The sequence below is a fragment of the Nicotiana tabacum genome, chromosome 20 (genome assembly GCF_000715075.1).
Source record: "Nicotiana tabacum cultivar K326 chromosome 20, ASM71507v2, whole genome shotgun sequence".
NCBI lineage: Eukaryota > Viridiplantae > Streptophyta > Magnoliopsida > Solanales > Solanaceae > Nicotiana > Nicotiana tabacum.
The window spans coordinates 44,862,512-44,934,600 of record NC_134099.1 but is presented as its reverse complement, the minus strand read 5'-3'; the positions used below and the strand labels follow the sequence as shown (position 1 = coordinate 44,934,600).

At 37.6% G+C, this 72,089-nt stretch overlaps 3 protein-coding genes across 3 annotated transcripts; all 3 read left to right on the top strand.

Annotated features, from left to right (window-relative positions):
* The first annotated feature begins 25,671 nt into the window (after window positions 1-25,671).
* LOC107787165 (1,4-dihydroxy-2-naphthoyl-CoA synthase, peroxisomal) lies at window positions 25,672-29,000 on the top strand. The gene is made up of 9 exons (XM_016608695.2): window positions 25,672-26,090; window positions 26,441-26,563; window positions 26,971-27,072; window positions 27,253-27,291; window positions 27,398-27,496; window positions 27,810-27,857; window positions 28,026-28,121; window positions 28,416-28,538; window positions 28,792-29,000. Exons 1-9 carry the CDS (start codon window positions 25,833-25,835, stop codon window positions 28,906-28,908), a joined length of 1,005 nt encoding a protein of 334 aa, XP_016464181.1. The 5' UTR covers window positions 25,672-25,832; the 3' UTR covers window positions 28,909-29,000.
* Window positions 29,001-30,231: 1,231 nt separating this feature from the next.
* Window positions 30,232-34,312, top strand: LOC107787167 (ADP-ribosylation factor 2). Its single transcript, XM_016608697.2, has 7 exons — window positions 30,232-30,364; window positions 31,170-31,335; window positions 32,074-32,144; window positions 32,366-32,485; window positions 33,654-33,772; window positions 33,838-33,919; window positions 34,034-34,312. The coding sequence occupies exons 2-7, from the start codon at window positions 31,188-31,190 to the stop codon at window positions 34,037-34,039; spliced, it is 546 nt and encodes a 181-aa protein (XP_016464183.1). The 5' UTR covers window positions 30,232-30,364; window positions 31,170-31,187; the 3' UTR covers window positions 34,040-34,312.
* Window positions 34,313-39,265: 4,953 nt separating this feature from the next.
* LOC107787164 (uncharacterized) lies at window positions 39,266-39,736 on the top strand. Its single transcript, XM_016608694.1, has one exon. The coding sequence runs from the start codon at window positions 39,266-39,268 to the stop codon at window positions 39,734-39,736; it is 471 nt and encodes a 156-aa protein (XP_016464180.1).
* Window positions 39,737-72,089: the final 32,353 nt, after the last annotated feature.

The window sequence follows — 72,089 nt, the reverse complement described above, 5'->3', positions numbered from 1 at the left end:
GTGAGAACTTTCAGCGCCTTCAGAGTCTTATCCGGAGATTACAAGGTAGTTGTATGGCGTTCGCAGCCCTGCCTTTCTCATTCCTATCCTAGTACTTTGTATTTCAGACTTAATTGTATTAAACAGATAGTGTTGAGTTGTACTTAGTGGCTCATGACTAGTGACACCAGATTCGGGTGGTGTTGATGTATTTACGTACTTGTTTCCCCGTATTTCTTTTGATATATTAAAAATAAAAGATTTGAGACTTAATTTTTTTGGAAAAAATAAATTTACAAAAGATCTTCATATTGTTAGTATTGTTTTGGCTGGCCTAGTACTGTGATAGGCTCCATCACGATCGGGGTGTTTAGGGTCGTGACAATACATATTAATAAAAAATTTATTTTCTGATTTTCAGCATAAGCAAAAGGATAATGTTCCTTACTTTGTTGAGATGCATAAAGATTATGATCAGTTTGAAAGGGGCGACAGTGGGAATGATCCAGTGGTTATTGGAGATATCTTGCCCAAAGCTCCTTCTAATATGTAAATCACATAATTTTATTTTATTTTAAAATAGTAATCCTGATTATACTTTTATATGTTTAGTGTGTGATTTTGGTGGGGTTGGTCAAGGGGGTAGTGTCAATGGTGTCAATGAGAAGAACGTGACAGCAAGGCATAACGTAGGTAATGATGATTTGCCTTCTGGTAAAATATTGTATGGACAATTTTTCCATTCTTTTTTTTTAATTTATTTAACTTTCTGTATTTGGCAAACAATCACCAAACAAAATATATGTCAAGTTCAAGACATGCATTTTATTTCTTTGCAATTCAAATGATATGATTCTACGATATATCAATTCTATTAAAAATATTGAAGCATTATATCAATCTCTCTTTTGAATATTTCTGCACGTTCTCCAGTTGTGTCCTTTTTTTCCCGCATAGTACACATGTAACTATACTTCATTCCCAACCTCATATGCCTCTCTTCTTTTCAGGTCTTCATGGTTTGATTTTTACTTTTGGTGGTAGTACTACATGCGAAGAGACACATGCTAAAATTTGCCACATAGTTTTATCCGGTAAAGAATTTACCGGTATCTCATATGTTTTCAAAAGGTAGTCTTTGTTGTCGTAATATGAGCAATACTTGTATGAATTCATATGAAATTTTTGTAGAACTGCCATTGCATGTGGGCATGGAATATCATCAAGCTGGAACCTTCCATAAGTGCAGTATTTTTCATATAGGATCACCACATTTCTTGTTTAACTATCAATTACTAAATTTAAGAATTGAGTTCATGGAAACACCTAATATAGTTTTAATTAAGAAAAGTCATTAGCTATATGAAGTAATAGTACTTTTTAATAACAATATGCAGTTGATTAGTGAAATTTTTGAGGTGCGAAAGTAAACTACAGTAACATGTGGTGTTTTTATGTTTCTGAAAATGCATACATCGCCTGTGATAAGATATTATTATCTGCCAATATGTTTTTCATACTTTTGGCCGTTCTTCATAAATGATTCCACGACATTCTTCCGCTTGGAATAATTTTATTTCTGAATCAACCTCGTTATAAAGTCAAGCAAATTAACAACTTGGAGGTCTCTTGCATGCTTGTTTGCTGCATTTAGTGATTCTGCAATATGCGATGTTATGGTCATGGTTCTATTTGCCTTGGAATGTGACCACGACCATTTATCATATCCAATACCCATCAGGTATGTTTTCACTCGACTATCAATAGCTTCTAACTCTGCCATATGACTGTTGAATTGTTCAATAGTGTATGTTCTTGTTAATGCAATATATACTTTCTCTTCCTGAAGTTCGTCTTTATGTTGTTCCGCAGATAGAACATACATGCAAAATGAGAGACGTCTGGATAAACAATTGAAGTTTCTCTCTATATACCACCATGCATGTATGATACAATGCGCATTCCCTTTCTTTGTCCATAGATTTATCTGATTGCTCGAAGAACCACTCCCATAATACATCGTTCTCCGAATCAACAATTGCATATGCAAGGGGTAAAATGTTTCCTGTAAAATCAAATGACAAAATATTAGTTGCAACATACAATATTAATATATCATTTCACGTAGTAGTATAGTTATAGATAGGTGCAAGTATATAGTAAAATAATTATATACTCTGTTGGTATCCTTGTATACTATATTGGTATCATATGGTACTGAGGATCTTTTTTGCTGCTTTAACTGAATATAATTGGATTGCATTTTTAAAATAGTAAAGTACATCAATTATTCAATACTAATTTTGAAACTTTTTTTCTTGCCCTTTGCGCCTTGCGTGTAAGCTGTGAGTATGGTCCCTCTGTATGTTGACTTTAAAAAGCTTCCATCAACTACAACTGCTGGCCTACAATATATCCAGCCTCTAGTCGATGCATATATCGCTATGAATGCATACAAGAAGCTCCCATCTACTTCAGTGTGTAGTCGTGTCACTGATCCTGGGTTTGCATACTCTAACATGTAAATATATAGTGGTATCTTCTTGTATGACTCACTTGATGTTCCTCTCAACAATTGCATCGCTTTTTCTTTTGATCTCCATGCTTGCATGTAGTTTAAGTCCATACTGTAACACTCCTCAAATCTATAAAAGTTTCAAGACTCGCTAAATATAGAATTTAATTTTTATAATCTTAAATTATACTTCTATTATGGATTTAAACCCTTGTGATTGATTTTGAGTTACTTTTATATTTATAAATAATTGAATATACAATTAGGGGAATATTAATAATTTTAATGCTTTTAATTATTAAAAATACGTATAATTAAATACTAGTTAAGTCAAAAAAAGGAAAAACAAATAAAACAAAAATAAGGGACAAGACTAAAAGCCCATAAAGGGCGGTTGGAACTAAAAAGGATTTAGAATCCTTATACGACAACAGAAGGCACTCTAGGTGCAAAAACAAAACATTCTCACGAACAGGGAAACAGAGGCAACGTTAATTTCACACGGGGAAAAGATTCTAGGGTTCTTTACAAATCACTAATTCTTGAACTCAGGTATATAAAATTTCCTATTGTCAATTACACTACAGTAGTAATAGGTACAAATTGAATAGTTAATTCCCTTCTTTCTCTATATCAATAGTAAAATTCTGTGTTTAGGTGCGAAACTTTAAAATTAATTAAAATGCACTAGTTGTTGTAGAATTGATTGTTTGACTGGTGTCAATTGGACTGGGGCCTACGTATTGGCTCGAGAAGTTTTGAGGTGAGTTGATATAACTCTTTACTAAAGTGGTTTAACTCACAAAAGCACGCATACAAGGTGTTTGATGAATTGCTTAAAAGAATTTATATGTACTTAATTGGGGTGAGTAAGTACCTATTAGCTTAGAATTATTTTCTAGCTAAAGTTTAGATGATTATTTTGATATATGTGCATAAATATTCAGATTTCTGTTTTATTCTTATATGCCATTTTCTTGTTGAAAATTCATGAAGAAGCAAGAATATTTAGAAATAATTTTGAATGTTTATTTCATTCTTATGCCATAACTTATTTTTAAGAATTCCAGAATAAATATGTTTGAAAGATTTAGATTTGAAAAGTCACAATAAGAAGTTTTAGAAAGAAAAGATTTTTGGGAGTATCCTTTATTCTAAGAAGGGGTCGTCGTCCAAGCGGAGGGTCTTGACCAAGGTGTTGACTTACTGAAACTACTTATGCCAAAGTAGGGAGCACACGAACCGAGGGTCTCGTTGCTAATAATTTACTTAGCCATGCTAAGATATGATGCATGAGCGCTGAGAATCATGAAGCGAGTGGCACCTCGTGGATTGGGCCTATTCGATCAGGCTGGGATCGAACCTGTGCCGATCACACGGTGACTGAGACAGAATTAAATCAGGATAGTTGAAACTCTCAAAGTATAAAGAGAAGTATTTTTTTAAAAAAAGAAAAGAATTTCTTTTAGAATATTCATAAACTACTATTATGCCATTATTTTAGAATTGTTCTTATAAACTTTATGTTTTACATGCATTTAGAACCTTTGCTCATAATGTATATGTTATTAAAGTTTTGCCCCCTATCGTTGAGACTCACTGAGTACAATGGATGGTACTGACGTTCTCATTTGGAAACCTACATTGGTCCACGGGACAACGTAGGAACCGGTTTTGCAGGCGAGCAGGCTAGGGTTAGGACTTTCCACACTTTTAGTGTTATTGGTGAGCTCCGCTTTTGTTCGTGAAGTATTCCTTAGAGTCATCTTTATTTAGTTATTTCTTTGTTTACTTAGAGAACTGGTCAGGAAATCTCATGTCTTGAGCAGTGCATCAGTTTATCAGTAGAGTCTTCATAGACATAGTCGTTCGGTTAAAATTCAGATGTTTTTGATAATAACTTAGCAGTATTTCAGTAGTTACTACGAATAAAATTTTGGAGTTGATTTATTTAAATACTTAAACTAATCAAAAGTATTTGGTTAGAGTATTGCCTTGTTGCATATAAAGTTTAAAGTTATAATAGATTTGATAAGCAGAGATAGTTCACTCGGTCATGTTTAGTGATCGAGTGTCGGTCCCGGCTTGTGCAGAAAATGGGTCGTGACAAACTTGGTATCAGAGCCTCAGGTTTATGGAGTCCTAAGAATCTATGAAGCCATGTTAGTAGAGTCTTGTTTATGGGTGTGAAGCGCGCCATACTTATAAACAGGAGGCTACAAGAATTTAGGAAAAGTCTCATTTTTTCATACTTTAGATCGTGCAGTAGAGCCTACCTCTAAGAAATTATCTAATATATTATTTTCTCCAAAACTTGCAGAAATGGCTCGTACTCGTAACTCTGACACCGACACTCAGAATACTGCTCAAGAAACTATTGCTACTATTGTGTCTTAGGGCAGAACTAAAAAGGCTCCAACTCAGAAAAGGAAGGGTAAATCCACAAAGGGAGTACAAGTACCCGGGTTGAACATGAAGAAGGGGTGGAGTATGATGATCCAGTACCTCAGGATCCAATGCCGCCCCCAACAACAGCTCCAGCTCAGATAGCTATATCTCTAGAGATGAGTCAGATGTTTAATGCAGTCAACAGTGCTATAGAGATGTTCAAAGCCTTCATGGCCAACCAGAACGAGAGAAGAGATGAGATTCTACCTCAATCAAATTGACAGAACAATTCTGAGTCCTCAAGAGTGAATGAATTTTTGAAGTTGAGTCCTCCAGTGTTCCATGGTTCTATAGTTGATAAAGATCCAATGTTGTGGCTGGAGGGTGTCAAGAAATCCCTCCGAGTGATGAAGGCATTTGATGATGAAACTGTGGAGCTGGTTGCTTACCAGCTTCGAGATGTGGTTGGCGCTTGGTTTGAGATGTGGGAAAAGGAAAGAGATGAAGATGATGGTCCGTCTACTTGGGAAAAATTTGAAGAGGGCTTCATGGCTAACTTTATCCCAGAAGAGGATAGGGAAGCTAAGGCTATAGAGTTCGAACAGCTCAAGCAAGGGAATAAAAGTGTGCAAGAGTACTACATGGAATTCATAATGTTAGCTAAGCATGCTCCTCACATGGTTAAGACAGAAAAAGCAAAGATTCACAGGTTTGTTGGCGGTTTGGCTTACCACATTAAGGATACGACATCAGCTACAGTGGTAGGGATGACATCCTTCTCCTCTGTTGTGGGATTCGCCAAGCACTTAAAAAAGACAGACAATAAAGGAGAGAAGAAAAAGAGCATAACAAGAAAGCCCCGACAGCGGGCAGGTTTAATGGTACATCCAGCGGAGGTGGAACGGATTCCTCTAATAAGGAGTCATTAGCATCAGCTTAGTCCACTCATCATTCAGGTGGTGGGTCTTCCTTCAGACGTACTCAGAGTTATGAAAACCAGTCTCACCAGAATCAGAATTTTAGGACATCATCCTCACATAGCCAGAGTCATGCTGAGCAACATTCATACCAACAAAGTCTTTTTGGAACATGTAAGCGGCAACATTCAGGTCAGTGAAAGCTTGAGTTTCATGGTTGCTATCATTGTGGATACATTGGTCATATAAAGGTCAACTGCACAAAGTTGCGATGTAATTTTAATGGTGGATCAACTCGTCCTTCTAGTTCCTCAGCTACTACAATTACACCAACTCAGGCTCGTGGTTCTCATAATCAAACCGAGCATGGGGCAGGCAGAGGTGTAGATCGAGTTACTCAAGGAGGGGGACAACCCCGTTTGTTTGCTACACTTGATCGTCAGAGTGCAGAGGCATCTGCAGAAGTTATTACAGGTATACTTTTAGTCTTCTCACATAATGCTTATGCCATAATAGATCCAGATTCAACGTTTTCATATGTGACTCCATACTTTGCAATTAACCTCGGACTAGAACCTGAACAACTTAGTGAGCCATTCCTAGTATCTACTCTAGTTGGCAAGTCAGTGAAAGTCACAAGAGTCTATAGAGATTGTATAGTTTCAGTCCAAGGTCGCAACACCAAGGCTGATCTCATAGAATTAGAAATGGTAGATTTCGATGTGATCATGGGTATGGATTGGTTATCTTCCTGCTATGCCATGTTATATTGTCATGCCAAGATAGTCAGGTTCCAATTTCCAAATGAAGAACTCTTAGAGTGGAAGGGTAGTTCAGCATTGCTTGTAGGTAAGTTTATTTCTGACCTTAAGGCACAACGAATGATCGGTAAGGGGTGTCTCGCCTATTTGGCTCACATCATTAATCCAGAATCAGAACCACCATCTCTTTAGTATGTGCCAGTTGTTAGAGAATTTCCAGAGGTTTTCCCAGATGACCTTCTCGGACTTCCTCCTAAAAGCATCATAGACTTTGGCATTGATCTCATGACAGACACTCAGCCCATATCTATACCTCCTTATAGGATGGCTCCAGCAGAACTTAATGAGTTGAGAGAACAGTTGAAAGACCTTCTTGACAAGGGCTTCATTAGGCCGAGTGTCTCACCGTGGGGTGCCTCGGTCCTGTTTGTCAAGAAGAAAGATGGGTCTCTCAGAATGTGCGTCGACTATCGGCAGTTGAATTAAGTTACCATTAAGAACAAGTACCCACTGCCAAGAATTGATGATTTATTTGATCAACCTCAAGGTGTAAAGTACTTTTCAAAGATATACTTAAGGTCGGGGTACCATTGGTTGAGAATCAAAGAAGAAGATATATCTAAAACATGCTTTATAACTCGCTACGGGCACTATGAATTGCTAGTGATGTCCTTCGGGTTGACAAATGCTCCAGTTGCATTCATGGACCTCATGAACAAAATTTTCAAGCCATTTTTGGATACCTTTATTATCGTGTTTATAGACGATATTTTGGTATTATCTAAGAGTAAGGAAGATCATGTAGAACACCTTAGAATAGCCTTGCAGACCTTGAAGGAGAATGAGCTTTATGCCAAGTTTTCAAAATGTGAGTTCTGGTTGCAGTCAGTGGCATTCTTAGGCCACATGGTATCTAGTGAAGGAATAAAAGTAGACCCTCAGAAGACAGAAGCAGTCAAGAACTGGACTAGGCCAACAACGCAAACCAAAATCAGGAGTTTCTTGGGGTTAGCTGGCTACTATAAAAGGTTTGTAGAAGGGTTTTCCTCATTTGCAACTCCATTAACTAAGTTGACTCAGAAAGCAGTTAAGTTCCAGTGGTCAGATGCTTTTGAGCAGAGTTTTCAAGAGTTAAAGAAAAGGTTGACCACTGCACCTGTATTAACCTTGCCGACAAGTTCGGGTGGGTTCACAGTGTATTGTGATGCCTCCAGAGTTGGTCTCAGGTTGTGTTCTTATGCAAAACAGAAAAGTTATTGCTTATGCTTCCAGACAATTAAAGAATCATGAAAAGAACTACCCCATACATGACTTGGAGCTTGCAGCAGTGGTGTTTGCATTAAAGATATGGTGACACTACCTTTATGGAGAACATTCTGAAGTGTTTACAGATCACAAAAGCCTCCAGTACTTTTTCAACCAAAAAGAATTAAATTTGAGACAGAGAAGGTGACTCGAGCTATTGAAGGATTATGACATAAATATCTTTTATCACCGGGGCAAAGCTAACGTGGTAGCAGATGCACTTAGTAGAAAGTCAATGGGTGTCTTGGCCAATCTTGTAGTACAAAGGCTAACTTTGGGTAGAGAAATTCAAAAACTGGCAAATAATGGAATTAGATTGGATGAGACCGAAGAAGGAGTATAACTGCTTATGCTTTAGCGCAATCCTCCCTTGTTGTGCATGTTAAGGCTAAGCAAGACGAATATCCGTACTTGGTGAAGTTAAAAGAAGGAGTCAGAAACAAAGAAATCACTGCTTTCACTCTAGGAAGTGACAGAGTTTTGAAGTTGAATGATCGGTTATGTGTGCCTGATATAGATGGTCTGAGAAAGGCCATAATGGAAGAAGCTTACAACTCGAGGTACTCTATCCACCCAGGTGATACCAAAATGTATTTGGACTTGAAAGAGTTGTATTGGTGGAAAGGCATGAAGAAGCAAGTAGCAGATCATGTGGCTAAATATTTGAGTTGCCAACAAGTCAAAGCCGAGCATCAGAGGCCTGGTGGCCTAGCTCAAGATATAGAAATACCATAGTGGAAATGGGAGATGATTAATATGGATTTCATAGTAGGTCTACCTCGTACATATCGTAGGCATGATTTAATTTGGGTTATTGTAGACCGACTGACAAAGTCCGCGCATTTTTTACCAGTAAAGATGACAGATTCCGCAGAGCAGTATGCGTATTTGTACATCAAAGAAATAGTCCGATTGCATGGTACTCCAGTTTCAATCATATTTGATAGAGGCCCTCAGTTCATGGTGCATTTTTGGTAGGCATTTCAGAAAATATTAGGTACCAAGGTCAATTCGAGCACAACTTTCCATCCACAGACTGATGGTCAGGCAGAAAGGACCATTCAGAGATGGTCACGCAGAAAGGACCATTCAGACTCTCAAAGATATGTTGCAAGCATGTGTTATAGATTTTGGAGGTAATTGGGATAATCATTTACCACTTATAGAATTTTCTTACAATAACAGCTATCAGGCCAGCATTGGTATGGCTCCTTATGAAGCGCTGTATGAGCAAAGATGTAGGTCTTCAGTAGGTTGGTTTGAACCAGCAGAGGTGCCATTGATTGATCTAGAGTTTGTTTGTGAGGCCTTAGAGAAAGTTCAGCTAATCAGAGAAAGACTAAAAGCGGCTCAAAGTCGTCAAAAGTCTTATTTTGACAAGAGGCATCGTGAATTAGAGTTCATGGTTGATGATAAGGTGTTTTTGAAAGTTTCACCAATTAAAGGAGTTATGAGGTTTGGTAAGAAAAGGAAACTTAATCCTAGATTTATTGGACCTTACGAAATTCTAGAAAAGAAAGGAAACATGGCTTCTGAGCTAGCTTTGCCCGTTGAGTTGTCCTCTGTTCATCTTGTCTTTCATGTGTCTATACTTAGAAAGTACATTCATGATGAGTCACATATAATACCTGTCGATACCATAGAAATTAAAGAAGGCTTGACTTATGAAGAGGTACCTATAGAATTCTCGATAGGCAAGTAAGAAAGTTGAGAACAAAAGATATAGCATCGGTAAAAGTTTTGTGGAGTAATCATGATTCAAATGAGGCTACGTGGGAGGTCAAGGAAGATATGAGGAAGAAATATCCATATTTATTTGAGGAAAAAGGTATGTGAACCTAGGTTTGGATTGACATTTATATTTTATTTATTAAATACAAGTTAGCATGTGTTTATGTCTTTTCTAGATTACACTTGGTTGTTGAAGTAATTTAGTTTTTGTCGGAGTATATTTAGTTATTTAATAGCTTAGTGCCATGCCAGAGTTATTTACTTTTGTTAAAGTGTTGTGCTTTAGATTCTTGTAGGTTATTTTGGTACCTCCTTGCGGGAGTGTGAGTAATTAATTTATGAGTTGTGCATGGTGCCTATGAATGGTCTGTTACGGTATATTTGGTCGTTGTTGGTGTAGTTGTGGTATTTGTGACAGGGATATTTTTGGATAGTCCAATTTACAAGGAAAACTCTACCGAAATTTTTGAAAATTTAGGGAGTTAGCCAAAATTTTGAGTCCCTTAGAAGAGTGAGTAGTGCTAAGAAAACTTAAGAGGTTCAAGGACCTAAGGAATGATTGTTAGCTTAAGAATAAGGCCCTAGCAACATTCGCGGATGAATGTTTTTAAGAAGGGAAGATTGTAATACTCCTCAAAACTATAAAAGTTTTAAGACTCGCTAAATATAGAATTTAATTTTTATAATCTTAAATTATACTTCTATTACGGATTTAAACCCATGTGATTGATTTTGAGTTACTTCTATATTTATAAATAATTGAAACAATTAGGGGAATATTAATAATTTTAATGTTTTTAATTATTAAAAATAGGTATAATTAAATACTAGTTAAGTCAAAAAAAGGGAAAACAAATAAAACAAAAATAGGGGACAAGACTAAAAGCCCATAAAGGGCTATTGGAACTAAAAAGGATTTAGAATCCTTATACAACAACAGAAGGCACTCTAGGTGTGAAAACAAAACATTCTCACCAACAGGGAAATAGAGGCAGCGTTCATTTCACACGGAGGCCAAGAAAAGATTCTAGGGTTTTTTACAAATCACTAACTCTTGAACTCAGGTATATAAAATTCTCTATTGTCAATTGCTCTATAGTAGTAATAGGTAAGAATTGAATAGTTAATTCTCTTCATTCTCTATATCAACAGTAAAGTTCCGTGTTTATGTCACGACCCAAAATCCCTCCGAAGGAGTCGTGATGGTACATAGTCCCTAAAATAGGTAAGCCTAACATTCACTGAGATAACATTGATATTTGCTAACATTAATTTAAATAACTCTTAACAAATTACAACTCTCAAAACTGGTGGTATAAGTCATAAGCCTTTCTAAGAGTAATTATATAAATTAAATACAATAATGTTCCAGAATGAGAAGGAATCAATGGAATATAATTACAACGAAGGTGACTCCTAGGCCTGCGAATGCAGCAGCAGGTTGCCTTGAGTCTCCACCGCGACGATCCACACAGCTACTATCGATCAATACCTGGATCTGTATATTAAAAATGTACAGAAGTGTAGTATGAACACACCACGGCGGTGCCCAGTTAGCATCAAGACTAACCTCGGTGGGGTAGTGACGAGGAACAGTCAAGACACCTACTGGTCAAGCAGAAAGGATACGGTAACAATTATCAAGATAAAGGTAATGCAGTAATATCAACAGCGGGGACAAATTAAATTACAAACAGTCAAAACAATAAAAGGAAACTTGGATGGAAACGAAAGATAGCCAAGTAAATCAACACTATCATAGCTGGAACAGATGGAAACGAAAGATAGCCAAGTAAATCAACACTATCATAGCTGGAACACAGAGAAGTAGAATGAATTCAAGTAAGGAAGACAGTGTCAACTCAATCAATCATATCGTTTCTGATGCACAACCCTAGCCATCTCAGAACTCGATGTCTCATATCATAATCTCAACTTCCAAACTTTTAGTACACCCGGCACCTTGTGCCCACATATTTTTGTCTCAATTTGTACCACAACATTCTCATGTTACTCAGTACATAGGACTCATAACCAATGCAATTAGGATATTCAAGGAGTCTTATTTACCTAATATAAAGTAGAGTACAGCTTCTAAGCCAATTAGGAACTCAACAAGAAAAGATGAAGTTACTTTTAGAAATCATTTGAATAAAGAAAGTAACATTTTTAATTCAAATACAACATCGAATGAATTATTACCTTTAACATGGGATTTAATAAATTAACTTAGTAGAAGTTTCTTTTAAGTAAAATACAACCTCGGACGATTTAAAGGAGTTTAATTGAGTAACTAATTGAATTAAAAATGAAACAATTATTGAAATTTAAAGTATTGAAAACACTATGGGGTTCCATCACAAAGATCACAACAGTAAAGGAATCCGAACAGTTAAAACACTTGAATTTCTAACCACAAATAAACACAACAAGCAGAAAGTGTACGACATCACCCTTCGTGCTTTATCGCTCTTCCTCGCCATATGCATAAATAGAAATGTGCATGGTATCACCCTTCGTGCTTTAACTCTCTCATAATCATGGCACGGCATCTCCCTTCGTGCTTTTACTCTCAATAATGTGGCACGACATCAGCCTTCGTGCTTTTACACTCACAATATCGGCACGGCATCACCCTTCGTGCATTGTCGTGCATTAACACTCACAATATCGGCATGACGTCACCCTTCGTGCATTAACACTCACTCACAATATCATGCACGGTATCACCCTTCGTGCTTTACACTCTTTCTCACCCAAACAATAGAAACAATACATCCCAGCAAGGGAATCAACAATGTAAACAATGACATCCCGGCAAGGAAATCAACAATAGAAGAAATAACATCCCGGCAAGGGAATCAACAATAGAAACAATAACCTCCCGGCAAGGGAATCAACAATAGAAACAGTAACATCCTAGCAAGGGAATCAAAAATAACCAATCTTACTTCAACAGTTAGCTTCGCAATATAGATCTCAACTTGAATCAATACTCAACAATGGTCAATTACAAAGAGAATATCATAAGTCTTGTTCAACATGAATAATCATCAATTTAAGCATGAATAGTACATAATAAGGATCACAGAAAAATTAAGAGCACAATAACCTTAACAAAACAACAAGGCATAATAAACACGTGATAACTACACCGGTAAACACAATAATTGGACATATAACATATTTGCACGCTCATAGAGGAACTCACAATCAAGAAGTATCAAAACAATAAGGGAGGCAATCACTTCAATTAAGGCAATTAAGGGTCAAGTAACAAGTAAGAATTAGAGAAAAGCTAACAACATCATATGAAGCATATAGAGGTAATTTAAGCAATTAGAAAACTCAATCACAACGAAATACTTTTCACATAATGAACATAATGACCTAAGAACCCCAAAGGCCACTTTCCCACAAATAAGTCCGAGCACACACTCGTCACCTCGCGTGCACGGGCTACAATTAGCTTAGAAGACTCAAATCCTAAGGGAAAGTCCCCCACACAAGGTTAGGCAAGATACTTACCTCAATCCAGCCAATTCAATACTCAATTTAGCTTTTCCTTTACCAATTCATGAACGCTCGTCTCAATTTATCCAAAAACGACTTGAATACATCAAGCAATGTAATAGAAAATAATTTCAATTAACAAAACTATGATTCTTATACAATTTGCAAAAAGTCAACCCCCCGAGCCCGCACCTCGGAACTCGGCAAAATTTACAAAAACTGAATGCCCATTCCAATACGAGTTCACCCAAATGAAAATTATCTAATTCTAACACCAATTAGTCATTCAAATCATCATTTTATATTTTTGAAAGATTTCCCAATTTTCCCGAATTTTCCTTTAGATTCTCATGAATGTGATGTTTAATCTAAGATATAATTACAAAATATAGTTGGAAATTGATTAGAAACACTTACCCAATGATTTGGTGTGAAAATCTTCTTTCAAAATCGCCCACTCTCGGAGTTAGGGTTCAAAAATATAAAAAAATGAGCAAAAACTCGGAATACTCAGCTTTTAGTAAGCTGCAGATGTCGCATTTGCGACATTGGGTTTGCAAAAGCGAACTTGCAATTGCGAAGATAGCTTCGCAAATTTGAAGCCTGGAATTACTCTGATAAGGTCGCATTTGCGACAAAATCCTCGCAAATACGATGAAGGACTTTCGCAAATGCGGAAGAGTTCTTCTCAAATGCAAACTCTGCCCAACAGCTCGAACCTTGCAAATACGATGACTGCTTTGCAATTGCGGCTGTCGCATTTGCGACCAATACATCGCAAATGCGATGATACCAGTACCAACTATCAAGATTATGCAAAAATCATTCCGAAAACGATCCGGAACTCACGCGAGCCCTCGGGGCTCCAAACCAAACACACAAACAAGTCATATAACCTAACACGGACTCGATAGGGTCTCAAATCACATCAAACAACACCGAAACAACGAATCACACCATGAATCAAACTTAGGAACTTTCAAACCTTCCAACTTACAAAACTCATCCCGAAACCTATCAAATCAACCCGGAATGACGCCAAATTTTGTAAACAAGTCCCAAATGACATAACGGAGCTGTTCCAACTTTCGGAATCGTATTCCGACCTCGATAACACAAAATTTAACCATGGGTTAAATCTTCTCATTTTCCAAACTTCAACTTTTCCAACTTTCGTCGAAATGCCTCCAATTATCCTACGGGCCTCCAAAACTGAATCCGGACGCGCGCCTAAGTCCAAAATCACCATACGAAGCTGTTGAGATCACCCATGACCCATTCCGGGGTTGTTTATTCAAAAGTTCAATTCCGGTCAAATTCTCACCGTTTAAGCTTCCAAAACTAGTTTCCTTCTTCCAATTTGACTCTGAATCATCCGTTAACTGAATTTAACCATGCACGTAAGTTGATACACATATTACGAAGTTGCTCATGACCTCAAACTGTCGGACCGGACACAATTACACAAAACGACCAGTCGTGTCGTTACATCCTCCTCCACTTAAACATACATTCGTCCTCGAACGTGCCCGGAGTCATTCCAAAGCCATCGAACCACTGCATGAGCTCACCATACATACACTCGGGGGTGATTCCCCATCACCCAACTTATGCAGAACTGACCATGCTACTTAACTGAAGAACTCATCTCCTCCTTAGTCCATAAACTTAGAACATAACCCAAACCTCAACATCTAAAATTCATCATAGGACCCGAATCCCACACCATCATACTGAATAAAACCTGAACAAGCTGAATCGAGCCAAAAATTCTAATCCATAATACAATCATATGTTGTTCTACACAACTCAAATGCCCGATATAATAACCTCTGACCACCATAACTTCTCAAATAACACCCTGGATGCCGGCAATATACTTCACATTGAATACAACCTTGTTCTGGACTTCCATAACACTGCCCATAATCAAGAAACATGTGGAAACTGATAGCCGCTCATGAAGTCAACAAGTCAAGAAGCTCTCTCGCCCGCCAAGAGCCATTACCTAAATCTTAGCAGAAACACCCTCATATTCCAAACACTCTTCACCCCCAATACCATAGTACTAATCTCAGGTCTACGAACCTCATCTCAGCCAATACAAGCAGCCCAACTAACAACTCATCACGGAACCACACGGATTCTCACACTACATAGTTTGTACACCAAACCAACAATAACTCTATTATGCAGCACAAATAAAGGAAAGCAAAGTATAAGAATTATCTAACAAGTACAATATGTGTAGCAACAAAAGTATAGTTTTTCATTAAATCATCCCACGGAGGAAAAAACATAACACCAAATAAACACAAGGAAAGGGTATCCCTCATAACATCCGCTACGACGTGCAGTCCGCTCCCAAATACTCATCAAGTCAGTATCCCACATAACATCTGTTGCGGCGTGCAGCCCGCTCCCAAATATTCATCAAGCCAAAATTCTCTGGCTCACTGATCATATGAATACTGATATTAAGTACGACAGAGTGCACAAATAAAACTGTGGGAAAAGTGAACAGAAGTAATAAGACATAAAAGAAACAAGCACAACTAAGGTGCAATGAGCAATTAACATCACGAGGGCTATCTTACCCATATCGCCATAAGGCCTAAACAGAATTACAACATGTGTGGAGAATAATCATACAGCCTTACAACTTATCACAACATAAGAGAGCAACACATAACATAGGCCAGAGATACAAATAATATCCATTCTGCCTGATAACATAACCAAAATGACAATCTCACAGGAGCATACAAACTTAACCTAATACAAGACACATATTCTCATTAAGCTTTCAAATAGCCCCCAACCCAAATCCTGATCATTTCCAAATAGGTAAATATCCTTCCAAAAATTCACATCGACCTATCAATAATGCATGCTATTAATCATCCCATTCTCAATATTTTTTCACAATCCACAATTAGGAAATAGTCCACACACGAGAGCATCTAGCCCCAAACCTCAGGAATGCCAAAATTTCTGTACCCAACTCAACTACACAAATCGAATGGATGATATATCACTCATACCCTATCATTCTGCTGAAGCACCCATTTAGGTTTTCTGGCCGCATAACAAAACATGAACCTCGAAAGCCTCAAAACCCAGTAATCACCATGCTACTAGCCACGCACCCGCAAACCAAAACTCAAGGTCCTTTCCAAAAATGCACACTATTTACATATGATAGCCAATAATACCACATTCTATTAATCCCAATACTGATCAAGGAGAAAACCACAATGTACCACATATTCCTTACGCCCATAGTAGACAGCTAACTCAAGCCATTGCCAATCCATCGAGAACCCTTCGAGATCCGCCCGTACGCAACTAGGCCATCAAGACTGCTCCTTCTCTTCAACTCAACCGAGTCACATAAACCATCCAATCCAATAGTGCTACCACAAATGTCAGTAGAGAATTCCTATTTCAAGGACCAATTACTTTATTGCTTTGCTGACCCAATACCACAGGGCTGACCCATTTTCTTCGGATAGTCGATATGCAATAATCCCAATCAAAGTCCCAAATATAGATGATCCTAACACAAACCACGTAGTTAGAAACTCATAAACCACCGCATTTCCTCTGAAGCACCCCGTTCTACTGCAACCACGATACCTATGCTGAATAGACCTTCTGTGAATCTAAAGTTATCCCTCCGACTCCTCTTGATGCTGAAATGCAGATCCATTAATGACGTAGAAATACTCAGGAAAAAACGTACGTAAGTCTGACTCTGCAATCTGAATACTGCTGATAGACTCCTCCACTTGGCGCGAAGCCATAGTAAACAATGTCTGATGATCCGCAAAACTAACCTTCACTGCTCCTACAACACAAATCACAAGATACTCTAGTACTACCAACTATCCCCAATCAACACCCACCTCGTGACCTTGCCACAATCGCGAAGACTAGTCAACCAATTAAACATTCCCAAGCTCTCACCCATCAATCAGATGCCAGGAACCACTGCACCTCTATATGAATAACTGAATAGTTTCTCAATGCCTCTGTATCTTTAGTCTAGGCAATACGTTGAGACAATGTCTGAGCATCCCTGATTCCCTCGTAGCCCGTCTGTAGAATCACGAACCACCAGCGGATAACGGACACTGAGAGCGTAATATTATTCATGAATGGATGTAAGGAACATAAGTTATATACTCCAAGCTGAATCAATATCGCACGATAAGGAATGAAAAAAGTGAAATTTCCTAACACTTCTGTAGCCTCTCGAAGATAAGTACAGACAACTCTGTATCGATCCGCAAGACTTTATTAAACCTGCTTATTACTCGTAGTACCTATGAACCTAGAGCTCTGATACCAACTTTTCACGACCCAAAACCCCTCCGAATGAGTCGTGATGGCACCTAGTCCCTAAACTAGGTAAGCCTAACATTCATTGAGATAACATTGATGTTTGCTAACATTAATTTAAATAACTCTTAACAAATTACAACTCCCAAAATCGGTGGTACAAGTCATAAGCCTTTTTAAGAGTAATTATATAAATTAAATACAACACTATTCCAGAATGAGAAGGAATCAATGGAACATAATTACAACGAAGGTGACTCCGAGGCCTGCGAACGCAACAGCAGGTTGCCTTGAGTCTCCACCGCGACGATCCACATAGCTACTATCGATCAATACCTGGATCTGTACTTTAAAAATATACAGAAGTGTAGTATGAGTACACCACGGTGGTGCCCAGTAAGTATCAAGACTAACCTCGGTAGGGTAGTGACAAGGAACAGTCAAGACACCTACTGGTCAAACAGAATAAATAGGATACGGTAACAATTATCAAGATAAAGGTAATGTAATAATATCAACAGCATGGACAAATCAAACTACAAACAGTCGAAATAATAAAAGGAAACTCGGATGGAAATGAAAGATAGCCAAGTAAATCAACACTATCATAGCTGGAACACAAAGAAGTAGAATGAATTCAAGTAAGGAAAACAATGTCAACTCAATCAATCATATAGTTTCTGGTGCACAACCCTAGCCATCTCAGAACTCGATGTCTCATATCATAATCTCAACTTCCAAACTTTTAGTACACCCAGCACCTTGTGCCCACATATTTTTGTCTCAATTTGCACCACAACGTTCTCATGTTACTTAGTACATAGGACCCATAACCAATGCAATTAGGATGTTCAAGGAGTCTCGTTTACCTAATATAAAGTAGAGTACAACTTCTAAGCCAATTAGGAACTCAACAAGAAAAGATGAAGTTATTTTTAGAAATCATTTGAATAAAGAAAGTACCATTTTTAATTAAAATACAACATCGAATGAGTTATTACCTTTAACATGGGATTTAATAAATTAACTTAGTAAAAGTTCCTTTTTAAGTAAAATACAACCTCAAATGATTTAAGGGAGTTTAATTGAGTAACTAATTGAATTATAAATGAAACAATTATTGAAATTTGAAGTATTGAAAACACTATGGGGTTCCATCACAAAGGATCACAACAGTAAAGGAATCCGAACAATTAAAACACTTGAATTGCTAACCACAAATAAACACAACAAACAGAAAGTGCATGGCATCACCCTTCGTGATTTATCGCTCTTCCTCACCATATGCATAAATAGAAATGGGCACGGCATCACCCTTCGTGCTTTTACTCTCAATAATGTGGCACGGCATCACCCTTCGTGTTTTTACTCTCAATATTATGGCACGACATCACCCTTCATGCTTTTGCACTCACAATATCGGCACGACATCACCCTTCGTGCATTAACACTCATAATATCGGTACGACATCACCCTTCGTGCATTAACACTCACTTACAATATCATGCACGACATTACCCTTCGTGTTTTACACTCTTTCTCACCCAAACAATAGAAATAATACATCCCGGCAAGGGAATCAACAATGTAAACAATGACATCCCGACAACGAAATTAACAATAGAAGCAATAACCTCCCGGCAAGGGAATCAACAATAGAGACAGTAACATCCCGGCAAGGGAATCAACAATAGAAACAGTAGCATACCGACAAGGGAATTAAAAATAACCAATCTTACTTCAACAGTTAGCTTCACAATATAGATCTCAACTTGAGTCAATACTCAACAATGGTCAATTACCAAGAGAATATAATAAGTCTTGTTCAACATGAATAATCGTCAATTTAAGCATGAACAGTACATAATAAGGATCACGGAAAAACTAAGAGCACAATAACCTTAGAAAAATAACAAGGCATAATAAACACGTGATAACTACATCGGTAACCACAACAATTGGACATATAACATATTTGCACGATGTTATAGAGTAACTCACAATCAAAAAGTATCAAAACAATATAGGAGTCAGTCACTTCAATTAAGGCAATTAAGGGTCAAGTACCAAGTAAGAATTAGAGGAAAACTAACAACATCATATGAAGCATATATAGGTAATTTAAGCAATTAGGAAACTCAATCATAACAGAATACTTTCCACATAATGAACATAAGGACCTAAGAACCCTAAAGGCCACTTTCCCACGAATAACTCCGAGCACGCACTCGTCACCTCTCGTGCACGGACTACAATTAGCATACAAGACTCAAATCCTAAGGGGAAGTCCCCCACACAAGGTTAGGCAAGATACTTACCTCAATCCAGCCAATTCAATACTCAATTTAGTTTTTCCTTTACCTATTCATCAACGCTGGCTCAATCTAGCCAAAAACGACTTGAATATATCAAGCAATGTAATAGAAAACAATTTCGATTAACAAAACTACGATTCTTATACAATTTGCAAAAAGTCAACAAAAGTCAACCCCCAAGCTCGCACCTCGGAACCCGGCAAAATTTACAAAAACTGAATGCCCATTTAGATAGAAGTTCACCCATATGAAAATTATCTAATTCCGACACCAATTTGTCATTCAAATCATCATTTTATATTTTTGAAAAATTTCCCAATTTTCCCCAAATTTTCCTTTATATTCTCATTAATTTGTTGTTTAATCTAAGATATAATCACAAAATATAATTGGAAACTGATTAGAAACACTTACCTAATGATTTGGTGTGAAAATCTTCTTTCAAAATCACCCACTCTCGAAGTTAGAGTTCAAAAATATGAAAAATGAGCAAAAAAACGAAATACTCAGCTTTTAGCAGGCTGCAGATGTCACATTTGCGACACTGGGTTCGCAAAAGCGAACTCGCAATTGCGAAGATAGCTTCGCAAGTGTGAAGCTGGAATTAGTCTGATAAGGTCGCATTTGTGAAAAAATCCTCGCAAATGTGATGAAGGGCTTTCACAAATGTGGCAAATTTCTTGGCAAATACGAACTCTGCCCAGCAGCTCGAACCTCGCAAATGCGATGGTTGCTTCGCAATTTGCGGCTGTCGCAGTTGTGACCAATACATTGCAAATGCGATGATACTAGTACCAGCTATCAAGACTATGCAAAAATCATTCTGAAACTAATCCGGAACTCACCTGAGCCCTTGAGGCTCCAAACCAAACACACAAACAAGTTATATAACCTATCACAGACTCGATCGAGGTCTCAAATCACATCAAAAGAAGCCAAAACAACGAATCACACCATGAATCAAACTTAGGAACTTTCAAACATTCCAACATCCAAAACTAGTGGCGAAACCTATCAAATCAACCCTGAATGACGCCAAATTTTGCAGACAAGTCCCAAATGACATAACGAAGCTGTTCCAACTTTCGGAATCGCATTCCAACCTCGATAACACAAAAGTCAACCATGGGTCAAACCTCCACATTTTATAAACTTCAACTTTTTCAACTTTCGCCGAAATACCTCCAATTATCCTATGGGCCTCCAAATCTGAATCCGGACGTGCGCCTAAGTCCAAAATTTACCATACAAAGTTGTTGAGATCACCTATAACCCATTCCAGGGCCGTTTACTCAAAAGTCCAATTTCGGTCAAATTCTCATTGTTTAAGCTTCCAAAACTAGTTTCCTTCTTCCTCTTTGACTATGAATCATCGGTTAACTGAATTTAACCATGCACGCGAGTTGATACACCTATTATGAAGCTTCTTGTGACCTCAAACTGCCACACCAGACACAATTGCACAAAACAACCAGTCGAGTCGTTACAGTTTAGGTGCGAAACTTTATAATTAATTAAAATGCACTAGTTATTGTAGAATTGATTGTTTGACCGGTACCAATTGGACTGGGGCCTACATATTGGCTCGAGAAGTTTTGAGGTGAGTTGATATAACCCTTTACTAAAGTGGTTTAACTCACAAAAGTACGCATACAAGGTGTTTGATGAATTGCTTAAAAGTATTTATATGTACTTAATTGGGGTGAGTAAGTACCTATTAGCTTAGAATTATTTTCTAGATAAAGTTTAGATGATTATTTTGATATATGTGCATAAATTTTTAGATTTTTATTTTATTCTTATATGCCATTTTCCTGTTGAAAATTCATGAAGAAGCAAGAATCTTTAGAAATAATTTTGAATGTTTATTTCATTCTTATGTCATACCTTATCTTTAAGGATTCCAGAATAAGTATGTTTGAAAGATTTAGATTTTAAAAGTCACAAGAAGAAGTTTTTGAAAGAAAAAATTTTTGGGAGTATCTTTTATTTTGAGAAGGGGTCATCGTCCAGGCCGAGGGTCATGACCAAAGCGTTGATTTCCTGAAACTACTTGTGCCAAAGTAGGGAGCACACGAGCCGAGGGTCTCGTTGCTGAGAGTTTACTTAGCCATGCTAAGGCATGATACATGAGCGCTGAGAACCATGAAGTGAGTGGCACTTCATGGATTGGGCCTATTCGATCAGGTTGGGATTGAACCCGTGCCGATCACACGATGACTAAGACATAATTAAATCAGGATAGTTGAAACTCCCAAAGTATAAAGAGAAGTATTTTTTTTTTGAAAAAGAAAAGAATTTCTTTTAGAATATTCATAAACTGCTATTATACCATTATTTTATAATTATTCTTATAAGCTTTATGTTTTACATGCATTTAGAACATTTGCTCGTAATGTATATGTTATTAAAGTTTCGCCCCCTGTCGTTGAGACTCACTGAGTACAATGGATGGTACTGACGTTCTCTTTTGGGAACCTACGTTGGTCCACGGTACAACGTAGGAACCGGTTTTGTAGGCGAGCAGGCTACGGGTTAGGACTTTCCTCACTTCTAGTGCTATTGGTGAGCTCCGCTTTTGTTCGTGAAGTATTACTTAGAGTCATCTTTATTTAGTTATTTCTTTGTTTACTTAGAGAACTAGCCAGCAAATCTCATGTCTTGAGCATTGCGTCAGTTTATCAGTAGAGGCTTCATAGACATAGTCGTTGGGTTAAAATTCAGATGTTTTTTATAATAACTTAGCAGTATTTCTATAGTTACTACAAATAAAGTTTTGGAGTTAATTTATTTAAATACTTAAATTAATCAAAAGTATTTGGTTAGAGTGTTGCCTTGTTGCATATAAAGTTTGAAGTTATAATAGATTTGATAAGTAGAGATGGTTCGCTCGGTCATGTTTAGTGATCGAGTACCAGTCCTGTTTTGTTCAGAAAATGGGTCGTGACACATACCATATGCTTTTTGGATGTCTCTATGGATATTTGTTGGTGTATGTATAGTTTTGGGTCAACAAGCTTATCTTATACCATAGCTGCAACAAAAGTTGAGACAGTTTGTATTTGTGAACAAAATCTCTTATCATTTAAATAACTGTAGACAGAATTAAAAATCGTCACTTTGAAATTTTTTTATGCTCGTAGACTTGATGCTTTAAGTCTCCAATTGCATCTTGCATCCATGCAATCAAGGGTATACCTATTTATAATACAAATACAGTTATGTGCAGAGAAGAATAATGATCAAAATAATGGTATACTCAAATAGTATACTGATATAATAAATATGCATAATGTTTATATATTTATGTCGTCGTTTACTTCAACATAGTATACTGATATAGCATACTTAGATACTATATCAGCGTTTTACTGATAAAAAAATAAATAAATTAGAACAATTCTATACACACATAATATACTGATATAAGATACTTATATACTATATCGGTATCATGTTTTACTGATAAAAATACAAACAAACCATTACAATTCTATACTCATATAGTATACTGATATAGCATACTTACATACTATATTAGTATCATCTTTTACTGATAAAAAACACAAACAAACAACTAGTACAATTCTATACTCACATAATATACCGATATAACATACTTATATACTATATAAATATCATCTTTTATTGACAAAATACACACACATAAAAACAAAACAGTACAATATTATACTCATATAATATATTGATATACTATATTGGTATCATCTTTTACTGATAAAATACACACGCAAACCAATATAATTCTATACTCACATAGTATACTGATATAGCATCCTAATATACTATATCGGTATCACATAGTCTTTACTTCAAAAAATGCAGATGAACCTTTTAGAGCAAGATTATTAACCCGATATTGATATTTTTCTCTAACGATATACTGTTTCATAACGAGAGCCAGCAGGTTCTTGTCTTTGTTAATTTTTTTCTTTTTCAACTTTTTGATGAAATGGATCAGTTATGATGTTTGCATCATCAAGTTGTATATTGGCGTCATCTCCCTCTTGCATATTAAAAGTGTTGATCATATCATTGGTTTCAAATTTTGCAATTTCTAATGAAATTGTAGCAACATCGACACTGGAGATGCTTGCAACTATAGTATTTTCAGCAAACGACACACATAGTGGGAGTGTTGTCATCCTTACATTTGATTTTTTCAGTTTCATGTAAACACTAACGCCCATATTGCTGCAAATTATAATTGGCGGATATCCTTGAGCAATAACATACTGAATAACTATTGTGCTGATGTCCTTCTGCAGCTGCTTTGCAATTTCTATGAGAAATTATTCAAAATTTCAACAAGTCCTTATTAGAATTACATTAACATGAAAGTTTATGAAATTATGGTTATCATCTCATTCTCCGCTATGTTGCAGCAAAATTGATATATTTTCCATGGTTATACAGAGTCTAAACTTAGATTTATCAAACTAAACTGCTTTTAACTCGAAAATCGAATCTCAACAGTGCTAATTTTAGCATTTTTAATGTCAACTTAAATCATGTGATATGATTCAAACCTCGAGATGTTCAGATCTCCAAATTGACAACAAAATTTCAGTTAAAATTCAGTTTTTATGCTTTTACACAGCTTGAGCGCTAAACTACTTTTATGTCTAAAATCAAAGCTCGACAGTGCAAATTTCAATAGTGTTAATGTCAAATACTGAATTTCAATAGCAGATTTTTTGAACTCAAATCAGCTGCTATGATTCAAACCTCCAAATATCGAGATCTCCAACCTGAGAACAGAATTTTCAGTTAAAAATTCAAAAGTTTGAGCGCTAAACTTCTTTAATCTCCAAAATAAAAATCTGAACAACACGATGCAAATTTGAGCAGCAAAAGTTTCAGCATCTTCGAAACTCAAATCAGCTGCTATGATTTGAACATATTGAAAATACTTTTACTTCAACAGAATTTGAGTAGAAAAAGTCGGATTTTCAGCTGCTATCGCTCTGTTTTTTTCAGGCTTTGGATTGCGATCTTCAAATCTTCAACAACGATTTTGTGATGCCGGTGGAATCTCAGTTTTTGTGCGCTAACTTTTGTGAAATTCTACCAAAATTTGAGGTGCTCTTCCGTTTTTATAGTTAGGGCATTAGGCGTTGGTTGTTATTTTGAGATGCTCTTCCGTTTAGCTTAAATGGGCAGGAATTGTAATTATTTAATGGGTTGAATTTTTTAATGGGTATGGCAGGATAAATATTTTAACTTTTATAGGTAATTATGTCTTTTTCCCTTTTTTGTTAGGCATCTACATTTGAAACATTGACTCAATGTTCTGGCTATAAATCTTAGATTATTTTTAAATAAAAATTATGAAACTATTTTTAGGGCAAATAGAAAATGCAAATATCTCACATATTAAGTGGGCGTTTGAACATAAGAATTGTAAAATTCCAAAAAAAAAGTGAAATTTTTTTTCAAGTGAAAATAGTATTTGAAATTTAGAGTTGTGTTTGGATATGAATATAATTTTGGGTTTTTTTTGAAGTTTTATGAGTGAAATTTTTGAAAAATAACTTTTTGGAGTTTTTCAAATTTTTGAAATTTTCCAAATGCATCTTCAAGTGAAAATTAAAAATTTTATGAACAAAAACTGATTTCGAAAAAATATGAAAATTTTTTAGAAAAAAAGAAAAAAATTTCTTATGTCCAAACATGCTCTAATTCTCAATATCATTTCCCCTATGAAGAAACTTGAGTTATACAACACTACACCTAGGTGCTAATATAACACGTGCCTAAGAGATTATTATGAGCTTAAAAGGACAGTTATTAATACAACATTATTAATCTGTCTAGCTTTTAAAAAAGTATGCCAAACTCTCATAGGCTATTAAAAATTTATAGGATTGCGAGTGCCATTTTGGCTCCAAAAAATCTGACAAAACCCAGTTATCTTATCTCTATCTTATCCAATCAAGACATCAAATGATCATATATTTGTCACTCTACAACAGCAACTCCATATAACACACAAAATTAACTCAACAATAGTTTTTTGTTATTCTTGTGAAGAATTACACAATGTCGGAAAAGGATCTTAACACGATGAGGAGGAGAGTGGCATTGGTAGCAAATCATCTTTTGCCTGCTGCTTCTTCTTCGGCTCAACATGCTGTTTCTTCAATTGGGTGTAGCTCTTCCATTAATGATAATTACCACAGAGTTCATGGTGAAGTCCCAACCCACGAACCTGTTTGGAGACTCATTCCTTCTGAAGAGAATGGAAAGGATTTTACTGATATCATTTACGAGAAAGCTGTTGCTGAACCCATTGCTAAGGTTTTTTGCCTTTTAACATTTTACCTTTTTTTTTTTTTTTTTTTGGTGAATTTATTGTGGGTAATGCCTTTTGGGGAAAATCTCGCCTAACCGAACAATATCACAGGATAATTTAATTAAGTAAATTATACTGAATTGAGGATGATTTTCGAGATGTCTGGTATGGGCCTATAGTGTATTTACCAACGATAGGCGCTTTCCTGTATTCACTATTAGCAACCTTAGGTTCATTGCATCTCTGTTTTATTATAGCAACTAGTAGCAGGTAATGAAGCTTCTTTGTTACTAATTGTACTTAGTGAAATGTTGGATCTCTAGTTTAGTTCATATCATTTTCTTTCCTCTCTTAGATAACAATCAATAGACCGGAAAGGAGAAATGCTTTTCGACCACATACCATTAAGGAGCTTATTCGTGCATTTAACGATGCCAGGGATGACGGTTCTGTGGGAGTCATCATACTCACCGGAAAGGTATGCTTCCTACACAAATATCATATCATGTTTAATATAGATTATCTGTTCCATTCAAGAGTATTTCTAAAAAATGAGATGTAGTAGGAGTGTAAAAGTAACTACAATTTGTTGCTGACTAGAACTGAGCCCTTCTGAAGATGGTTTGGCCTCTGCTCTTTTCATTTGCTTCATTATTCTTCTGGTAGGTAATCCTTTTGGCTGGTTTTCCAGAGATTTTTGGCTGGGTGCCAAATCAAGTTTGACTTGCTCTTTGGTTTGTTTCGTTGGAACAAATAAACAAGAAAACCTTCTTTCTACCTTATGAAATCACTTTCTAGATATCTGTTTATAGTGTGTTAACTTCAAATTATTATATCTATTTAGCTGTGCCACATGCATTTGTTCTCAAGAATGACTTGATGCAGGGTACAAAGGCATTTTGTAGCGGTGGTGATCAGGCATTGAGAAGTAAGGATGGTTATGCCGATTTTGAAAGTTTTGGTCGCCTCAATGTTCTAGATTTACAGGTAACCTAATCTGTCATCTTCTTTAAGTTATTTCAAAACATTTTTTTCCTTAAGATAGATAGTTAGTTTTAAGACTAAACAAATAAAAGGAAACTGATATTAAGTTTTTGATGTGTCCCATTCTTAGCTTCACTTGATGTAATTTTTGAGTTTACCTTATTCTTCTTCTTTCCTGCGTAGGTGCAAATTCGCCGTCTTCCAAAACCAGTAATCGCAATGGTATGGATCTCTTTCTTTCTTCTGTTAAGTGCTTTAATTTTGTGACCCTGTTTATTACATAATTCAATTATCTTCGGATGTCTCTTTTGCTTTTCTTGCGACTAAGGTTGCAGGTTATGCTGTTGGAGGCGGACACATCTTGCATATGGTTTGCGATCTAACAATTGCAGCAGATAATGCTATATTTGGTCAGACAGGCCCAAAGGTGCTTTTATCAGTGACATCTTTTTAACATGTGTACTTGAGAAAATATATTAGTAAATCAGTAAATGAGCATGTATTCAAGTACTGTTTGGAATAAAGCAATGTTCTATGTTGAATGAATATCCTAGCTTATTTACAAAGTCAATTGACTTCTTGTTATTCATATTCTTATTACTATAGCCTTCTTGACTTTATTCTTATTCTTTTTCCTTTATGTTATACTTTGAGGCCCTATCTGCACGAATAATCTACATAAAGTTAAAATCTGATGCCAGAAAAAGATTCATGAGATCTGATTCTTTTGCAAATTGCAGGTAGGAAGTTTTGATGCTGGTTATGGAAGTTCAATTATGTCTCGTTTGGTGAGCATCTAATCTTGGGTTTTCCTTTATGGATAACAGATTGGTCTTTTTATTTTCATGTTGATAGAACTTCTTGATCAAGTATTGGTGTAAAAACAAGCAACGTGCATCTCAAACATAATTAAGTAATCTCATTTATATTGGTTTAATCTTTTGCTGGCTGAACAGGTTGGGCCGAAAAAAGCTCGTGAAATGTGGTTTTTGACAAGGTTCTACACAGCCTCTGAAGCAGAGAAAATGGGACTTGTGAATGCTGTTGTTCCAGTGAGTATATAGACTGATACTACTTCTTTAACCTTAGAGCTACCGTAAGTGTAACAACCATAGGGAAACAAGAGGAAAAACAATCGAAATTAGAACTTCCTATGATTTCTGGTTTACGATAATTTAAAGTGCTTAGAATTTTTTACCACAAAATACTTGTCAGTTAGCTCAAAATTATACTCCTCGCAACAAATTTATAGGTCTCCTTAAGCTTAGAGAAAGGTTTTACTTCCTCCGTCATAAGAAATGCATTGGAGTTTTCTAATGCAATGTCTTGTTTCCTTCCTTTCACAGTTAGATAAGTTGGAACAAGAAACAATAAAATGGTGTAGAGAGATCTTAAGAAATAGTCCTACAGCAATACGGGTGCTAAAATCGGCTCTCAATGCAGTTGATGATGGACATGCTGGACTTCAGGTATATTCAACATCAAATATTTTCCACTTTTCCCTTATATTTCAAAATGTTCTCATATTAGAGCTAGCAAACTTTACCCAGTTATTTTACTTTTCATTTTCCTTAGCCGTCCTTCTCTACTCTATGCATTTCTCTTTTCATTGTATAAAGCAAAGCACAGAACATAAATCTCAATAATTCTGGACAACCAGATATATGTTCCTACTAGGCAAATACTTATGATACACATTTTCTTTCTTTAAAATTATCTCAGGGGCTTGGGGGAGATGCCACTCTTCTATTTTATGGAACTGAAGAAGGCAGCGAAGGCAAAAATGCATATAATGAACGTAGACGACCAGATTTCTCAAAGTTTCCCCGGCTGCCTTGAGTTTCCACTGTTCTTGTAATCTGTTAGTACATTCCTTATGATGATGTACTAATTACGCCATTCTAATAAAATTTTCTTTTTATTTGCGGATTCATGTAACCAATCTCAGCTTACTCGGGATTGAGGTGTAGTTTGTCATATAGGAATGCCGATTCGATTGGAGACCCACGCAGTTTGTGACTGACAAATGAATTTTGGACTCAGATCTTTGTCTCACAAATAAACTACAGTACCTACAAGATTGAGACTACTCATTTAATCCAAAAGCTACATTACACAAATAAGGCTGTGATCACCAACCAGATGGATCTCGACCTTCTTTTATTATAGCAAAAATAGCATGATAATAGAATGGTCAAAAGCTTAAAGTTGTAACTGTAAGGAGCTGAAAGTTTATACTTATCCTTAGAAGCTTCGGATTGCTGAGAATGGAACTTGTCAATGCCGGCGGAAAACGGTGAATGACAATTGTTTTCCTTTAAAATCCAAACTCTGTATAGGAGTATTATTTTAATGATATCTTTTTACTAAAAGAGAATGATAACATAAACAATTACTACTATATCAGAAGTACAGTTGATGTCGACTGATTCAAAACCTTTGTAGCAAAGAAAGCTGACTAAGGAAATTTCTCTTGTTAGTTTTCATTTGCTTAGTACCATACGTTTCTTTTCATGAACCAAAAGTATTTTCCAATCCCATGGAAAAAATCCACTGTCTATTTAGTAAATTTCAAACTAAACGAAATACACAAATATTAAGGGTCTCTAAGGTTATAATGCTCAAATAAACATGCCAATAATCAAGAGTTTAGGTGGTTGTCCAAAGTCAATTGCAACCTATATGCGGTAAGAGATATAACATAAAAGGAAGGATTATAACATGTTAAAACCAAAATACCAATTAAGTTACAATATGTAGTAAATATTTATAGTATCTAACATCGAATATAGATTCTTCTAAGAAAGTATTACTACAATGTATTTTTTGATTTAACCATTGTCACGATTAATTCGGATTCACACGGTATAACTCGTAACTCCAATAAAGAACTAAAATGTATAATATTACATAGAAAATGCTGAAAAGGGACTAAACTATTTCTCATGTAAAAATTGTTACACTGTAACAAACCAAAATCAAACCTAAACCTAATAACTAATTAAATTAACAATCCCTTTCGTTAACCAGAAATTGAAGCATTAACACGCGTCAGTATCTGATTGCACTTGCCAACGTACATGAAACAGACCGACGGTGCAAAACGCACCTACCATTAGAATAGAGTGGCATTCTCGTCATTTCATTAAATCTGAAATGCCATTTTGGTAACATAAAAAAGATCTCCTTTCCTTTATTTATTGCAATCAAATTCCTTTCCGCTTTCTACATATTTTCCAGCGTTAATCTCAGGTTTCTCCTCTCATTAGATCCCTCCTCCAAAAGTTCTTTTCAGGTAGATCTTCGTATTTTATCAACCTTAGGTTAATTTTTCGGTTCAGTTTCATGCTTTTATAGTTACAATTTTTTGTTTATTTTTAATTTTTTCGATAAATTCGCTGTTAAAATCGTGTTTTGGATTTGACACTGTTCGCAGTTGATTTTAGGCTCTAATGTATTCAATCTGATGATAGAAAATTTAAATATTTCAAGAATTTGGGGACATATTTGTTATTTGTTGTAGGCGGCTGATATTTGTGTGATTTGACGTTATTGATCTCAGATTTAGCGGTTCGTAGCTGTTGATTCGTTTTCTTCCTTCATTTTCTGTGTGAATTTGTATTTTTTATGATCTGAATATTGAGTCATTGTTTTGATTTGGCCTATAGGAAAAATCGTTTTGTATGGATTTGAGAAAGTTCTGATTGATTTTACGCTATAATCTACTCAATTTAATGTTAAGATTCAATTTTGTTAGAGAATTTTTGGCTACATTTTTTGTACGCGATTGGTGCTTCTGTGATATGAGGTTACCTATCTCAGATTTAGAGGTTCACAGCCACTGATGCATTTTCTTGTGTGTTTCTGTGCTTGATCTGAAAATTGAGTCACTGCAGCTTGAAAATTATAATGTATAGGGTTTGAATCGTGAAAACTTAAGTTTGAGCTTTTAAAAAGTTTACTTTGGCCATGTCAATGTGATCATTTTTCCTTGTCATTCAGATCCGTATATAGAATAGCTCTAACTTGGTATGAATCAGCATATGCATCTGAATTTTGAAGGCAACCATGATTTGATTGTGTAATATTTTGGTGTGTAGGGATCATCAACAAGTGAAATGGGGCTGACATTCACCAAGCTCTTCAGTCGGCTTTTTGCCAAGAAGGAAATGCGCATTCTAATGGTTGGTCTTGATGCAGCTGGTAAGACTACCATATTGTACAAGTTGAAGCTGGGAGAGATCGTCACTACCATTCCCACCATTGGTATGTAGATCACTGCATACAGCAAAGTTCTTAGGCATAATATTTACTTTTTTACTTTTGAGTTGGTCTCTGGTCGAGGATGTTATTGGGTATGTTGCATGATTTGTATCGATTAGTGCTAGATCTTATTGTTAGGGGTCCACTTATGTTGTGCAACCTTTTTTTATTGGTAAACCACATCTTCCCACCCCAACCCCTCTCCCTAGGAGTCAATAGTGTCGTGTTCCCACTTTGTTTGTGGTGGCTCGAACCCCCAATCTCAAGGTTGGGGGTGGAGGGAGATTTCCACTTGAACTGCCCTCTCTTATATCACTTATGCGACTCTTGAAAGATTAACCAACTTATTATTTTGATTAAGTAAATAAATAACATGAATGAATGTAGGCAGTAGTACAAATCCTTCTTCCTGCTGTTTGCTGCAAATGTTTAGTTTGTAATAACCTATCCTTCCTATCGTCTGCTTCTCTCTGCTTTGGTTGTTCCGTAGTCTTAGCAACTAACTGGTGCTGTAGAACATCTGAAAGTTTATCAGTGACAGTTTGTCATGCAGACTCATAATGATTGTTTTTACTCTGTATGATAATTTTTACGATGCTTACATTTAGATAATAGTCTGTTTTTCTATTGAAAACATAATTTGTACCGAGAGATACTTGTCATCTTATAGAAAGTGTACGCTGATATGCAAATAATACTTTACTGCTTGTATGAGCTATCAGTAATAATTGGCAATTTCAGGTTTCAATGTGGAGACTGTTGAGTACAAGAACATCAGCTTCACTGTTTGGGATGTCGGGGGTCAGGACAAGGTATAATCTCTTCTTCTTTCCCCAAAGGCAGTAAGTTCTGCATTGATTTGGCCTTTGTTTATACTATAAGCAAAAAATAAGCCTTGCCTCTTCTTCTGTCTGATACATCCTTTTTTTTTTTCCTTTTTTGTATTTGCTGGTAGCGTTATTCTTTCACATGGACTGAAGATTTTGGTCAATTATCTAGTAGTTCTAATTTCTTTTGTGTTTCATTTTTGCAGATCCGTCCATTGTGGAGGCACTACTTCCAGAACACTCAGGGTCTCATCTTTGTGGTTGATAGTAATGATAGAGACCGTGTCGTAGAAGCAAGAGATGAATTGCATAGGATGTTGAATGAGGTAATGATCCTTGCCCACACTGTGTTCATGGTTATTATTGTTTCCAGAAAGTAAACATCTGGCATCTAAAAGGTTCTTTTGCTGTAGAGCTTGAATTTATGTGCTTGTTTCGAGTTTAAATATGATTGATTGTAAATGTACTTGGATCCTCTTTGACAGAATTCTCTGTGAATATCATTTTTTCATTATAATCAAGTACCCATATCCTTATCAAGAAAGTAGAGTACCAATACAAGTAAATTCCAATATTAGCAGAGAAAAGGTAATGACTTTGATCCAAATTTAAAGAAGGATTAAAGCCGATGTAGGCTTGCTCTAGTAATAGATCCCTTGACTCCAACCATAAGGTTGGGGTTCGAGTAACCAAGGTGAGAAAGTCGGAAACCACTATTGATCCCCCCAGGAGGGGGGATGCTAAATAGTTTTTACAATATTAGATTGCGCCTAATCAAATTCAATTCTCTTAAGTTCAAATGAACCAAAGGTGCTGTTTCAGTGATTTGGCATTGTTAATGTTTGAATGATTCACTACCCAATATTCCCCAGGCTGTTTGCCTTTTCTTTGATTCATTACTTTTTAGGATGTCATTGTTGGTGAAAGTAATGATAATTGAACTAAAAGTTCATCGACCTTGTTTCTTACTTTTTAAGATGTGTTTGTTGGTGAAATGAAATAGTAATTGAAGTGGTTCATCAAGTTTTTTCTTTCTCGTATTTCACATTTCAGATTCACCGCTAATAAGTTGGTAATGATTCTATAAGATATATCCGGAATTGGAAGAATGGGTTTGGGAAGAGAGAAATTTTCCTTCAACTTGCCATTTAAGCAAATATCAAAATAGTTGAAGTTTGTCTCACGGTGCTTTGCATCACCCAATGTGTGCATGTTACATTCCTTTTTATTTTTGTTCTTTTCAAGAACACAGACAAAATAGGCAAGGGGCAGTACGGGAGGTAGCAATCTATGAGAAAACCACCTACTTTGAAATTTTCTTGCTGCTTACAGCTCATAGTTGCCATTGTTATCTGTCTTCTGGTTTTGCAGTCATTGCTACTTCTCATTATTTATTAGATAACAAGAGCAAGATGAACTTGGAGATCTCATAATTTGAGTTAAACTTTCTTGAGTGACCTGTGGTTTACATTTTGTCTTTACTTTTTGTCCCAGGATGAACTTCGGGATGCTGTGCTGCTAGTTTTTGCTAACAAACAAGATCTTCCTAATGCAATGAATGCTGCTGAAATAACTGATAAGCTTGGACTGCACTCCCTCAGGCAGCGTCACTGGTAAGTGCTTGTAACTCCTTTGCATACTTTTGAAGACTTCCTAAATTGGTTCTTTGCTGTGTCAGGTACATCCAGAGCACTTGTGCAACATCTGGAGAGGGGCTTTATGAGGGACTTGATTGGCTTTCTAACAACATCGCTAACAAGGTAGTTATATCATATTTATAAAGCTGTTGGAATATATGCTGCTTTATTTTTTTGGGTGGGGTAAGGGGAATCATAGGTTGCCTCTGATTATTTTCTCGCCACCTCTTTTTACAGGCCTAAAGTGATGCAGATTTGTTATTGCGGGTTGATCCTGGATGCAGGCGGGTTTTTATCTAGTTATTTTTTTCTTCTCAAGTCAGTGTGGTTATGAACATCTCCTTAAAAGCATTTTGCAACTTCATAGGACTTTTTGTAATGGCTGTGTAAGACGATGGTCGAATATATGTTTTAGTGCTGTCTGTTTTAGGTATATTTTCATAAATTTGTATAACAAAGACTAGCTTTCATATGACATAGCATTTGTTAATGATTAAAGCCTTGTGGTTCCCTTTCTTTTCTCTTTTCTTTTTTTTGGTGAGTTCCTGTTTGCATTTCTCTCTGTTGGGCGGAGTTTATGTGAGATCCTGATAGAGGATGGTGATTTGAGCTGCAATGAAAATCGAGAATTAGGAGAAAAGGTACTATAAATCTACGAACAGTGATATGTACGTGAAGAAGAAGGCATATTAGGGAAGATACGAAGTTGAGGGGCTTACCTCTTCTTTGTAGCACCTAATTTAAATTAGTTTCTTCTAGTAGGAATCAAATTTATAGTTTTGTCAAACCATCTAATCCTAGAATAGATATGAAGGTGTTTCTTGGTAAGTTTGGTTGTGTCAAGAATGCTTTCTAGGGGGTTCCTTTCCGGTGTAACCCATGTGCATCTTCTTGTGTGATACTCTCAATAGCATATCAATTCGCAATGATCAGACACCTCCCCCTAATTGCTGCCTTCAGCAGGCCCCTTCTTCCATGCACCATCTACTCCCTTCTTTTTCTTGTGTTAGTTAAATGATCACAGTAACTGTTAAGGAGTGCGGGGCGTCTGTTTTGCACTTAGCCAAGAGTACTATACCTTAGGACTTGTGGTTTTGAACTTTGCACTTACCATAAGAGAACTTCCCGTTGAGCTACTGTCATCGGAGGTGAAGAAAAGGGTATTGTGGTGGGCGGCATGTGGTTGATCTTTCGTTTCCAAAATAACATGTACCAAAAAGTCATTGATATTCTTGGACGCGAAAGTTTAAGTTCTTTCACCATAACACACTCAGAGAAAACTTTTCTGGACTTTGGGCAATATTCTGTTACCAGCTGTGGCATTGGGAATCAAGAGTTCTTTTATGGCATGGATTCAGTATGCATTGGGAAGAATACGTTTATGGAGCATTCTTAACTTCTCCATATACAAGAGTACAAGTTAGGCTTCTACATAAGTGTGTTAAGTACCAATGAGGCTAAGGATTGTCACGTACTTTCTAGGGGTTGTTTGTTTTAAAGACAAGTTATGTAGAGGTTATAATGCAGGGATTAGTAATATGTATTATAGTGTACGGATGATCTCCTATTCAATATTTAATTTGATATAATACATATTAGTATACATTGCATATTATCTTTACTTTTTAAGCAAAATAAAATTTCCTTTACAATTTTGTGGGTCAGTTTTGTCATTTTAGTTTTTTTAATCCATGTATTGCTCTTCGTTCTTATTTTATATTGTACCCCTATAAAATAGTAGATAGATTTACTCATAACTTATTTAAGTACTCATCATTTATCATTTATGAGGAATAGGAAAATAGTATAAATTAGTGATAAATTTTGTACAGAAACAAATCTAAACCCCAACCAAAATCCTCTTAAAGTATGGAAAAGAGCAAAAATGTCCCTAACGTATGAAAAATAGCTTTAAAATACCTTCCGTTAAACTTTTGGGGTTATAAATGCCCCTAGCCATTTTTGTGCTCAAATTTACTCCTATATCTAACAGACCTAACTTGGTCAATTTTCTTTAACTTCGCCATGTGGCAATTTCTTAGTCTGCCATGTGTATTATTTGTATTACATAAAAACCCACCTCTCCTATAAACAAAAATATCTGATGGGCTGTCTCTGTAAACCATATACAATTGGACCAGCTACATGAAAATAGTGTTTTAATGTTTCCTTTTTCACTGCTCTATTTCCACGGGCAGTACGAAAGAAGAAAGGGGTCAGCTGATTTAATTTACCTGGGTAATGGGTCAGGCGAAGGTTAAGTGGTGGGTTATAGGATTGATGAGGATAAATAATGTTTTACCTAGGGATATTATATTAAAAACTTATTTATTACTTTTCCTTAGGTTCCTTAAAAATTATATTTGCAAATCAACCAAAACCTCTTTCTCCAGGCGATTTGGAGGCGACTAGAGAGAAACACTTCCATGGCCGCGCCGGCCACTGCCCAGCCTTCAATGGAGGTTGGGTAGTCGTCTTCTCCACCAGTTACAACCCCCCAATCTACTACAATCCCAAATCCAATCCAAAACTACGCAAATATGCTCAAACCTAGTGCATTAAATGCTCCCATGCAACCTGCGACTAACGTAGCCCTAAAACCAATTGAGTATCTTCATGGAGAACCAATTGTGAGATGGAAGAAGCAAGAAGTAAGGCAATCCATTGCACAACAAGGATTGAACTTGGAGTCTTGGGTAAGTTTTTGTATGGCAAACCTGGGATTCATGAGTTACATAAAGTTTTGCCCATACAATGTGAATTAAAAGGTCCATGTTCAGTTGGTCTTATTGAGGACAGTCATGTTTTGATCAAGCTCTCATTGATGGAAGATTATATTCATCTATTATCCAAGCCTGCGTATTATTTGAGAATTCAAAACGAGATGTGGCAGATGAGGTGCACCAAGTGGAATCCATGGTGGAAAGTTGATGAAGAAACACCTATTGCTATAGCATGGATATCTTTTCAAGACTTGCCTCCTAATTTCTTTGGAAGGGAGTTTGTATTTTCTTTAGCTAGGGCAGTAGGGAGGCCATTACATGTTGATTTGGCTACTCAAAATGGTACAAGGCCAAGTTGTACCAAGGTGAAGGTTGAGGTGACTTTGTTAGCTAATTTACCTCAAAGATCAAGATAGTCGAGGAAGAAAATGAAATTGGGCCGGAGGAGTTCAAGTGGATCAAGATTAGATATGATTATATGCCTAAGTATTGTAAAACTTGTAAAAAGCAAGGTCACAAGGAAGAAGACTGTTGGGTGATTAATCCGGCATTGAGGAAGTTTAAAGAACAAGCTAATGATGTGAAGAATGAGCAAAGTATTGTTGGTACTGCTACCAATACTACAAAGGTGTTAACGAGTGGTAAGATACTAGGAAAACCTATTACCAACCCAACTAGGCAGGAATAGATGCAAGCTAGAAAGAAAAAATATCAAAAGGACAAGAGGGGTCATATTATTGAGGAGCCAAAGGAAAAAGAAGACAACAAGGGAAAAGGAAAACTTAAGGAGGAGGCAGTGATGTCCAAGAACAAATTTGAAGCTTTAGAAGTGGAGGAAGATGCTCAACCAATTTTGACAATTACGGATGGCAATGTAGATGGTAAGGACAAGAATGAAAGGAAAGATCAAGGAGGTAAGGGAACCGGCAAGGTGCAACAACAGGAAAATAAGAAGAAAGAAAAAGATCAATCTCCTAATCCTACTCCTAATGGGACTAGGGGAGGTGACTCAAGGAAGCTGTCTGGTAAGGAAGGTGGAACTTCCACCTTAAATAAGGAAGAATTTGACGCGAGAAGAGTAAAAAAGGAAGTTGCGGAAAAGGCAAATAAGGAAGGGGAGGTAGTTCTACAAAAGGATAAGTTGAATCCTATTTTAGGAGGGGTTTAGGAGGGGTTCAATCTTCATTAATGGGAGATCTTTTATTGAATGCTCCTATTCCTATTGACTTCAGGATCGATGTTGATGCTAAAAAGGAAAATATTATTGATTGGGTGCATATGAGGTTTGGGACAAATAAGGAGGAATTAAGACAATGTAATGTAATTACTAATCAGTCATGTCAAGAAATTCCATCCCAAACGTATGATGATGCTGGGCAATTAGAGGATGGGAATGAAGTTAGTTCAAGAAATGTGTTATGGAGTGATGAGGCAGAGGTAATGGAAGCTAGAATGGGATCAAAAATCACAACTAAAGGCAAGGAAAATAGAGACAATATGCAGCTACAAAAAACTATCAAATTAGATGATGCTACAGTAAATCCTATCAGTTCCACAACTAGGGTTGATGATAGAGGGACATCAATGGAGGATCAGGTCAATGCCTCAGCTGGAGGGGATCATGGTAAATATATAGATGCAGGAAAACAAAGGTCTTCTCACACTGCACCATTAGCCAAAGATCAGGTCAATGGAACAATACAATTTGGTTTTCCTGGGGAGATTTTGGCCTATGTAGATGGGGTTCCAGTTTATGCATTGATGAAGGAACAAGTTGGGAATGTTCCTAAGGATGTTGTAAAGGATACAGTGTGCCAAAATCAACAAACAGACAATGGGAAAGGGTCTGATCTCAATGGAACAGTAGCTACAGTAAATCCTAATATGAGTTCTGTGTATGAGCTTCAATTTAAAATGATGCAGGAGAAGCTAGGAGATATGGTTAGAAATTCTTACCATTATGAAGCAGCATTTACACCCTATGAACTAGGTGAACAAGCCATAGCTTCGGGAGAAAGTGAAGCATTACCAATGACATGTTCATCTGGAACTGGATCCCCCTTACAGATCAAAGTTAATATGCCATTGAAATCACCTAATCAGATACTACATGACCTTATTACATATTAGGGGTTGCCCTTAGACATTCAGAATTCTTTGGTGGAGCAGCAACAACAATTTGAAGAGGAAGAAGATGATGAGTCTACAGTAGAGAATTTTAAAGGCGTGATGAGAGAAGGGGATGTATCTCCTACAACAGCTAATAGAAGTGGAAAGAAAGGAAAGAAAAATCATCCTAAAGAGCCATTACAACCTACAAGAATTTTGCCTAGAAGGGCGGCCTCTGGAGCTTCATGATGATGATTAAAACACTCATATGGAATATAAGGTCTGTTAAAACTCAATAGGCCTTTCAGAGAGTGATCAATATGCAAAAGGAACATGGTTTTTTCATTGTAGCACCCATGGGGCCTTTACAGAAGAAGAAATTTCTTGACAAATATAGAAGAAGATTAGGTATGGAAGCTGCAATCTCTAATGTAAATAGCAAAATTTGGTTATTTTTTGATTCTATTGTGGAATGGGATCTCTTGATTGACACTGAGCAACAAATGACCATCAGAGTGTATCATCAGGGTCTTGGTAAATATATTATGATAGCATTTGTATATGCTAAGTGCGGTGCATTAGAGAGGCTGGAATTATGGGACAATCTATACTATTTGGCTACTGATATGGAGCTGCCATGACTAGTAGGGGTGATTTCAATGTAGTGTTGGGAGAGGAAGAGAAGATAGGTGGCCTACCAGTGTATCCTCTAGAGTATGAAGATTTTGCATTCTGTGTCAACTCTTGTGGATTGTTTGATCTTGGATACAAGGGTAGCCCTTTCACATGGTGGAATGGGAGGTCAAATGAAGAGTGTATCTTTAAAAGACTTGACAGAATCCTTGTGAACATGACCTTTCAATCCTTGTTTCCTACAATAGAGGTTGAGCACCTCATTAGAACAGGATCTGATCATGCACCACTTTTGATGAGCTGTGGAGAGGAAGCTATGAAAGTTGTTAAACCATTCAAGTTCTTAAACTTCTGGGCAAAACATGAAACTTTCTTATATGTGTTGAAGCATAATTGGATGACTGACTTTATAGGGGACCCTTTCTTGATGTTCAAGCAAAAATTGAAGAGGGTTAAGATTGCTCTTTCAAAATGAGTAAATTAACCTATGGGGATATCTTCAAGCAGCTGGCTATTAGGGAGGATGTGGTAAGGATTAAGGAGATGCTTTTTGAAGACGATCCTTCATTAGAGAATAGAATAGTACTTCAACAAGCTCAAGCTAAGTTGAAGAAGTACTTGAGCATTGAGGAGCAATATTGGAAACAAAAGGCATGTATGACTTGGTTTGAAGAAGGAGATAGAAATACAAGGTTCTTCCATAATTGTGTCAATGGGAAGAGGCAAAAGTTATAATTAAAAAGGATCCAGAATAGTGATGGTTCATGGATTGAAGACCAAGACAAGTTATCTGAAACTGCAGTGGATTTTTTCCAGAAGCAATTCACTAAGGAGGGGGATCCTACAAGCTTTGATTTGTTAAACAATGTACCTACAATGGACAAGGGAGCAAAACTTGGAACTATGTAGATTTCCTACTATGGAGGAGGTAAAGGCTGCTGTCTTTGCACTGAGGGGTGAAAGTGCAAGTGGTCCAGATGGTTACTCAGGTTTGTTCTTTCAAGCATGATGAGATATTGTGGGGAAAGATATTCACACATTGTTAATTGTGTTTTTTGAGGGCAGTCCATTGCCTAAATCAATAACACATACTAACCTTGTTTTATTGCCTAAAAAGCCTCAAATTCAAACATTCTCTGACCTTAGACCTATCAGCTTGAGTAATTTTATTAACAAGGTATTCTCAAGGGTGGTGCATGATAGACTAGAAAAGATACTGCCTTCTTTGATTTCAAAAAATCAATCTGGTTTTGTCAAGGGAAGGAGTATCTTTGAGAATATTTTATTGACTCAAGAGATTGTTACTGATATAAGATTGAGAGGTAAGCCAACCAATGTGGTGATCAAATTAGATATGGCTAAGACATATGATTGGAAATATTTGATGCATGCATTGAGGAGAATGGGGTTTGCAGAATGCTTTATAAACATGGTTTGGAATCTCATTGCTAACAATTGGTCTTCTGTTATGGTTAATGGACAAGCTTCTGGATTTTTTCACTCAACAAGGGGTGTGAAGCAAGGTAACCCTCTATCACCAGCTTTGTTTATTCTCTCAGCAGAGGTTTTATCAAGGTCATTGAATAATTTGTTTGAAGATAGGCAGTTTAGAGGTTTTGGTATGCCAAAATGGTCTGATCCATTGAATCATCTAGCTTATGAAGATGATACTATTATCTTTGCATCTGCTGATCCTTACTCCCTTCAGAAGATAGTAGATGTTTTGGCTTTGTATGAGACAACTTCTGGGCAGATGATCAATAAGGCAAAGATTTCGTATTATATGCACTCAAAGGTTGCTGGAAATTTGGTCAATGCAGTAACTAATATCACTGGTTTCTCTAAAGGCAGCTTCCCATTTACTTACCTTGGATGTCCAATTTTCTATACAAGAAGAAGGAAGGACTACTATAATGACCTGATCTAGAAGGTAAAGGTAAAGCTACACTCATGAAAAGGGAAATTACTATCTTATGGAGGTAAGGCCACATTGATCTCAAGTGTGCTTCAAAGTATACCTACACACATACTGTCAGTCCTTGATCCACCCGACAATGTCATAGTACATCTCCATAAAACTTTTGCGAGATTTTTCTGGAGCAATAAGGAAGAAGGGAGAAGTAGACATTGGACAAAGTGGAAAAATTTATGTCTTCCCAAGGAGGAGGGGGGATAGGTTTTAGATTATTGTTTGATGTCTCAAAAGCACTATTTGCAAAGCTTTGGTGGAGATTTAGAACTTCTAAATCCTTATGGTCAAACTTCATGTGGAATAAGTATTGCAAGAAAGAATTACCTACTGTGGTTCAGTTTAGGAGAGGCTCACATGTTTGGAGGAAAATGTTAGAGGCAAGAGATGAGGTGGAGCATGCAATCTTATGGGAAATGAATAGGGGATCTACTAATGTATGGCATGAGAATTGGACTGGCTTGGGAGCTTTATATCATGTATTGCCTCCAGACTTCCCTATAAATGAAGACTTGCAAGAGGTTGCTGAGCTGCGAGATGAAGATCAATAGAATGATGTACTCCTAGATCAAACATTCCCACAGGAGATTGTTGATCATATTAGACAAGAAGTTCATTTTGCTAATGATGATGAATACTGGGACACTCTAAGGTGGATGCCTACACCTTCAGGTAAGTTTACTATGAGTAGTGCATGGAGGATTTTGAGACATAGAGAACCGAGTAATCCTGAATTTGCAAAGTTGTGGACCAAAGGATTACCTTTCAAAACCTCCTTCTTCTTATGGAGAGTTTGGAAAGGGAAGGTACCTACTGGTGATTTATGGAGGAGAGGGGGTTACATGGTGGTTTCTAAGTGCTGGTTTTTCTTGCCACCACAAGAAGACTCCTTCCAACATTTGTTCTTAACAAGTAATACTGCAAATAAGGTGTGGAAGACCTTCACTCAGGCTGCAGGATTGGTGATTAACATGGTATAGGTACATCAGGTTATAAGGGAATGGTGGAATGCAAAGTGTTGTCCAAAGCTTAGACCATTATTAAGGGTCATTCATGAAGTAAGCAAGACTTTGTACTATTTGGCAAATGTGAGGTATCCTTGGCTTCCTAGGATTCCACTTTTATGGCCAGAGATGATTAAGTTCTTTGAACACTACAAACCAGTTGTAGTCACTAAGAGAGTCACATGGCAATGTCCATATGAGGGACGGTTCAAATGTAATACTGATAGAGAATCAAGGGGGAATCCGGGTCCTAGTTCTTATGGCTTATATGTTAGAGATCATAGTGGCAACTTGGTATTTGCAAAGGCAAGGGAGATAGGGGAGGCAACTAATATTGTGGCAGAGGTAAAGGGAATTGTTGCATATTTGGTTTACTGTGTAGAGAGACAGTTTCACCCTTTGATCATGGAGACTGACTCTTTAGTGATGAGGAAGATCATTGACAATGAATGGGAGACACCATGATGTATAAGGGCAGAAGTGAGAAGGATCAAGGAGATAAAGAACACATATAATGTGTTGTTTCAACATGTGCTAAGGGAGGGCAACAAAGTGGTAGATTTTTTAGCTAACCTTATTTTCTCTTTTGCAGGTACAATCACATTTCACTCATTTCAGGAGTTGCCATCTGAAGGAAAAGTATTAATCAATATGGACAAAACTCAGATTCCTAACTTAGAGTTTGGATTGCCAAGAGGAAAGCACCAGACTGATGAACACAATATCCTTAGAACTACCTGAACCTCATACTAAGTGTGTCTGGACATTGTTGAATAACTTCTCAGTGATATTAGCATGGCATCATGCTCAATCTGGGGGTTATTTAGTTGTGTTCAAATTGTTCTATTTACAGTTTATGGTAGTTAATTCTCTAAGTTCACATGTTAGTCCTCTACACTGTATAAATCTAAAAGGAAGACAAGGTTTGCGTACAAGTTTGAATTATTTTGTTCTCTACTGTATAACTAGAGGGTGTTACTCAGTGGTATTAGTATGTTATCATACTCAATCTGAGGATACTCTATGGTTATGTGGTGGAAGTGTACAAAGGAATTGGGAATTTATTTTTACAAATAGGCACAATATGAAAAATCTGATGAACAGTAGTGTTGTGCTTTGCACAACCTTATTTTGGATCCTATTGTTCGAGGTTCTGGACATCCTAAGGACTTGGAAATTGGTATTGCAACAATCTTGGAAGTCTAGTGGAGTCACTAATGGTACATTACATATACAGGAAGTTGTCTTAATGGCTGCTACTCTGCAGAATATGCATGGCATGAATAGTAGGCCTGCACATTGCACATCCAGTTTCATGATTCTTTTGTCGTTAGTATTGTGCAGGTTTTTTGTGCTATCTATGCTAAGGAGGAAATTATGGATATTAATGGTAACAACTGGGATCATTTACACACGCATGAAGCTGCAGCTGTACCATGGAGTGCATACTCAAGTTCTTCCTACATCTGATTTGGTCTGTCATACTTAGTGTACTGTATTGTCATTGTTCAGTGGTATCAGTGTGTTCACAGACTCATTCTGGAGATGATAATGCAGTAGACAAGGTATGTTTGAGGAGAAAACAGTTGATACTCCGTGTTGATTGGAAGGAACATCATTGGATCTTTAATGAAGATTGGAAGTTTTTGCTGAGTTTAATCTGTTGGTGTATTGGTTTGGAATTCAGTTTGGTCTTTGGAATGCATACTCTGGCGCCTGGTGAGAGCTTGATAGGTGCCACTTGGTATTTGCCATTGGCAATTGGATTCACATACACTAACAGGACTATGTCAGCATTATATGATGTAACAACTAGTCCTTTAGCATTTTGTCTTTTATTAGTATTAGTAGTTGTTAGCTTCATGCAACTATTAGTCAGTTTTGGACATCTTGTATGTTTTGAACCCTCTTTGGGATTTTATTTATATATTAGCCACTAGGCAGTCTGCCTAGTGGAATATTTGCTTTAAAAAAACCTCTCTCTCTTTCATACAAATCAAGTGACTATCTCTCTAAAATTTAGCAAAATATGTTTCTTTAAATTAATTTCACCAACAACCATTAAAAGATTCAACAATTGACAATTCCATCGACATTATCTCTAAATTTGTAGCAGCAGAGGGTTCACTATTGATAACTATTAATTTTGTTTGAAGTTTTGCATTCGATATTCGGGTTTTACAAATTTAAGATTTATTTATATTGAATGTTTTTGCAAATGATTGTGAATATTCTTTGGAATATATATATCTCCATTTTGAAGGAGATTGGTTAGTTTTAGAGTTGGGTTTTAGGTGAAATTTTAGATTTAAACTCAAATACAAAGACGTTTTTGAATTGTATCACGATTGTATGATAATTGTATCAACTTTCTATATGAATTATATCTGATACATTAATATCTTTAACAACACCCGATACAATACTAATATAAGTATAATATAATATAATATAATATAATATCATAAATTAAGTTTAGAGTTGATTTTTGTCACGACCCCAAAACCACACACCAGTTGTGATGGCGCCTAACTCACTTGCTAGACAAGCCAACATAACAACAACGAAATTGAATAACAAAAATAGCAAAGGAAAAACACAAGTCTAATGCCAATAACATGAATAACTGCGTCAAAATACAATAACTCCCCAAAATTGGTAATACATTGTCATAAGCTCTAATCAAAAGTACAAGTCTAGAATATAGAATAATGATACTGTCTGAATAGAAATAGCTGTACAAAAAGGAAAAGAGAAGCTAAGACTGCGGTCGGGATGCAGCTCTACCTTATCTCTCCAAAATGCTCACATCGACACCTCACAACTAGCCGCAACTCGGTCCGACACCTAGATTTGCACAATTAAGTGAAAAGTAGTATGAGTACAACTGACTCCATGTACTCAGAAAATATCATAACTAACCTCGACAAGGTAATAGAAGCAAGAATTTCAAATGATACTCACCATTCACCTGTACAGTTTAGTAATCCAACAAGTACAAAACAATAATCATGAATAAGTCATAAATCATAGAAAGAACCATCTTGGTGCACATGATATCTTGATGTACTCTGCTCAGTCAACGGTTCAACATATAAATATGATATGCAAATAAATCAAGTAAAAAACCAAGAAAATTACAAGTAAAGATGAAATGCATAACCAAATTAAACACTAGCCAGCTTTTCTTCAGAATTTCCATAACCATACCATACCACTGATCAGTTTTCCTCAATATTCATGTACACCATCAAGAAGGAACATGAGAGGGTGACCCTAGGGGGATGGATCCATACTCACACGCTATACGAACAACTCACGTTCTGCATGGACAACTCATATGCCGATAATATCAATAGCTGAATCCGCACGGATAACTCAAGTGCTACATGGATAACTCATGCGCCAATAATATCAACCGTATGGACAACTCACGTAACAATAATCACAATTCGCATGGCGTGATCACATGCTCAATATCACAAACTGCCCAGCGCGGTCACATGCTCAACATCACAATCCGCATGGTGTGGTCACATGCTCAATATCAAACTCTACCCGGTGTGGTCAAAGGCTCAATATCACAATTTGCTCGGTGTGGTCACAGGCTACCAGTATAGATCACATCATATAGAAAGCAGGTATACGGGAATACATGTACATGATCAATGAATATCAAGTTTCATACTCTTAGACTAGGAGTGGGAAGCGGTCGGGTCGGGTCGGATATGGTTCGGGTTGAAAACGGGTAATAAAAAAACGGATCAATTATCCGACCCGATTAATATTTACTATGGATAAAAAACGGGTTAACCGACGGATAATACGGGTTACCCATATTATTCATGACTTCTTGTATATAATCACTTTTGGGAGAATTCTTAGTCTCTCTAACTTGAGGAACCCCCAATTTGAGGCTTTACAGATGTAAAAGTTAGACTCATTGGTTATCCATTGGTTACTCATTGGTTATCCATTTTCTAAATGGTTAATATGATTCTTATCCATATTTGACCCGTTTTTAAAAAGTTCATTATCCAACCCATTTTTAGTGGATAATATGGGTGGTTAACTGTTTTTTTTTGAACAATTTTGTCACCCCTATCTTGGACTGGTATAAATGACATGCTAAAGTGTATGCATGTGCAAAGTGTGCTATCATAGCTAAATCCGATAATTTCATCACGAAAGTAGCAATTATCAGGTTCAATTAGGAGAATAACCTCAACGTAACCTCAAATATAGTACATATAGATCACAAAGGGATACAAGTAGGAGGAACATCACAACATGAAGCTTACAAATTAAATTGAGGCATATCATAGCCTAAGCACTACCCCGAGCATGAATAATATCCTGACGCACGCACATAAGCTTAATCCCCACACATGTGCGCCACCCATAATACATAGCTATCATAAATAACTAAGGCAACTAGTGCCCCAACCAAGTTTAGGTAAGATACTTACCTCAAGTAACCTAAATCAATCCTCTAATAAGCCATTCCCACGCGAATCAACCTCCGAACGACTCGAATCTAGCCAATAACTTATGTCGCGACCCAAAATCCCTCCGAAGGAGTCGTGATGGCACCTAGTATCTAAACTAGGTAAGCCTAGCATTTACTGAAATAAAATTAGCATTTACTGACTTCAAATTAAATAACTCTCAATAAATCACAATTCCCCAAAATCGGTGGTACAAGTCATAATCCTTTCTAAGAGTAGTTATATAGAATAAATACAACACTATGGAACGTAAATACAAACGAAGGTGACTCCGAGGCCTGCGAACACAACAACAGGTTACCGTGAGTCTCCACCACTACCATCCGCACAACTACTATCGATCAATATCTGGATCTGTACACAAAAATGTACAGAAGTGTAGTATGAGCACACCACCACGGTGCCCAGTAATTATCAAGACAAACCTTAGTGGGGTAGTGACGAGGAATAGTCAAGACACCTACTTGTCAAATGAAATAAACAAGATATGATAGTGAAATATTGAGATAAAGATAACGAGATAATATCAACAGCAGAGAGAAATCAAAATACAAACAGTAGGAACAATAAAGGGAGAACACGGGTAGTAACGAACAATAACAAAGTAAATCAGATAACCAAGTAAATCAGATAACTAAGTAAATCAGATAACCAAGTAAGTCAGATAACCAAGTAAATCAGATAACCAAGTAAGTCAGATAACCAAGTAAATCAACACTGACATAATAGGAACAAAGACAAGTAAGAATATATTCAAATAAAGAAGACAATACCAACTCAATCAATCACATCATGTCTAATACACAGTCCCGATCATCTCAATCCTCGGTTTCTCATATCATAATTCCAACTTCCGAACCTTCAGCACACAGGGCATCTTGTGCCCCCATAATTTCCATCTCACTTTTAACAACAAAATCCACATGCTATACAATACATAATATCCGTACAAATGTACTCAAGATGTTCAAGAAGTCTCATTTACCTAATATAAGTAAATTACAATTTCTAAACTAATTAAGAAAGCCAGCGAGAAAAGATGAAATTGTTTATTTTGAAATCATTTGAGTAAAGAAGGTACCCCTTTCAATTAAAATACAACATCGAATGGATTATTACCTTTAACATGGGAGTTAATAACTTAAAGCTTAGTAGAAATTCCTTTTTTCAATAAAATACAACCTCAGACGGTTTAAAGGGATATAATTGAGAAACTAATTGAATTAAAGATGTAACAATTATTGAAGTTTGAAGTATTGGAATGTATATATATAAATACAACGAGGTATTGAAAACACTGTAGATTCCAACATAAAGGATCACAGTAATAAAGGGATTTAAACAGTTAAAGCACTTGAATTAATAATAACAAATAAACACAACAACAGAAAGTGCACGGCATCACCCTTCGTGCTTTTACTCTCGTTATCACCTTAAGAATCAATATTCACTTTTGTTCTTTCTTGTTGCGGCGTGCAACCCGATCCCAAATCATGTAATACCGTTGCGACATGCAATCCGATCCCATTTCACATAATACCGTTGCGGCGTGCAACTCGATCCCATTTCACATAATACCGTTGCGGTGTACAACCCGATCCCATTTCACATAATACCGTTGCAGCGTGCAACCCGATCCCATTTCACATAATACCGTTGCGACGTGCAACCCGATCCCATTTCACATAATACTATTGCGGTATGCAATCCGATCCCATTTCATATAATACCGTTGGGGCGTGCAACCTGATCCCCAAATACAATTCAACATCAAACATAAAAGAATCCCGGCAAGGGAACAAGAGTATAACAACAACATCCCGGCAAGGGAGACAATATAGTAAACAACAACATCCCGACAAGGGAATCAAAAAGTACATCATAAAGGTCATGGAAAAGAAACCAAGAAGCATGATAACCTCAACAAAATAACAAGACATAATAAGCTCGTGATACTACACTGGTAACCACAATAATTGGACATGTAACATATTTGCACGAAGTCATAGAAGAACTCACAATCAAGAAATATCCAAAACAATAAGGGAGGCAATCACTTTAATTAAGGCAATTAAGGGTCACTGTAACACGTAGGAATTAGAGAAAAGTTAACAACATCATATGAAGCATATAGAGGCAATTCAAGCAATTATTAAACCCAATCATAACAGGATACTTTCCGCATAATGGACATAAGGACCTAAGAACCCTAGAGACAATTTTTCCACAAATAAATCCGAGCATACACTCGTCACCTCGCGTGCACGGATTACAATTAGCATAGAAGACTCAAATCCTAAGGGGAAGTCCCACACACAAGGTTAGACAAGATACTTACCTCAATCCGGCCAATTCAATACTTAATTTAGCTTTTCCTTTACCAATTCATCAAAGCTCGGCTCAATTTAGACAAAAATGACTTGAATACATCAAATAATGCAAGAGAAAACAATTTCAATTAACAAAACTACGATTCTTATACAATTTGCAAAAAGACAACAAAAGTTAACTCCCCGGGCCCGCACCTCTGAACCCGGCAAAATTTACAAAAAATGAATACCCATTATGCTACGAGTTCAGCCATACAAAAATTATCTAATTCTGATACCATTTGGTCATTCAAATCATCATTTTACATTTTTGAAAGATTTCACAATTTTACCCAAATTTTCCTTTAGATTCTCATGAATTTGATGTTAAATCTAAGATATAATCACAAAATATAGTTAAAAATTGATTAGAGATACTTACCCAATGATTTGGAGAAGTTTGGGTATTTGAAAAATCACCCATGGAGGTTTAGGGTTTAAGAAAATTAAAAAATGGGTGAAAATCTCGTCAAAAACCTCACTTTACAGGCCTCAGATGTCACATCTGCGAACCCTTGCAAATTGCGAACAAAGCAGGGCTGGCAGAGGTCGCATTTGCGACAAAAAGTTCACATTTGCGAAATGGGCATTGCAAATGCGATGAAAAAGTTCGCATTTGCTAACACACCAGAAACCAACAATATTTCCCGACACGAAAAATGAGCATAACTTCCTCAAACGATGTCCAAATTCGATGATTCTTTTTTCTATGGCTACGTAATTTCAATACGGATCTAATGGTCAAACGAAACTGAATTTGGATCTCATTTTCTCAATGTGATATTATTTTTGCTTGAAGAAACGACAATGAAGCATCCAAAAACAAGCGCAACATAGCCTAAACCTATCTGAAACTCATCCAAGCCCTCGGGGCTCCAAACCAAACATGCACGCAAGTCTAAAAATATTATACGGACTTGCTCGTGCGATCAAATCATCAAAATAACATCTAAACTACGAATTTAACCTCAAAACTCATGATTTTCTCAAGGACACTCAAATTTATTAATTATTCAACCGGACATCCAAATCACGTCAATTCAATTCCGGTTCTCACCAAATTTTACAGATAGGACTTAAATATCATAACAAACTTGTACCGGGCTCCGAAACTAAAATACGGGCCCGATACCAACGAGTTCAAACATTAATTCATTTCTTTATTTCCTTTAAAAACCAGCGCAATAATTTTCTTCAAAAATTATTTTCTAAGGCTAGGGACCTCAGAATTCAATTCCGGGCATACGCCCAAGTCCCACATTTTAAAAACCAGTCTCGACGCAGATCTGGGCCCGCTTGCCAAAAATGTTGACCAAAGTCAACTAAAAACCAAATTTTAACTCTAGAAATTATTATATTTTTTTATAGTTTCACATAAAAGCTTTACGGTTTCACGTCGAGACTGCGGACGCAAGTCAATACATATAATATGAAGCTGCTCGTGACCTCAAACTGCCGAACCAGATGCACTTGCTCAAAATGACCAGTTGGGTCGTTACAACTTAATATAATCAATAAAAGCCATAGGAAATAATTCCAAATGATAAAGCTAATATCTTTAATCAAAACCATAAACTCAACCCAAAAAGTCACCCCTGGGCTCGCACCCCGAAACCGGACCAAATTCACAAATGCCGAACAACCATTCAACTACGAGTCTAACCATACAAATTTTACCCAATTTCGACCTCAAAACGACTTTCAAATCATCAAATCTCACTCTCCAAAATCATGGTCCAAAAATCCTCGAATCCCACCTTACTTTTGTATAAATTAGGTGTAATAGTCAAAAGGTAATCAAATACTAGCACCAAAATTAAGTAGAGATCACTTACTCCTTCAATTGTGATGAAAAAACCCTTCAAAAATTGCCTCCAACCGAGCTCCACAAATCCAAAAATGAGAAAAAGGCTAAACCTTTCGATAGATGTATTCTGTCCAGCAAAACCGCATCTGCGGACACAATAGTCGCACCTACGATGCCGCATCCATGAAAATTCCACCACAAATGCGGAAATTATTAATTGAACATCCGCTTCTACAGACCCATAGCCGCATCTGCGAAAGCTCTCGCGCATCTGCACTTGTTCACCTGCACCCAATTTTATGCATCTGTGGACTTCCTCTGCCAACCTCCCCTTCGCTTCTGCGATCAATAAGATGCACCTACGGCCAAGCCCACCGCAGATGCGAAAACACCAGATGTCTGTCCCTTCAGCAATACCACTAAGTCCACAAATGACCCGAACTCAACCCGAAACACACCATGGCCCCCGGGACCTCATTTAATCACACCAACCAATCCTAAAGCATAAAACGAACCTACTCGAGCCCTCAAATCACATAAAAAAAATATCAAAACCACGAATCACACCACAATTCAAACTTAATAAACTAATGAACTTTCAACTTCCAAAACTCATGTCGAACCATATGAAATCAACTCCGAATGAACTCAAATTTTGAATGGAAGTCCCAAGTGATACTATGATCATATTCCAACTTCTGAAACCAAAATTTGAATATGATATCAACAAAGTCAACTCTCGATAAAACCTATCAAGCTTCCAAACCTTCAATTAGTTCCAACTTTTGCCAAATAATACCATATTAACCTACGAACCTCTAAATTCACATCCAGGCATATGTCTAAGTCCAAATCATCATACGAAGCTATTAGAACTTATAAAACACTGTTTCAGAGTTTTCTACACAAAAGTTAAACTCCGATCAACTCTTACAACTTAAGCTTCCAACCTTGGGACAAAGTGTCCCAATTCGTTTCAAAACCTCCCTAAAACCAAACCAATCGCCCCGACAAGTCACGTAACCACAAATGAACATAGAAGAGGCAATAAATAGGGGAATAGAGCTAAAATACTCATAATGATTGTTACATTCTCCCTCTCTTAAATAAATATTTGTCCTAAAATGGGTTTAGAATCATACTTGGAGTCTCAAAAAGGTAAAGATATCTACTCCATATCTCCTGCTCGGTATCCCAAGTAGCATCCTTAACTGGCTGATCCCTCCAATAAACCTCACTATGCTATACTCTTCGTCCTCAACTTTCTAACCTACCAATCCAAATTGGCCACAGGGTCTACAACATAAGTCAAATCCCTATCTAACTGCACTGTGCTGAAGTCCAAAAGATGTGATGGATCACCATAATACTTCCAGAGTAGCGAAACATGAAACGCTGTGTGAACCCCCAATAGTCTAGGTGGCAAGGCAAGTACGTAGGCCACCTTTCCAATCCTCTTAAGCACCTCAAAAGGACCAATATACCTAGGTCTTAACTTGCACTTCTTCCCGAACCTCATCACACTTTCATGGGAGAAACTCTAAGTAGAACCTTCTCACCCACCATATATGCAACATCACGAGTCTTCCTGTCAGCATAAATCTTCTACATGAATAGTGATGTACGAAGCCTCTCCTAAATCAACTTCACCTTCTCTAAAGCATCAGAGATCAAATCAGTGCCCAACAACTCAGCCACCCCAAACTCAAACCAACCAATCAAAGAATGACACCGCCTCCCATATAAGGCCTCATAAGGAGCCATCTAGATACTCGACTGATAGCTGTTGTTGTAGGGCGAACTCTGCCAATGGAAGAAAATGATCCCATGAACCTCCAAAATAAATGACACAGGCACATAACATGTCCTCCAATATCTGAATAGTGCGCTTAGACTACCCATCCATCCGGGGATGAAATGATGTACTCAGCTCGACCTATGTGCCTAACTTTTGCTGTATTGCCCTCCAAAAATGCAATGTAAACTATGTGCCCCAATCTGAGATGATAGACATGAGCACACCATGAAGGCGAACAATCTCATGAAGATAAATTTGTGCTAGTTGCTCTGAAGAATAATTAGTCATGACTGGAATGAAGTGTGCAGACTTGGGCAGTCTGTCCACCCATACTGCGTCAAATATCGTCAAGGTCCGTGGGAGTCCACATCAAAATCTATAGTGATACGCTCTCACTTCTACTTCGAAATATCAAACCTATGAAGCAAACTACCCGGTTCTGATGCTCGTACTTCATTTGATATCAGTTCACATCGAGCAACATACTCAACAACATCATCCTTCATCCTCTGCCACCAATAGTGTTGCCTTAAATCATGATACATCTTGGCCCCTCGAATGAATAGAATACTACAAACTATGGGCTTCCTTAATAATTAACTCACACAACCCATCCACATTCAGAATACAGATCCGACCCTATAGTCTCAATACACCATCATCACCAATAGTAACTTCATTAGCATCACCATACTGCACCGTGTCCTTTAGGATAAGCAAATGGGGATCATTATACTAGTGCACCTTGATGAGCTCAAACAAAAAAGATTGTGAAACCACACAAGCAAGAACTCGACTAGGCTCAGAAATATCCAGTCTCACGAACCGATTGGCCAAATCCTAAACATCCAATGCTAATGATCTCTCCCCAATCGAAATAAAAGCAAGACTCTCCATGCTCTCAACCTTTATACTCAAGACATCGGCCACCATATAAGCCTTCCCGGGGTGATAAAGATCGGTGATATCATAGTCTTTTAGTAGTTCTAACCACCACTGCTGCCTCAAGTTAAGATCATTTTGCTTGAATAAGTGCTAGAAACTCCTGTGATCCATGAACAACTCACATGACATGCCGCAAATGATAGTACCTCCAAATCTTTAGTGCATGAACAATAGCTGCCAACTCTAAATTATGAACATGGTTGTTCTTCTCATAAGGCTTCAACTGACCCAAAGAATAAGCAATAACTCTACCCTCTTGCATCAACACACATCTAATACCAATCGGAGAAGCATCACAATAGACTGTATAAGAACCCAACCCCAAGGGCAAAACTAGAACTGCAAATTTAGTCAAGGCTGTCTTGAGCTTTTGAAAGCTCTCCTCACACTTATCAAACCACCTGAATGAGGCACCCTTCTACATCTATCTAGTCAATGGCATTGAAATAGATGAAAACCCTGCACAAACGGCAATAATACCCAGCCAAACCTAGGAAACTTCGGATCTTAGTAGCGGAAGATGGACTGGGCTAACACAAAGTATTCTCAATCTTATTTGGATCCACCACAATCCCCTTACTAGATACTACATGACCAAAGAATGCCACCAAATCAAGCTAAAACTCATACTAGGAGAATTTATCATATAGCTTCTTCTCCCTTAAAGTCTAAAGCGTGATTCTGAAGTACTGCTCATGATCCTCCCGCCTACAAGAATACACCAATATATCATCAATGAAAACTATGACAATAGAATTGAGATATGGCTAAAACACGTTGTTCATCAAGTGTATAAAAGTTGTTGGGGCATTGGTCAACCCAAAAGATATCACCAGAAACTAATAGTGACCATAACAGATCATGAAAGCCGTCTTCGGAATATCTAGAGCCCGGATCTTCAACTAATGGTACTCCAATCTCAAATAAATCTTCGAGAATACCTTAGCACCCTAAAACCGATCAAATAAATCATCTATACACGGTAGTGGGTACTTGTTCTTAACTGTAACCTTTTTTAGCTGCCTTTAGTCAATGCACATCCTCATAGAACCATATTTTTTCTTCACAAATAGAACCAGCGCACTCCAAGGCGACACATTAGGCCTGATGAAACCCTTATCAAGCAATTCCTGAAGTTGTCCCTTCAATTCCTTCAACTTTACTAGTGCTAGTGGTATGTTGGAAATAAAGATAGGCTGAGTGAAGGACACAAATTCAATACCAAAATCAATATCTCTGTCGGGTGGCATGCCCGGTAGGTCCGCGGTAAACATATATGGAAAGTCCCTAATGATCGGAACTGACTCAACAGTAGGAGTATCCGCATTAACATCTTTGTTGAGCCTTCAAATATGAAATCACCTTACTAGGAACATGATCTAGGGAACCTCTCCACTCAACCCTAGGAAACCCCAGCATCACCAACGTCACAGTCTTAGTGTGACAATCAAGAATAGCCTGACATAGTGACAACCAATCCATGCCTAAAATCATATTGAAATCGATCATACTTAGCAACATAGTTCAACCCTAGTCTCACAACCTCCAATGGTAACGACACACAACCGATATACTAGATCCACCATAATAGAATCCCCCACTGGTGTAGGTACATGAAGAAACATATCTAAAAAATCATGATGCATATCCAAATAACAAGAAAAATAAGATAACACTTATGGATAAGTGGAACCAGGGTCAAATAACACTGAAGCATCCTGGTGGCACATGGAAACAATACTTGTGGTCACAACATCAGAAGCAATTACCTCTGGCCTAGTGGGAGAAGCATAGAAATGGGCCTGACCACCAGATTTACCCCCCTTTAGGGCGGCCTCGAACAGTCTGAGCCCCACATTTAACTAGCTATGCGGGTGGTGTAGCTGTTGGTGCTGAAATTATAGGCTGTGAGCTCTACTGTGGAACTCTGCTCAGAAGTTTGGTGTAGTCCCTCTTGAGATGACTCATGTCTCCACACTAAAAAAACCTCTCCTCTAACGAAGCTTCTGACCCTGATAATCCGAATAATTGCCTGTGGAGACCTAAGCAGATGAAGCATAGTAAGAACTCTATGCTCGTAGTGCATTAAATAATGACTGAACTGGGCGAGCACTGTATGAACAGTGGTAACTGATAAACTAAGAGGAATATGACAAGTTATTTGGGTGGGCATAAAAGGATGACCTCTGTTGTAATGTGCGTGGTATCCATATGAGGCACTGTTGATGCCTACAAACCTACTCCAAACAGCTAGCAATCTCGATCATCTGGTCAAACCTAGCATCCGTCTCGGCCTCTCGAGCCAAATTGTAGTGTAACCCATAATTGAGGCCATCAATGAAACTCCTAATCTTCTATCTCTCTATGGGAACCAACCATATAGCATGTCATGCCAAATTTGCAAATCTCATCTTGTACTGGCTCATAGTCATGTCCCCCTAGCATAGCTGCTCAAACTTCCTATACAACTCCTCCCTATGGGATTGTGGAACCAACTTCTCTATGAAGAGAACTGAGAACTCATGCCATGTAAGTGGTGCTGTACCAGCTGACCTCATAGGTTTACCATCATCCGTAGGCTGCCCCTGTCAACTGAAAAGTAGTAAAAGCAACCCCTATGATGTCCACAATACTCGCTGTTCCAAGAATCCAATGACACCGATCCAATAAAACCTGCGCATCCATTGACTCTACTCTACTGAACTCGGGAGGTTCAAGCCTCCTGAACCGCTCCAACCCCTTTTGCTCCTAATCAGACATAAATGGACCAACCTCGGCCCGAGCAACAATAACTGGTTGAACTGGTAATACCCTTAGTGTCTGATAACGTTGAGTTAGTTGCTCTGGTGTACAGGCAACGGGAGTTTGGGCTCCTCCCCTAGCATGTGAGGTAGCTGGTGCAACTAGTACCACACTCTCTTGAGCCATGCTTGCGAACATACTCAAGATTAAGCCAAAGCCTCCTAAAGACCAGGTATCATAATAGGCCCTTAGTTGGTCCTACCGACTCAATAGTATCCAGAACCTGCTTCTCCAATGGAGAAACAAGTGGCTCCACATGTGCTTCTCTAGTTGTAGTGCAAACCCTACCTCGGCCTGTACCTCGATACCGGCCTCTCGCGGCCCTACCTAGTGGTACTGGTGCCTACCTTCCTGATCCGACTACACGTGTCCTCACCATTTATGAGAGAATAAAATAATAAAGGTTCAAACTTTGGAGATAACAAATTCGCATGACAAGAATGCAAGAAAATGATGTTTTCCTAATATTTCGGTAGCCTCTCGAAGATAAGTACAGATATCTTCGTACCGATCTGCAAGACTCTACTAAAGTTGCTTATGACATGTAGAACCTGTGAATCTAGGGCTATGAAACAACCTTATCACGACCCTAAAATCATATAACAGTCGTGATGGCACCTAACTCACTTTCTAGGCAAGGGAACATAACAACAACACAACATAATAATAGAAATAAAAAAGGAATAGCACAATTCTAATTCTAATAACATGAATAGATGCATTAAAATACAATAACTCCCTAAAATTGGTAATACAGTGTCATGAGCTCTAATCAAAATTACAAGTATGGACTACAAAATAATGATACTATCTGAATAGAAATAACAGTACAAAAAGGAAAAGAGACGCCAAAGCTGTGGTCGGGATGCAACTCTACCTCGTCTCTCCAAAATACTCACAACAACACCTCACCTCTAGCCACAACTTGGTCCGAGATCTGGATCTGCACAATTAAGTGCAGAGTGTGGTATGAGTACAATTGACCCCATATACTCAACAAGTATCATAACTAACCTCGGTGAGGTAATAGAAGCAAGAATTACAAATGATACTCGATATTCACCTGTAAATTTTAACAATCCAACAAGTACCGAACAATAATCATGAATAAATCATAAATCATAGAAAAAACGACCTTTTTTGGTGCACATGATATCTTGACATACTCTGCTCAGTCAACGGTTCAACATATAAAGATGATATGCAAATAAATAAGGTAAATAACCAAGTAAAGCTGAAATTCAATAACCAAATTAAACACTAGCTAACGCTTCCTCAGAATTTCCATAATTGTACCATATCCTTGATCAGGTTTCCTCAATAACTGTGTGTATACCATCAAGAAGGAATATGAGAGGGCGAGCCTTGGGGATGGATCCATATCCACACGCTGCACGGACAAGTCACGTGCAAATAATATCAACCGCACTGACAACTCACGTGCAAATAATATCAACTGCATGGATAACTCATATACCAATAATATCAATATCTAGATCCTCATAGACAGCTCACGTGCCAATATCAATCGTGCGGACAACTCACGTACCAATAATCACAATCCACAAGGCGTGGTCACAAGCTCAGTATCACATTCGTCTGGCATGGTCATAGGCTCAATATCACAATTCGCACGGCGTGATCACAAGCTCAATATCACAATCCACCTAGCATGGTCACAGTCTCAGTATTGGTATACATGAATACATGTACATGATCAATGAATATCAAGTGTCATACTCTTGGAGTGGTATAAATGACATGCTAAAGTGTATGGATATGCAAAGTGTGCTATCATATCTAAATCCGGCAATTTCATCATGAATGTAGCAACTATCAGGTTCAATAAGGAGAATAACCTCAATGTAACCTCAAATGTGGTACATATAGATCATAAAGGTGGAGGAATATCACAACATGAAGCTTAGAGATCAAATTAAGGCATATCATAGCCTAAGTATACTCCAAGTATGAATAATACCCCAGCGCGCGCACATGGGCTCATTCCCCACACATGTGTGCCACCCAAAGCACATAGCTAGCACAAATAACTCAGGAAACTAGTGTCTCAACCAACTTTAGGTAAGCTACTTACCTCAACCAAGCCAAATCAATCCTCTAATAATCCCTTCATGCGTGAGTCAACCTCCGGACGGCTCGAATCTAGCTAAAATAACTTAATATAATCAATAAAATCTATAGGAAATGATTTGAAATGATAAATCTAAGATATTTAATCAAAATCACAAAGTTAACCCTGAAAGTCAACCCCAGGACCGCACCTCGAATTCCAACAAAATTCATAAATTCTTAACATACATTCAACTATGAGTCCAACCATACCAATTTTACCCAATTCCGACCTCAAATCGACTTTCAAATCATCAAATCTCACTCTCCAAAATCATAGTCCAAAAACCTCCAAATCCCACTTAAGTTTTTATAAATTAGGTGTAATAATAAATTGGTAATCAAATAATTACTCTAAAATTAAGTAGAGATCACTTACCCATTCAATTGTGATGAAATGCCTTTCAAAAATCACCTCCAACCGAGCTTCACAACTTCGAAAATGAGAAAAATACTAAACCCTTCGATAGATGTATTCTGTCCCACAAAATAGCATTTTCTGCCCAAGTAGTTGCACCTATGATGCCGCATCTACCGAAATTACATCGCAGATGCGGAAATCATTAATTCTCTGACCATCCGCTTCTATGAACCCATAGCCGTATCTGCGGAAGCTCTCGCAAATTTACACTGGTGCACCTGTGCTCAATGGTCCGCATCTGCAAACTTCCTCTACTAGCCTCACTCTTTGCTTCTGCGATCAATAAGCCGCACCTGCATCTCCGCATATGTGGCCAAGCCCACCGCAGATGTGAAAACACCAGAAATCTAATCCTTCAGCAATACCACTAAGTACACAAATGGTCTGAACTCATCCTGAGGCCTCCGGGACCCCGTCCAATCACACCAACCAAACTTAAAGCAAAACAAAAACCTATTCAAGGCCTCAAATCACATAAAACAACATCAAAACCACCAATTATACCCCAATTCAAGCCTAATGAGTTAATAAACTTTCAACTTCTAAAACTCATGCCGGACCATATCAAATCAACTCTAGAATGACCTCAAATTTTGCTTACAAGTACAAAATTACACTAAGTTCCTATCCCAACTTTCGGAATCAAAATACAAATCTGATATCAACAAAGGCAACTCTCAGTCAAACCTATCAACCTTCCAAACCTTCAACTTTCCAACTTTTGCCAAAAAGCACTATATCAACCTACGGACCTCTGAATACACATCCGCACATATGCCTATGTCAAAAATCACCATATGAAGCTATCAAAATCCATGAAATACTATTCCGGGGTCGTCTATATAAATGTCAAACTTCGATAAACTCTTACAACTTAAGCTTCCATCTTTGGGACTAAGTGTCCTAATTCACTCCAAAACCTCTCTAAAACCAAATCAATCATCCTAGAAAGTCACGTATCCACAAATTAACATAGAAGAGGCAATAAATAGGGAAATGAGAATAAAATACTCAAAATGACTAGCCAATTCGTTACAGTTTTAGGTGGAATTTCAGATTGAAACATGAAGAAGATGAAGATCGAAATTGTATCACAATATTTTAGAATTGTATAGCGATTGTATCATAATTATATCACAATTCTATTTAAGACATGGTATCCTAAAATTCACTGGTAACAACATGAACTAAGGACACAACATCCTGAAATTTAGTTATAGTGCTTTGGACATGACTAAGCTTGAAACTTTAGGACACAATATCTTGAAGCTTAGTTATAGTACTTTGAACTTCAAGATATTGTGTCCTAAAGTTCACTTGTAATAGTTAGAACCTCAGGACGATAGTTCTTCAGTATCCTGAAGTTTAGTTGTAGTGCTTTGAACTTCAAGACGCTATGTCGTGAAATTGCCTGTAGTTTAAAGTTTCAAACTGATGTTTAGTTGTAACATTTTGAACTTTAGAACACTTGCTTCCCTCTAATAAATTCCCACTCTACAATTCTCACAAGTATTTTATTGCTAATGTTTTATAGCATGCTTTACGAGAACGTTGTATGTTATTTTTGAAAGATGTCAAGTGTAATATCTTTATTTATTTTTGTTGTGTGAATTAATGACTCAAAAACTGATTTTGAGATTAAATAATTAAATTTATATTTTTAAGGATTACTAGCAATTTGTTTTATTTGAAGCATTTGGAGATAATAAGTCAATGCAAAAAAGAAGTAGCAAAACAGATTAAAAAAGAATAATGAAGAAAATTCTTCTTTATTTCTAGTTTTGAGCGATCTCTAATCAAAAATATGACTAGATTACAATGCTTAATCAGGAAAAGGCTAGCATAAGATGATATTTATTAGAAAGGGAGTTTTTTTTCGTGTTTTCGATGCCCCTGCTTTGGAGCATTGAGGAGAATTTTATAGTGATAAGAGGTGAACTGACATTCCTAGTTTCAAGCTAGCACACTACTGAATTAGGTAGTGGGGTGTTGGATCTCTGTTAGTGACTTCTGTTTTGACATAATGTCGACATCCAGGATCTGTGAGAAGGTTGACTGGGTCTTCGAATAAAATCATCCACCCTTAAAGTATTTGATCCTTTGATGACTATGATCTCAGCACCTTTCGGACTCGAAATCAGGTCCCATGTATTGACCTCTAGGCCTTAGTTGTTGCGTGGAACTTTTCGGCCATGCTACTTAGAAAGGTTAATTTTGAACCATACAATTAGTCCCCTCACTTATCGAGCAATTTGAAAGCGAATGTTCGACAAGTGGTAATCTTTTTTTCTTGGTAGGGATCGATTTTATAGAGATTTCTTCCTTTATAAGAAAGAGTTTTAGTAAAACTCAATCTCTAGGACTGATGTGCCTTATGCGCAGTCCATACCTAATACGCCAGAACATGTGGCCATTTTTCATTGGACTCCTCACCTGTTACAGTTCCTAAATAATGATGACTACTTGTGATTGGGAACCTTTCCAGATTTTGGCGGTTATAGAAGGAGAATTCACCTACCTATATATACATTTGGCTATGGGCCTTCCCATTAACTCAAAATCCCTTTGTCAATCTTCTTCTATGCCTTTCTCATTTTTTTACTTTAAATCAACACTTCATTCTTCTATCCCTTTGTTTGCGACTCACATGGACCCCCAAGATTTTTTCTTCTCTTCACTAGACGATCAACCCTCCACACCTTTGGCTAGAGGTGATTTCCCACCTCCACCAGGAAACGTCCCCTCTTTTGTATCTATCACTCTTACGGGGCTTCACTTGCGGGTCCTTTTGATGAAAATGCTTCCAAATCCGGCAAAGGCAGAAAAGTGAAACAAACCTTTGAGCCTATGGTTTAGGAGGTTGATCACATCCAAAGCACACCTCAAAAGAGATATAAAACAGTCGTATGCAATAATAGAAATCCAACTAAGGGTCAAGATCGAATCCGCATGGAGCTAGGAAGAGAGTTAGGGATATATATTTTAAATGAACAATTGGATTATCTAGATTGCACTTCCTTAACAAGGATTTTTGTTTCTATTTCTAATGTTAATTTAATGATTGCAAAACAAACAAAGAAGACTTGAGATAATTGTTTTTTAGGTTTTTCCAAATGGATAAAAAAACCTAGAGATGTGACCATGACCTAGGTGTTTGCCTAATGGGATAAAGTCTTTAATGCTTGTTTTGTTGATTAGGGTGTATTATAGCTCTCAACTCTAAATTACTCACTAGATACTTATTGGTCAGAGAGTGGTCTTGCCCAATTTGGCTTTCAAAAGGCCAAATATGTATCACCTAAAACAGTCGATAAGAGCTCAAGTCGGGTTATTACTATCTCTAGGTTCAACCCTTTAATTGGGTTAATCAATCTGTCAATTGACCCAATTCATTGTTAGCTAAGTTATTCTAGACTAAGTCCCTCTTGCTCCAGTAGAAACTAAGTCAAATAGGCATGAATCAATGTTTGCAACCATTAATTCTACAATTAAAGCATGAACTAAGCTAAATAATCAACACCCAATCATAAACAATCACTGAATTAGATACCCATAGGGTTTACACACTAGGGTTGAGTCACAACTCTGGTAAAAGTCTAGCTACTCATAATGGAGTTTGAAGAAAATAAGGAAGAAAAACTAATTAAACTCATAATGGAAGCTTAAAATGATTTAATCTAATGTAAATACACCAAGTAATTTGAAACTTCCTAAAATAGTAAAGAAAAACAGCTACAACAACTTCAAATGTTCAAACTTGACCTAATTTTGTGAAACTCGTCTATTTATACAAGGCTAAAAATCTCGAACAAAAATGCCCCTCAGGAGGTTCTGCGGCCGCACAATTCCATGTGCGGTCCGCAGATTTCTTCATCTGGAAGGAAGTGGAGTTCTGCAGTCGCACATTTCTAAACTGCGGCCATGAGGCAATCTTTTGTGGTCCGCATAATTTAGTACTGTGGCGGCAAGACAACTCCTAGACTTGGTATTTTTGCATACTCTCAGATCTTTGACTCTTAGCCCAGCTTTGTGGACGCACAATTCATGTGTGGTCCGCACTTTGCGCAAAGTTCTGCTAAAATTTTCCTCTTAGTTTGTGGTCATAGATGGAATTCTGTGGTCCGCAATTTCTTCTGCGGCCGCAAAATTCCTTCTACGGATCGCACATTTGTGCTTCTGCACCCTTTATTTCCTTGTACTTTAGAATACTCCTTTTTGAGACGGATTTCATCTCGGGAGATCAACTTCTATCATTCCTGCAATTTTGCAAATTTTTTTTAGTTTCGAGAACACAATTCAATGTTTTTAGACTAAAACAAAAGCTAAAAGGCGCTAATAAGAAGTCAAAATCCCCACTTATCAACTCCCCAAAATTAAGTTTTTGCTTGTCCTCAAGCAAATAAATTAGTTCCCATCTCCAAAGTTAAGGGTCATTTCATCGAGTCAAAGGTGACCATTCACACCTCAATTGGGACCAACAATTACCCATACTACTCATGCATTATCAATAAGGCGACAAGCTAATCATTCATGCACATATAGCTTTAATGTGACATTTTAGCTTCAAGAATTGACTTTACTCATCAAAGATTCTTGCTCTGTCATGTAGGTCACTGTGGACTCCAAACTCTTCCTCCTCTACTCTCCATTTGCCAAACTCACTTAAGAAATTAGCACTCGATTTAAAGATTTATGAAAGGCTCGCTCATCTCTCTCAAGAGAATGTCACAAGTACGGCTTCAAGTACCATAGGCTTTTCCATAATGTAGATCACCACTAATGTAAGCTCACTCGGCTCGAAATCAAGTAGTACTTCTTTCGTGATGTAATGAAGGCTTTTGGACTAGGGTTTGATGAAATATGGGTAAGTGGTTACACCTTCCTTAAGCTCTCCATCTTTATTTCTCGGCTCACTCATGCCAATTCTTAGAGGAATTTTCTTTTCAATGGGGACTAGAGAGACTTAACATCACTCTTTCTTAATCATTTCATTCTTTGTTTCCCCTTTTTTATTTCTTATTATTTAGGATCATACCTCTTTTGAATCCATTCAACCCTTTCATTTATTCATTTTTTTGCATTTTTCTTTTGTTCTTTTCTTTTCTTGCCTTCTCTTCTCATAGAGATCATTTCCTTTATCTTTTTGTGCCTTGATACCTTTTTCAACTTCCTCATCTCTCCCCCCAAACTTACGTTTTGAGTCATTTGTTTCACAAGAGTATTAAAGAAAGCTCGAGTGCCAAGAGATGATCATGATATCAATGGATAAAGGCATGTAATATGGTTATCAAATTAGAAAGGCTAAAGGCTCGAAGGGGTTGGCTAGGGATAACAACATTGGTAGGCAATAGGAAACTCAAACGGGCCAAGGAATGACTACAATCGCTTCTCAAGCCAAGCAAAACTTAAGATTTCGCCTTAAAACACATTCGGGGAAAGTTCTAGACCCTTTACACGGGTACTTGGACTAGCAATAAAGCATCTCATCCCTCACGCAACTAGATTATTAAAGAGGATAGAGTCGAGGGCCCACAACGACCACATTCAAGATTGAAGATCACTATGGTCCAATTAGACCACCCGATGGTACCAAAGTCAACACAAGAATCACAAAGTCACTAACTAGAGCTATTTCCTTTTATAAACCTCGTTTCTAACTATAAGCACATATTTAAGTGTGTTGGTATCAATTGAAGTATGTTTGACTCTTCGAGCATGACTTAATTATGTCATTTTATTCATTACTACTACTATTATTTCGTAAACACCAAAAACGAATTCATTCCCTTAAGAAGGTTGTCACGTCATCCATCATTCAGACGAGTCACCCGGTTTACGTAACAACAACTTCGAAAAGAACCGTGACATTAAGAAAATCAAAGGCTTATTATCTACTAGAACATAAAAAGAAGCTACTAAATCAAATAAAGAATCTACTAACTAAAACTAAGAACTAACAAAGGAACAAAAATAAAGAAGCTAATAAACAAAAACTATTGAATATACACAATGAGAAAAAGAGAGAGAATATATACGCAATGAGAAAGAAAAAGAAAATAATATCAAATTATTATAGGCTAGGTTTCTCAAAATTTACCAAGTATGATCAATAAAATAAACTCCACCCCAACAAAGATAAACATTGTCCCCAATGCTTAACAAAATCAGAGTAAAAGAGGGGAAAGAGTGAAGAAAACTCCCTATGGCTCCTTGGACATCTTTGTGTCCCCAACAATATCACCGAGAGAGAATATATATGCAATGAGAAAGAAAAAGAAAAAGAAAAAGAAAAAAATAATAATATCAAGTTATTACAGGCCAAATGTCTCAGAATGTACCAAATATGATCAATAAAATAAATTTCACCCCCCCCCCAATGATAAGCATTGTCCCCAAAACAAAATAGGAGTAAAAGAGGGGAAAGAATGAAGAAAACTCCTTATGGCTCCTTGGACATCTCTGTGTCTCCAACAATGTCACCGCTCTTAGTCTCATCCGACTGAATCTCATCATCCTCAACTCTAGGTGTGACTGGGTTGGTGAACATCTGACGCATTGCCTCGGTAGTGTCGACAACAAATTCTAGCTCCTTAGACTGGTTAGCTGGTGCCACTAATGCTGATGGTGCTGCAGGATCTGGGCCTGAATGGTGTGGGTTAATCAACATGTCAAAGGGGAGACTTCTTGCTAGCCTGGGACTTTCTCATTTTCTTTACTTCTTTTCCCAGCTCTTCGATCACTGATCCGTACTGTGCCAAATTAGCCATGATAATGTTTTGGTTTTCTAAGACCTTCTTCAATGTCTCTTCCACGATCGGGGAAAACTGAGGTGACTGAACAGAAGACTGTGTTGCAACAGTACTTGATAAGTCAGATAGCTTTGCAGTGGTTGTCTGCATCCAGTTGTTGAGGCTCGCCAATGTTTGGGAGACTCACATCGTAGAAAGTAGGATAGTGGCATTGGACACCGGCTTTAAAGCCGAGGTGAAAGGTGTGGTAGGAAATACAGTAGGGACTGAGATGATGGTGGAGGCATAGCTGCGTCACTAGAGTAAGGCTCAACCAGAGTGGATGAAACATCAACTACCTCCGCAACTACTATAGTTGGATCATCAAACTGGCTTGTGGTGGTAGAAGGCTGACCTTTTCTCTTCGGGTTGTTCGTATCCATAAGTGAGTACCATAAGAAAGGCTTCTTCGGCCTCACCTTTGTATCAAAATCCCTTGGTTCCACCCCTGCATCCGTAAGATACTCTATAATGGTGTTGGGGTATGGGTAGGAAGAGTCATCCTGTCGGGCGATCACTGAGATGTTGGCGGACATCACGACACCCACATTTATAGGTTACCCGACCATAAGAGAGGCAACTAAGACTGCATGAGGAATTGGCAAGTGAGTCTCATTTTGACTCGGGTCTAGTCTACTACAGACAAATGATTGCCACCCTTTTGCTTCGAAGCTCAGTGTGCTTCGTTGGATAGGAACCCCAGCAGTGATCTATGGTGGTGTGGTCCTGGTGCAGCTAGAATCTCCGCTAACCAAGGATGAATTGCATCCCCAAGTGCACACTTTTCCAAGTATTCTTTTAGCTCGACATCATCAAAGCCCAAGTATGTGTTCAGTGTATGCTGATCAAATTACAATTTGGGGTTTCACACATTTGTCACCTTTGTCCCTTTTTGATATATGCCACATTGGTGTAGAATTCCTGGATAAGGTATTCCTTAGCATCTACCACACTCTAGGTAAACCACATCCACCCTTTGCGTTATCTAAACTGCCTCAACACGGCCGGGTTGTACTTCTCTAAATCTTTCAGTGAGAACTGTCGCTCAAGTGTTAGCGACCTTGCCGACCACCATGTGTAAAAACTAGTGAAAGCTGCCAGGCTGACGAATCGGTCCTCCCAAACCTCTTTCTTCTTTGCTCTTTCAATCCCAACAGTCGTGGCATCTCCCCCTCTACTATCATCGGGTATGTCCTAAATGAATGTATTATGTGTCATAGGGACTGGTGCTGTTGAAGGCTTAGAAGCCTGACTAGCACTTTCCAATCCCTCGGAGGTGCTGTAGGATGAGGACAACTCATCTCTAAGTTGAAACTTCCCTGGCGATATGGACTGTACTGTTGGTTGTTCCTGAACAAAGGCTTAGTTTCCCTCTGATACGTCCCTAGACGGGGCGTATGAACTCGTCTCGGAGAGGTCCGCACCTCTCCCTCTCCCGGCTGTTGTCTTTTTTCTAATTTCCTTCTATTGGGCAAGAGATAAAACTCTCTTTCCTTGTGCCCGAGAAGGTTCACCCCCCCTTTGGAAGTGTTGCCTCTACCTCTAAATCGAACTATTGTCTATATCAAGAAAAAGGTAGTTGTTAGTTGCAATTCAATGTTTAGGATACACAGGACATATGCATACACCAGAAAACACAGTGAGGATCACAGACATAATATACTTGCATGGTAAGGATCTGCAGTCCCCACAATTTTCTTGCAGACGCAGATGAGGCCTTATGGACCCGACAATTTAGCTTTGCGGGTGCAAAAGTGAAGTGCAGTCTGCACAATTTCACTTGTGGTCGCATCTCAGAAACCCGAAATATGGCAACTCTCTGATGATAGAGAACTGGCTGATGTGCTGCCACAATATGATTTCTGCGGTCTGCACAATTAGACCTGTGGCTGCACATTTGAGTCATAATTTTGTACTCTTTGATGACAGTAAAAGGGTTGTTTTGCGGCCGCAATGGGAATGCTGCGGTCCACACATTTTACCTTGTGGTCGCAGATCCCTTCGTCACTAATGTAAACCCTAGAATCATCTTTTGCAGACCGCACAATTTCAGGTGCGACCGCAGAATTCAAAGTAAAACAAGTAGTCCAATATTTCTATCTAGGTTTTGCAATTTTTGTGCAAATTTTGACATGGTAACAGCATAAAGGCATGAAAATGCATTGACCCAGTCCCCATAGAGAATGTACTAATTCACCCACTACAAATTTACCCCCACATGAATGCACATTTAATTCTATTGACAAATTACCTAAAAATGACTAAAAATCTACAAATTAAAAGAAAACAATTAACAAGAAATTGAAGCATACCAGATGAATGAGTGTGAATAGTGACTGATCAAAGATGTTGTATGTGTGTACAGACAGATTCACCAAGAAATTTCAAGAGATTACTGTGTTTGTGCTCAGAGAGGGAAAAAAATGTAACAGTTGCCCTTGGCCCTCTATTTATACTACTTGGTTTTCTAAGGGAAGGAGAGGCATGTGCAGCAATACAATTTTATGTGCGGTCCACACTCTGTTGCCTGGTGAGTTTAAGTCGGCATCTTGACCTTTTCTCTGACAAACCAAACTTCAGAGAGTTGACATTTTCCACCTTCCATTTGTGCGGTCCACAAGGTAATTATGCGACCGTAGTGTACTTTTGCTGCATCAACTATAAATGGGCGATCCGCACAATTCAACTTCGGTCCGCAATTCTTGCAACACTTAGCCAAATTTCTGTCCACAATTCCTGTAAGTCACACTCATCTCTGTAGCACACTTCAAATCAAGTTAGCACAAAAATAACACCTAATTACAAAAAAAAGAAAAGAAACATAGGTTGACTCCCAAGAAGCACCTGATTTAATGTCATGGTACGATGCAGAATACCATCAATTGAAATGAATGACCGCCACGACGTGGCTATCTCCAACTTTTCCCAAATAGTGCTTCACCCGGTGGGCATTGACTCGGAATGCTTTATTGTTTTTGTTCTTCAAGTCTAATGCACCAAAAGGTACCCACAATTTTAAAAAGACCACTCCATTTAGACTTTAACTTCCCGAGAAAGATCTTCAACCTTGAGTTAAACAACAACACAAGATCGCCTATCTTGAACTCTTTGTTCCAAATGTATTTGTCATAAAGATATTTTATCTTTTCTTTGTACAAGGACGAACTTGCATAAGCATGATACCAAAACTCATCTAATTTATTCAAATGTGAAACCCACAAGTTAGTGGCTACATCCAATCAAGATTCAACTTCTTTAGAGCCCATATGGCTTTGTGTTCAAATTCCACTAGAAGATGACAAGCTTTTCTGAACACCAACCGGTATAGCGACATTCCGATAGCTATTTTGTAAGCCGTCCGATAAGCCCATCATGAATCATCAAGCTTCTTGGACCAATCCATCTAGTTAACATTCGCCATTTTGGACAAAATACTCTTTATCTCCCCATTGGAGACTTTCACTTGACCGTTAGCTTGTGGATGATAGGGATTCAGACTTTATGAGTATCACCATACTTTCTAAGTAGTAAAGTGTCAAAAGCCTTGTTGCAAAAATATGACCTCCATCGCTTATAATAGCCCACGGAGTACCAAACCTTGTGAACATATTCTTCTTCAAGAACTCCACCACACTTCTCGCTTTATTGTTGGGTAGAGCAACAACCACAACCAATTTGGACACATAATCAATCGCAACCAAGATATAGGTGTTTCCACAAGAACTCACAAAATGACCCATGAAGTCAATACCCCACACATCAAAAATATCAATCTCCAAAATGGTAGTGAGAGGCATTTTATTTTTCTTTGAGATTCCACCGGCCCGTTGACATTCATCACATCTTTTCACTAGATCACTAGCATCCTTGTAAAGAGTGGGCCAATAGAAATTGAAACTTAGCACTTTGGCCGCCATTCTTGCTCCACCATGATGACCACCATATGGCGAAGAATGATAAGCCCCAAGAATTTTGCCTTGCTCTTCTTCCGGTACACATCTTCCAATCACCCCATCTGTACAAATCCGGAAAAGGTATGATTCATCCCAATAATAATCTTGACAATCCTGTTTGAGCTTTTTACTTTGGTTTGAAGAGAACTCATCAGGGATGATTCCACACACACGGAAATTTACTAGATCCGCAAGCCATGGAACCTCTTTTATTGAAATAGCCAAGAGTTGCTCATCGGGGAAGGAGTCATTGATTTCAAGGCAATCATGCGGCCTCCCCTCCTCCTCTAAATGAGACAAGTGGTCCGCCACTTGATTTTCACTCCCTTTTCTATCTTGGATGTCAATATCAAACTCTTGCAACAAAAGCACTCATCTCATCAACCGAGCTTTGGAATATTTCTTGCTCATAAGATAACGAAGTGCCGCATGATCCGTGTAGACAATGACCTTTGAACCCATCAAGTACGGGCAAAACTTCTCAATTGCAAACACAATGACAATGAGCTCTTTCTCCATAACGGTATAGCTAACTTGAGCACTATTCATGGTCTTACTGGAATAGTAGACCAGGTGAAAAATCTTGTGTGCCCCAAAAAGGCCCCAACTGCTCCGTCACTTGCATCACACATGAGTTCAAAAGGGACAGTTCAATTTGGAGCGATGATGATGGGAGTAGTTGTCAACTTGAACTTTAACAATTCAAAAGCTCTCATGCAATCATCATCTAAGTTGAACTTAACGTCTTTCTCAAGAATCTTGCATAACTGGTTCACCACCTTAGAGAAATCTTTGATGAAATGCCGGTAAAACCTCGCATGGCATAAGAAACTCCGCACACCCTTCACCGAAGTTGGAGGTGGAAGGTTAGAAATCACCTCAATATTTGCCTTGTCTAATTCAATTCCATTCTTTGAGATTTTGTGGCCAAGGACAATGCCTTCCTCGACCATGAAATGACACTTCTCCAATTGAGCACCAAATTTATTTCTAGACATCTTGCCAACACTTTATCTAAATTTGCAAGACAATCATCAAAAGAATCTCCAACCACCGAGAAGTCATCCATGAAAACTTCAAGGTAGTCTTCCACCATATCGGTGAAGATAGCCATTATACACCTTTGAAAAGCCACCGGAACATTACACAAACCAAATGGCAACCGCTTTGAAGGCGAAAGTACCATAGGGGTTATTTTATCTTTATCCTCCGAAGCAATAAGAATTTGGTTGTAGCCCGAATAACCATCAAGAAATAAATAGAAAGCACAACCGACCAATATATCAAGCATTTGATCTAATAAGGGAAGTGGAAAATGATCCTTCCTTGTGACTTTGTTGAGCTTGAGATTATCCATACACACTCTCCAACCGATTACCGTTCTTGTAGGAATCAACTCATTCTTGTCATTGGTGATCTCCGTCGTACCCCCCTTTCGGGGACACATTGAATCGGAGAAGCCCATGAACTATCAGAGATGGGATAGACAACCCCGACATCCAACCACTTGATAATCCTCTTTTTGACAACTTCTTGCATAGCCTCATTGAGTCTCCTTTGATGTTCAATAGATGGTTTGGCACCTTCCTTCAAGTTGATATAATGCATGCAAAATGCGGGGCTTATCCCCCGAATATCCGCCAATGTACACCCAATAGCTCTCTTCCTCTTTTGTAGCACCGCCAATGTAGAATCTACCTGCACGTTAGTTAGACAAGAGGAAAGAATAACCAGTAAAGTAGAACAAGGGCCAAGAAATTCATACAGAAGATGTGGAGGAAATGGCTTCAACTCCAAGGTAGGAGGCTCTTCAATGGAAGGCTTTGTAGGAGGAGTTGTCCTATTTTCAAGATCCAAAGATAATTTTCAGAGTGAATAATTGTAGGACCCTATTCCTTGCAAAGAGTTCACACGTTCCATGAAGCCATCCATATCGTCATCATAAAATTTGAGCAAGACGACCTCCAACATATCGCCAATATTGATTTGTGGCACTTGTATTATCAACAATAACATCGGTCACCATGTTCACATAACAGCACACCTCGTTGCTATTTGGTTGCACATGGACTTACACACATGGAAAATCACTTGTTCATCACCCAACTGGAAGGTGAGTTCTCTAGATTCAACATCACAAAGAGCCTTCCCTGTGGCAAGGAAAGGTCTTCCAAGAATAATCGACACCTCATAATCAACTTCACAATCTAGAATGACAAAATCCACCGGAAGAATGAATTTATCAACACAAACCAAGACATCCTCAATCACTCCCAAAGTCCTCTTCATAGTACGATCGGCCATTTGCAATCTCATAGAGGTAGGTCTTGGTTT

Coding starts and splice junctions, on each gene's coding strand:
- LOC107787164 (XM_016608694.1), top strand. CDS start 39,266: ATGACTAGTAGGGGTGATTTCAATGTAGTGTTGGGAGAGGAAGAGAAG.
- LOC107787167 (XM_016608697.2), top strand. CDS start 31,188: ATGGGGCTGACATTCACCAAGCTCTTCAGTCGGCTTTTTGCCAAGAAG. Junction 32,145..32,365: donor ATGTCGGGGGTCAGGACAAG/GTATAATCTCTT, acceptor TCATTTTTGCAG/ATCCGTCCATTGTGGAGGCA. Junction 33,773..33,837: donor TCCCTCAGGCAGCGTCACTG/GTAAGTGCTTGT, acceptor TTGCTGTGTCAG/GTACATCCAGAGCACTTGTG.
- LOC107787165 (XM_016608695.2), top strand. CDS start 25,833: ATGTCGGAAAAGGATCTTAACACGATGAGGAGGAGAGTGGCATTGGTA. Junction 26,564..26,970: donor TCATCATACTCACCGGAAAG/GTATGCTTCCTA, acceptor GACTTGATGCAG/GGTACAAAGGCATTTTGTAG. Junction 27,497..27,809: donor TTGGTCAGACAGGCCCAAAG/GTGCTTTTATCA, acceptor TGCAAATTGCAG/GTAGGAAGTTTTGATGCTGG.